Source organism: Meles meles, chromosome 1 (assembly GCF_922984935.1).
Source record: "Meles meles chromosome 1, mMelMel3.1 paternal haplotype, whole genome shotgun sequence".
Lineage (NCBI taxonomy): Eukaryota > Metazoa > Chordata > Mammalia > Carnivora > Mustelidae > Meles > Meles meles.
In genome coordinates this window covers 1,573,902-1,640,388 of record NC_060066.1, presented here as the reverse complement: position 1 = coordinate 1,640,388, position 66,487 = coordinate 1,573,902, and the positions used below count along the sequence as shown (strand labels likewise).

The 66,487-nt window shown below is 66.4% G+C and overlaps 5 protein-coding genes across 12 annotated transcripts; 2 read left to right on the top strand and 3 right to left on the bottom strand.

Moving 5' to 3' along the window:
• Positions 1 to 7,211: 7,211 nt before the first annotated feature.
• LOC123952547 (basic proline-rich protein-like) lies at positions 7,212 to 8,893 on the bottom strand. The gene is made up of 4 exons (XM_046021825.1): positions 8,885 to 8,893; positions 8,642 to 8,808; positions 8,298 to 8,408; positions 7,212 to 8,063 (listed from the first exon to the last, which is right to left on the bottom strand). The coding sequence occupies exons 1-4, from the start codon at positions 8,891 to 8,893 to the stop codon at positions 7,496 to 7,498; spliced, it is 855 nt and encodes a 284-aa protein (XP_045877781.1). The 3' UTR covers positions 7,212 to 7,495.
• Positions 8,894 to 9,111: 218 nt separating this feature from the next.
• Positions 9,112 to 25,461, bottom strand: ARC (activity regulated cytoskeleton associated protein). 2 transcript variants are annotated; one of them, XM_046004482.1, is made up of 2 exons: positions 25,448 to 25,461; positions 9,112 to 10,460 (listed from the first exon to the last, which is right to left on the bottom strand). In XM_046004482.1, exon 2 carries the CDS (start codon positions 10,430 to 10,432, stop codon positions 9,242 to 9,244), a length of 1,191 nt encoding a protein of 396 aa, XP_045860438.1. In that variant the 5' UTR covers positions 10,433 to 10,460; positions 25,448 to 25,461; the 3' UTR covers positions 9,112 to 9,241. The 2 variants fall into 2 exon arrangements, with proteins under 2 accessions (XP_045860438.1, XP_045860429.1); XM_046004473.1 differs by lacking the exon at positions 25,448 to 25,461 and having other exon boundaries at positions 9,112 to 10,958.
• Positions 24,141 to 51,904, top strand: PSCA (prostate stem cell antigen; the record flags this gene model as incomplete). The annotated part of the gene is made up of 3 exons (XM_046021670.1): positions 24,141 to 24,165; positions 50,347 to 50,454; positions 51,144 to 51,904. Coding segments are annotated over 3 exons (348 nt in total), but the record flags the coding sequence as incomplete, so codon positions are not given.
• JRK (Jrk helix-turn-helix protein) lies at positions 37,229 to 43,123 on the bottom strand. Of its 7 annotated transcripts, XM_046004428.1 has the most exons (4): positions 43,084 to 43,123; positions 41,632 to 42,307; positions 40,630 to 40,932; positions 37,229 to 40,534 (listed from the first exon to the last, which is right to left on the bottom strand). In XM_046004428.1, the coding sequence occupies exon 4, from the start codon at positions 40,506 to 40,508 to the stop codon at positions 38,883 to 38,885; it is 1,626 nt and encodes a 541-aa protein (XP_045860384.1). In that variant the 5' UTR covers positions 40,509 to 40,534; positions 40,630 to 40,932; positions 41,632 to 42,307; positions 43,084 to 43,123; the 3' UTR covers positions 37,229 to 38,882. The 7 variants fall into 7 exon arrangements, with proteins under 7 accessions (XP_045860384.1, XP_045860370.1, XP_045860392.1 ...); XM_046004414.1 differs by having other exon boundaries at positions 37,229 to 40,932; XM_046004436.1 differs by having other exon boundaries at positions 37,229 to 40,932; positions 42,096 to 42,307.
• A 5,311-nt stretch (positions 51,905 to 57,215) lies between the features above and the next one.
• Positions 57,216 to 61,493, top strand: THEM6 (thioesterase superfamily member 6). Its single transcript, XM_045997511.1, has 2 exons — positions 57,216 to 57,851; positions 60,009 to 61,493. The coding sequence occupies exons 1-2, from the start codon at positions 57,339 to 57,341 to the stop codon at positions 60,120 to 60,122; spliced, it is 627 nt and encodes a 208-aa protein (XP_045853467.1). The 5' UTR covers positions 57,216 to 57,338; the 3' UTR covers positions 60,123 to 61,493.
• Positions 61,494 to 66,487: the final 4,994 nt, after the last annotated feature.

The window sequence follows — 66,487 nt, the reverse complement described above, 5'->3', positions numbered from 1 at the left end:
CTCTATCTTCAGAGAGCGCCAAGCAGGTGCCGGGACAGGAAGGGTCCACAGAGGTGACACCAAGGGCGGCAGAAGGGTGACGGCCATGGAGGGGAGGGCAAGAGAGAGCAGGGCTTTGGAGGATGAATAGAAGTCTGCAGGCGGGTGCAGGTGGGGGTCTCCCGGGCAGCTTGGTGGTTCCCTGTGAGACATCCAGAGAAGCAAGCCAGGTGGCATCCCAGAGAGCCTTGGAGGTCCCCGTCCAACCCTTCCTCTGGAGCCATTTGCTTACTCCCCCAGACAGGTCCTCACTCCCTCCTCAGGTTGCTGCCGTCCCCAGGGAACGGCCTCTAAGCCAGCCTCCCCTTCTTTGGGCACCTTGAGCCAAGGCTTGCCCTGTTCTGTATGGGGCTGTGGCTCAGAGATGGGACAGTGGCTGGAACCTAGCTGTGGCCACGGGTCAGAGCCACACCCGGGGCCCAGCCATGGACAGGGGAAGGACTCAGAGAGGGACACCTGGCACCCCCAGCCCTTTCCAGGGCTGAGCCAAGCAGGCTGCGCTTGCAGATCACTCGGGGGTGGGAAGGACCTCGGCCCAAGGTCCAGGACTCTTATAAAGAGGCAGGTCAGAGGGAGGAGGTCTTCGGGAGCGGTTGCAGACAGACAGAGGTAGGCAGTGGGAGACAGGTGGGGAGAGCCAGGGAGAGGGCAGGGGCCGATGGGAGAGAATGGGGGAGGAGGTTTGCTTCTAAGGGACTCAGGAAGGACACAGTGGCTGGCAGGACGGGAGGGGCCAGAGGAGGCTGGAGAGAGAGAAGGAAGCAGGGTTTGAGACGAGGGGCGGGGGTGGAAAGAGGGGGACAAGGAGGCCAGGGAAGTCTGCGAAAGGGGGATGTAGGCAACAGGGTGGGTCCCCCTACCGCACTGGGGCGGGGGACAGGGGCAGGGCCTCCGTGCAGAGGCGGTGGGAGACGCCTGGGGAGCTGGGCCTTCCTGGCCGGCGGTTCTGGTTCTAAAAGTCTTTGTGTTCTAGGACGAGGGTCTCTGGAAAAGATATCAGCACAGAGGGGACACAGAAGCAGATGCCGTGGGGCTGTCGTGCAGGACCACGTGCCCCCAGGGCAAGAGTGTGCGGTGCCTGTGAGCAGAGCCAAAACTCCAGGAGAGACGAACAAGAAGAAAGGAAATGTCATCCCAGGCCCTGAATCCACAGACGGTGCTGGCCTCTGGGGAGAGGCAGGTGCCTGGTACGTGCTGCAGCTCTGGGTGGCAGGTGGCGTGGGGGCTCGGGGTGGCGTGGGGGCGCTGGCGGAGGCTGGACAGGGTTAGTGACTGTTAGTGGCACAGGTTAGTAGTTATGGAAGAAACAGGGGAACTAAGCCAGCTTGCCCTGGAGGGGAGACTGGGTAGGGAGGACGGGCAGGGTCTGGATGCTGGGGTGGGGGCGTCCTGGCCCTTCCTAGGCTCCCGGCTGGGACTTGTGGGTCACAGTGCAGGGGGGCTCAGGCCTGGGGGGCCAAGGGTGTAGCCTCAGTGCAGAGAAAAGAATGGTACTTGCCTGCGGTGGTGGGGGGCTCTGGGAGGCTTCAGGGGAGCAAACCCCACCCTGCCAGGGGCTTTTGCTTCTGGAAAGGCCACCCACCCCCGGGGGCCAGGTGTGGCAGCGCCCTTGGGCCACGCTGCCCTCAGCTGGGTCCCTGGGACGGCCTGGGGTCAGCACCGGGCTATCGGCCATCCGGGCACGCTGGGTTTGGTGTGGCTAAGAGGGGGAGGGGTTTGGCGGGCAGGGGCCCCCCATGGGACAGTGAGGGGCACGAGAGGCAGGAAGACAGAGGACGGAGCCCGGGAAGGAAGGTTTGCTCCCTGCCCTTCTGCTTTCACTCTGCTGAGAGGTTGGCCCGAGGTGGACCAAGGCCCGAAGCAGCTGTTTGGTTTACCTGGTGACTCCCTGCCCTCGGGACCTCAGTCTCCCATCTGCCCAGGCGGCTGGACTGGCTCCGAGGCTGCGTTATGGAGGAAAGCCCTGGTTGACGGTCATCTGGGGCCTCCAGAGCCATGAGCTGGGGGCCGGGGGTGCCTGGCCTCCTTCCTGGAGGAAACCAGCTGGTAGAAAGTGGAGTGCTGGCTGGGACCCCCGCAGTGTGGGTGGGAGGCGCTCGGGGGTGCAGGGCTGGTCGGGGGGGTCCGGGCTGTGTCCGGAGTCAGGGGGCAGCAGGGGCAGGGCCGGCCCCGGGCGGCAGAAGGCAGTCACGGGGACCGTCAGAGGCCCCCAGCCAAGCCACTGCCCACTCAGCGCCTATCGCGTCCTTTGTTGCTGGGGAGAAGAGCGTGTTCCAAGCAGGCCCCCCCAGAGGCTGAGTCGGTGAGGACGTGGGCTCGGAAACACCCCTTCAGCGAGGCCATGATTTCCACCATCTTCCAGGCCGTGGGCGTGGGGAGCAGGGGTCTGGCTGGTTCACTACAGTCTTGGGCATGTCCTTGCCCCTCCCTGTGCCTCATTTTCTAGGTTGGGAGGGTGGGGCTGTGGAGGGGATCCCATTGTAGGGGAGCCTCCTAGGGAGTCTCTCGGGGGGAGCCTGTCCTTGGGGAGCCCTCCTAGGGAGCCCCATTCTAGGGGAACTGGTCCTAGGGCAGCCTTCCTGGGGGAACCTGTCCTCGGGAGTCTCTCATGGGGAAGCCGGTCCTGATGGAGATTGTCCCGGGCCTGTCACGGACAAGCCTGCCAGGAAGGCTTAAGGAAGTCGCAAGGAAGAGACAGACAGAGACAGAGAGTGATGGAGACAAGACAACGGAGACCTGGAGATTTCCCCAAAGAGGCTACACTCAAAGGAAGAGGAGGAGGAAGGTGAAGCCTAAGGGAGCAGAATGGGGGTGAGACGGTGGGGGGCACCGGGGGGCAGGAGAGGGCAGCTGGAGGTGTTCCCCAGCCACTCAGGGGACCCGGAGCTCCGAGCACAGAGATGGAAGCCCCCTTGGAGGGAGCTCTGCCGTGCTGGGGGTTGCAGCCGGGACCAAGTGCTCGGAAGCCACTCCGGTCTTTACCTGAGTGCTGGAGCTCCAAACTACCACCCCCAACCGACTGTTCCCTTCAGAGTCTAAGGGACACTCAGCCGCGCCACCCGTGCGCAGCCGACTGAAGGGGACTTGAAAGTGATGTCCGGTCCCACTGATGTCTCCGAACCTTTAAAGCTACATCCGTAAAGTCAATATATTCTACAGGGAATCTACCTTCCCAGATTTTGTGTAATTTCCAAATACTTAGAAATTATTATAAACTCAATAAATTAAGCTAAAAAAATACAGTGATTCTTAAACTGTCTCCGACGTTCCATTACTATACACAAAATTTCGTACGGTTTCTACCTAAAGTCACGCGTCTGCCCCGGCGGCCCCATTAGACGCGTGAGGCGCCGCGAGCTCATCCCTCTCTCCTAGCAGCCTGATTCTCTGCAGTGTGGAAACATGCAAATTCTGGACAAAAATGGTAACCTTTTGGGTTTGAGGCTGTTAAATTTCCACAATAACGCTAAACCCCTGGAGTTAAAAGTCGCTTACGGACTAGCAAGAGTCCCTGTCACCTGTGAAGCTGCATCACCCGGGAACGCTCTCGAGTCCACCCTTCCTTCTGACACCAGCTGCAGAGTCTGGGGTCCCTGAGACCCCGTGGGGTCCGCCGATTCGCTCCACGGGCTCATCGCCAGGAAAGGACGCGGACCGCCCTCAGCCGGGGCAGGGGCGTGTGGGCAGAGCCCGGGAGGGTCCGCACCACCCTCTCCCCGTGGAGTCGCGGGTAGCACGCGCTCTCCCGCCCGAAGTGCCGGCTCGCACGAGTGCTGCGGGTCGGGGAAGCCCCCGCCTCGGCGTCCAGGGTCTTCGTCCGGCTCCCCTCACGCCGACCTGGTCGTCTTCCCGCGCGGCCGACCTCCGTCTCCAGCCCCTCGGGAGCCGGAGCTGACACCGTGTGGCCCAGAGCCCGGGGAAACAGGACACTGGGCTCGGGATGTCCCCGGGCTCCGTGATGACACCCACACCCTACCACACACGCAGCCGAGGACAGACACCAGATCTCTCTGGGGCCAGGTGAAGTTCGCATCACCCCAAACAATTTTCCATGTGGCCTTCTGCCCTCTGGCTGTCCCTGGAATCCCCCCTCCCTCCTACACGCCGCTGGGCGTGGACTTCTGGCTGCGTTCTCCGGGGTGGGGCGGCAGGGACGAGCCTCTTCCGGGGCCTCTCTGGGCCTAAAGGCTGTGGTCTGCCCTGGCCATCTCCTTGCCCTTCCTCTGGCTTCTCCAGCAGACAAGGACAGCGGCCCGGAGGTGGCAGGCGCTTCCAAGGTCTGAATGAGCAGCGAAGCTCAGGCCCCAACCACGTGCTCCTGGGACAGAAAAGCAGCCGTTTGGTCCGGCCTCTTTGTTACGGCCGCCTGGCCTCGCGCGGACTCATACGCCTTCCCGAGCCTGTCCCTCGGGCAGGGACTTGCAACTTGCTTGACGCGCGGGGCTGAGGGCTCACCCCCAACAGCACGTTAAGGGGACATGCGAGACCACGTCTCAGCGGCTCTGAGCCTCTCCCCCAGCCTGGGCCCTCTGCCCTCTGACCCTCACAGCTCCTTGATGGGCAGACTTAATTTTAGAGAAAAGGCAGCCCTGGGGCTTGAGCCCACTTGCCCCCGGCTCGGAGCCCCGCAGCAAGCTGGGTCTGCAGGGTGGGCCTCCGCGGGGCTTCCGGACGCCCCAAAAGTCTCCAGTCCCAGCTCTGACCCCAGAAGCGAGGCAAGCACGGCCCCTCCCTGTGCCTCAGTTTCCCCAGTCGAGAGAGGAGGCTGGGTCGTCTGTGATAATGGGTTGGCAGGACGGGGAGGGGCGAGCAAGGCCCATGCGGGGCACACCCTGTTCCAGACCAGGGCTGGGTCTGGGCACCCTCACCCTCGCCGCCCCTGCCCTGCCCTCGGCCTCCGTCTTTTCTCCGAGGACACAAAGACTCAGAGCAGTGTCCCCAGCCACTCGAACGGCTCAATAGCCTGTCTCACCGCCATCCAATTACAGGGAGCAACTTGTTATTACAGAGAAGAAAAAGGCACCTATAGCTTCCGGCTTTTGATGTGAGCCGTCGTGTTCCTCGGGAGAGATCACCGCCTCTCAGGCGTCCCTGTGGGGCCCCAGCCTCCTGCTCCTGTCAATGTCCTTTCCCCATTCTTGTCGGAGCTTCCATTATTTCAGAGAAATAAAAGGGAAGAATAGAGAAGAGGCCGCCTTTTCACCGGGGAGCGCCTTGCTCAGGGCCGCCAGCCCTCTCCGCGCGGAGGTGACGAGACTTCCTCGTGGCCCGTGGTTCTTTCTGCCTCCCACTCGCTTCCTGCCTCCCCGGGTGTCCTCCTCATGCCCGGCAGGGACCCGTCCTCCCCACGTCCTCCCCCGGACCCTGCAGAGCGAGGCTCTGGCGAGGCTGTCGCGGGACGGGCGCCGGGCTGGGCTGTGCTCGGCTCCCACACCTGCCCTCCCTGCCCCCTCCAGCCCAGCGCCCCACAGAGCAGGGCGGCCCCTTTGGGGGGGAGGACTTGATGTGGTTTGGGGGTACAGGTGAGGTTCAGTGGGGTGGAGTCCGGAGCCGACCGCCAAGAAAGAATCCCTGAGGCGTCTTTGGCGAGTGGGGCCAGGCTCCGGGGACAGAAAGAGCTGCTTCCCTGCGACCCGCGGAGCGCCTGGTTCTGTACTCAGCAGCTGGGGAGGCGAGGACAGAGGGGTGTCGCTAACGAAGACTCTTGGGATACTGGGGGCCTGGTTCTTGTCCGGCCACGCTGGCTTTCCCTCTAATGCGGCACCAACGGGAAGACTGTTGGGAGTTCCTGGAGGAAGGTCCCGCGCCTGCTGTCCCATGTCCTTGTCAGTGACGCTCAGGGGTAGAGGAAATTCAGCTTTATTCACGCGTCCCTCCGCCTCAGCCTCCCTCAGTTTCACGGACAGGAGGGCGATGTTAGGGCTCCGGGGACTGAGCTACGGGTCCTGGGCTTGGGCTATGCATAAGAAAGCTTCTTCCTTGTAAATCGTGAGGATCTTGCAGGATTACTACAAGTTAACTGTTGGGTTTTCCTTTAGCGCCGCGGGGAGTGCCTGGGGAATGTCACAGGCGTCCCACGGCGGGGTGGGGGGAGTGGGGGTGTCAGCTTCTGCTTTGTCCTCAGCTGGCCTTCTGGTCCCTCACCAGACCTGTGCTGGGTAGGTCACTCGCCTCTGCGGCACTCCTGACGGTCAGTTGCACACAGCAGCCTCGCTAGGGACCCGTCCCCGGGCATTCAATCAAACCCGAAGGTAGGTATTGCTTGGAAGGCCTTTTGCGGGTATGACCAGAGCCCGTCATCACTTGACTTGACACCAGGATGATCACCGAAGTCATCGGGGTGGGCCTGGCTCCATCGGTAGACGGGCCCTAATTGTGGAGCTGAGCCACAGCAGGGGGAGAGGAAATCCTGCAGCGCCCGGGCCCACGTCTGAGCAAGCCAACTCCCTGTGACCGATGGCTCGCTGTCTGCCCCCACTGGGCCTGGTTCTCCCCGAACCCCAGCTGGTTCAGGGGTTTGAGCTCGCTCACGCTAGCTCTCCCTCTCTCCGGGGCCTCGAAAGCCCACAGAGGCCAGTGGGGCCGAACACCCGCAGGATGCAGGGTGGCTGTCGTCTCTCAGTTCTTGAACCCACCCGTGGATTTATATTAGTGGCGGTTTTCTCATTCTGCTGATGAGGAAACAGACTTGGGGAGAACACAGCGATGACCCAGGACTTGTCAGGGTCACCTCCATGCGGGGATCTTGCCTTGCTCGGTGCTGGAGAAGAACCCCTAGGCAGAAGCCCTGGGCCTCCGTGGGGACTGAGCCCTGGCGACAGGACAGCTCTCAGGACAGCCCACGCCCCAGCAGGCGGGGTGCACAGGTTGCTGGGGGCCGGTCCTTGGCTTAGCCAGGAGGAGGTCTCCATGTCTCTCCACCACTGCCTGCCTCAGGCCTGGAGGCCACAGGTCTTTGGCTTCCACAAGGGGAGCCCCTCAGCCCTACTACGCTGGGGATCCAGGTCCCTGACCAACTGGCCTGCGGGGTGGCGGGCTGTGCTCCCTCCGTCCCCAAAGACCCTTCGGCCTACACTCACGGGGCTTGCAGGAACGCGTCTCCCCCAGCCGCCCCCCTCGGCAGCTCCACGACAGTCACCCAAACCCGGCAGAGAAACAACAGCACGCACAGAGAAGTTTCATTGTTTTATTAACAAAACTTTACAAAAGAGTCTGTCTTCAGGTAAGGTGATGAGGTACACGTGGCCCGGCCCGACATTCAAGGCTTGACCCGCTGGGGACGGGGCTGGGGGGTGGGGACTGGCCACACACACTCTTGAGGACCCCAGGGCCTCCCTGCAGCCTCTGCCAGCCCGTGAGTACGGGTTATGGCTTACGCACAAAAATAAAATCTGGGGGGGGGGGGCTGGCAGGGGTGCGGGACGGAGGCTGACAGTCCCCTGCAGCCATCCTTCTCCTAAATGTGCAAACCCCCACCGGCTGGACAGAAAGGAGAACCCCCAGCCAGGGCCCGCTTGGCCTGCAGACGCGAGTGGCCGGCCAGCACCAGGGCGTCGGTGCTGGCAAAGCTGGGGGTCTGGGCCCCGGCAGTGGTGGGACCTGGCAGAGAGCCTGCGTGAACCCCCGGTGCAGGGCTTCTGAGATCGCCTGCGGTGGGGCCCGGGGCTGCGGGCAGGGGCTGGGGCTGTGGCCTCAGCCTCAGAGCTCCTAGAAAGCTCTGGCAGGGAGGGTGGCCGCCGTGCCGTGGGCAGAGCTTCCGGGGCTGGAGTGAGACAGGCCCCGCGGCAGCAGACCCCAACTCCAGCCACAGCGGCCATGGGGGCGGGCAGGCTGGTGGCCAGCGGGGCAGGGCCTGGCCCTCACGCTGGCCCGTCTTCATCACCAGCTCTCTGCCGGGCCCGCCCTCTCTGCGGCGCCTCTGCTGACCTCGGGGGGGTCTCCTCCTTGTGTGCAGGCAGCTTGCGGGGGGAGGAGGAGGGGCTGCACCAGGCTCGGCGGCGAAGGCTCTGTAGGAGCCTTGAGACCTGGAAGAAAGACACAGGCGGTCAAGGACAGAGGCCGCAGGCTGGGAGGGGCTGCACAGGAGGGCTGGGGGGGGGTGTTTGGGGGCTGCTTCTCCCCCAGGGCCAACCCCCACTGTGGGCTGCCTCTCAGTGCCCAGAGCACTGGGTTGGGGGGGCGCTGGGCCTGGGATCCGGGGGCAGGGGAGTGGCACGGCAGGGACAGGGTCTCTGTGGGAGAGAGGGAGCCCACCGTACCTGTCGTCACTCTCCTGGCTCCTCAGCCGAGTCTGAGGACTCGGGCCCTGTGGGACCCTCTGCGGTGAGTCCTGGAGCCCAGGTGATCCTTTTCCAGGCTGGGCTGAATCACTGGTGCCAAGGAGAGAGAAAGCACCGGTCCTGTAAGCACAGACCCCGCGCTCGCACGGCACCGCCGCCCACCCCGGCCTCCTCCCAGATCCCCGGGTCTCTGCTCCGTTCCCGCCACTCCAGGCTGCAGCACCCCCCCATCCCTACAGCTGACCTGCTGGGGACCCCCGGGGCCAGACCCTTCCCTACCCTACAGTGCCCCCTCGTGGAGGTGCCTCGGGGCTGGGGCTCACCTGAGGAGCCAGGAGGCACCAGGACGCCAGGTCTGCAGCCGCTGCTGCCGCGACGGAAGCTCCCGAGGCTCTGGCTTTCCGCCAGCAGGAGCGAGGCTCACCGCTGCGGGAGGCTGGCCGGCTGCCCTGGGCGGCGGCAAGAGTGCCAGCCGCCGGCTGCGCGGCAACTGCCCGGGGGAGGCGGCGCTGGTGCTGTCTCGGCTTCTGCTCTGGGGCTGTCCCTTGGGCTTGGCGCTCCCTGGCCTGGGCCATCTGCGCACTTGGTTTCTGAGTGCCCGGGGGGGTGGGGGTGAGCAGAAGAACGAGGCTGGGAGATCCTGTGGTGGCCAGAGAGTGTGCGGGAGTGGGGTGGGGGCTTCGGAGGCCAGGAAAGATAGACAGAAGGCGGGTGACGGGGCGGGCGCCCTTTGCTGCTTGGGGGATGCTGCCCACAGCTGGACGACATGTGTCTGTGGGAGTCAGGCTGGCAGGCTGAGGTCGGGTGCCCAGCCGGGTGACGAAGAGGGGCTCCCCCGTGCAGGGGTCAGCCCGGCTCAACAGTCCTGGCTGGCGAAGGCCACAGGTGGGGTGCGGTGGGCAGGCCGGGGCCTGGGCCGGCCTCTACTCGGGCTGGGTCCGGTCACTGGCTACGGACTCGCTGGTGAGGGCCGGCGTGAGGGCGTCGGGCTCGTCCTCGGTGGGGACAGGGGTGCCGGCGGGCTCGGCCGCCTGCTCCAGGCCGTCCTGCACTTCCCGGCCTCGCTGGATCAGCTGCTCCAGGGTCTTGGGCAGGGGGTGGCGCAGGAAGCGCTTGAGCTTAGGCTGCAGGGTGCCCACCACGTACTGGATGATCTCCTCCTCCTCCGCGTCCACGTACAGCGTCTGGTACAGGTCCCGCTTGCGCCACAGGAACTGGTCCAGCGGCTCCCCCTGCTTCTGCGGCAGGTCCAGCTCCCGCTGGATGGCCTCCCGGGACAGCGTGCCCTCGCTGTACTGCAGGAACTCTTTCTTGAACTCCACCCAGTTCTTCACCGAGCCCTGCTTGAACTCCCACCACTTCTTGGCCGGCCCGTTCATGTGGTTCTGGATCTGCGACAGCCAGTACTCCTCCGAGCCGCCCACCTGGCGCAGGTACTCCTCCAGGTGGCTGAGGAACTCCCTCGGGTCCTCGAAGATCTGCGTGTCCACGCCGGGGCTCGGCTGCCCGTCCTCACTGGTCCCCCAGGGTGGGTACTGCTGGGCCTCCCCGGGCTCCTGTCCCGGCAGCTCCCCGGCAGCCGGCGGAGGGGTGATCGCATAGGGGCTGACCGTGTAGTCGTAGCCGTCGGCCTCCTGGCAGTAGCCCTCTGGACCCCCGACGCCCACCGAGACGCTGTGGCGAGCCGGCTCGTTGCCCACCGGGTACTTGCCGCCCATGGACTCCAGGCGGTCGGCCCACTTCTCCAGCCGGTAGAACACCTCCCGCCACACGTGCATCTCCCGCTTGACCCAGCGCTCCAGGTTGGCGATGGTCTCCTGGCAGCGACACAGGCAGGCCTTGATGGACTTCCTCCAGCGCTGCGAGTCGCCGGTGGGCACGTAGCCGTCCAGGTTGCTCTCCAGCTTCCCCACCGACCGGTGCAGCCCCTTCAGCTCCCGCTCCACCTGCTTGGACACCTCGGTCAGCAGGTGTCGGTGGGTCCTGCGCACGTGCTCCAGCATCTCGGCCCGGCACTTACCGATCTGCAGGATCACGTTGGGCTTGGCCGCCGGCCCGCCCCGCGGCCCGGGGTAGGCGTGGAGGCCGCCGCTCGTCCTGTGGTCCAGCTCCATCGGTGCGCAGGTGGCCGCGGCGGGCTGCGGTGTCTCGCTGGCCGGGGTGCGGTGCAGCCGGGAGGGTCCCTTCGGTCCCGGCGCTGCGGCGGCTGCGGCTGCGGCTGCGGCGGCGGCGGAGCGCGGGAGAGCGCGGGGAGGCGGCGAGGAGCGGGGAGCCGCGGCGCCGAGCTCTGCGCCCTGCCGCCGCCGCCGGCCCTTTATGCGGCCGCACGGCCGTGGGCGGCCCCTCGCCGAGCCCCCGCTCCCATTGGTCCCCGCCGGGCTCCCCGCCCCGCGCGCCCCGCCCCCCGCGCCCGCCCGCGCGCCCGGCGCCCCGGGAGGACCCGCCCCCCGCACGCGCCAGCGGCCCGGGTGACTAATCCGCCTGCGGGCCCGGACGCCCCCTCCCCGGCTCATCCAGCCTGCGGGGCGAGGGACGGTGCCGGGCCCCGGCGACACCCCCTGCCCGCGACCGGCGGAGGTGGGGGGCGCAGGTGTGATTCCGCGGGGGCCTGGAGCGGGTGGTGAGCTGCGCCCACCCACCCAAAGGTTAGGAGGAAGCCCCTCCCCGGGGTCTGGGGCGGGCCCCCTCCCCTCCCCTCCAGTCTCCGTCCTCTCCAGGGGGCGGGGTGGTGCTCGACTCCGCTCTCCCGGGGCCTCAGTGCCCGTGCCCAGTCCGGCGCGGTCTGGCGACCCCCGGACACCCATGCAGACCCTCCCTCCCGGGAGCTGAAGGCTGCGAGGAGCTTTCCTGCGGTGGACAAGGGCAAGCCCGCCCGAGTCCGGTGCGGGTTCCCAGGTGTGGCCTCTAGCTCCTGCCCACCCCTGCCCTGGGGGCTCTCACGTCCGGGAGCCGGGCTGGTCCTCCCTCCTGGGTGTGAGGGGGACGAGCCCTCAGGCCTTGGCTCGGCCGCACTGGACCCCTGGCGGTGGTGTGGCCGTGACACCAGGGTGGCAATGGCTGGACAGGACTGCCTGGGGACCCCACTCCCACAGCTTTGGTGAGGCCCAGGACTTCTCCACGTAGTGCCCCCAGAGAAATCTGGAACCTGCTCCCTGCGGGCTGGGGTGTCGGGGTGGGGGAACGGATGTGGAGGAGATGAAGGGGTCCTGGTACCTGAACCTTCCAGGCCACAGAGGGACCCGGGTCAGAGGCCCTAAGACTTCTGAGAGGATAGAGGAGGGCTGGGGGGAGGAGGGGGAGGAAGGGAGGAGGGGGAGGGAAGAGGGGGAAAGGAAGAGGAGGAGAAGGAGGGGAAGGAAGGTGAAGGGGGAGGAGGGGAAGGAAGGTGAAGGGGGAGGAGGGGAAGGAAGGTGAAGGGGAGGAGGGGAGGAGGAGGAGGGTGGAGGGGGAAGGAAGGAGGAGAGGAGGAGGCGGTGGCGGACGGAAGGGGTGCTGGCAGCCTTATGCAGTCAGGAGAGGCAGAGAAAAGCACCATATAAGGAATGGGGCTCCGGAAGCCGAGATTCCCTCGGGAGGGAGGCCCCTTCTGCCTCCCTGGCAACAGTGGTGGGGGAGGGACACCCTTTCTGGGTTACCCCAGGATGGAGGGTTATGGGTCCCAGGTCCTCCGACTTTATGCGGGCGCAGGGTGCACACGTGCCCAGAGCCGGGGGCTCGCCAGTGAGTCCAAACCCCAGCCCTGCTGCCACTTTCCCACTCCCCCTCTCAGCCCCCCACCTATGCCCTAGACACACTCATCCCCCCACCCACCATCCCTGAGACACACTCATCCCCCCACCCATCCTCCAGACACTCATTCCCCCACCCACCATCCCCAAGACACACTCATACCCCCCCCCCGCCCAGCCGTCCTCCAGACACACTCATACCCCCCACTGGTCCCCGATCCGTGTCCAGCCCCCCTCTGTCTGACTCACACACTCTGGGATCCCCACTTGCTGCCCCTCCACCAGGCCCCTTCTCCCTGCTCTCCTGGAAACCCTCCTCCCTACCCCAGAGCCAATCTGTCTCTTTCCCCCTCTAAGCTTCCACCCCTAGCTGGGGGGAAATGTCTTTCTGGCAAAAACTTGCCCAAAACCACTCTCCTGGCATTTCTAATTAAAGGCAAGTGGGTGGGCTGGAAGGGAGGGAGGAGGGGCGGAGTGGAGGAGGGAGGGGGAGCCAGGCAGAGAAGCTGCGAGAACAGGAATCCCAGATCTGCCCAGCCCTGGCTGCATTCCTGGGAACCTGGCTGCGCCCCTGTGTGCCGGGTCTGTGGGGCGCGGCGTGTGGCCAGGCCCACAGTGTGGCTGGCCGGTCACCTCGGGGCCTGCAGGGAGCCCTGAGTGTGTGTCCACGTCTGGGGTGAGCTCGGGCTTGTGTCTCAGGGCCAGTGTCGGGGAAGACACCGTATAAGCCAGCTGGGCAGTTACGGCCCTCCATGCCCGTGTGTGGTAGGCATGCGCGGGTGTGCGCGGGTGTGTGCAAGTGTGTGCGTGTGTGTGCAGGCATGTAAAGGCGTGTGAAGGGGGGGGTGCCAGAGAGCCTGCCCCCGAATGACCAGCAGCTTACAAAGACCGCATGACCCCTGAGGATGACACTCGGGCCCAGGTCCCCTGAGCAGCTGGGCAGCCCCTGGCCGGGGTGACCTCCAGCCCCCGCTCCAGCGGACCCAGGCCAGCAACGGCTACGGCTTCCTGGAGTGCGGTGCCCGGCTGGTACCTAGAGGGCCAGAGGGGTTGACCAGACCCAGGAAAGCAGCGCAGCGCTAGAGATGCTGGGGGTGGGCGAGACTCCCCTTTGTGGGGGGACCGGGTTGGGGAGAGGACCTCAGACTCCGGCCCCTCGGCACCCCCTCTCCGGGGGCTGGAGCAGCCCGCCACGGGCCTGAGGAAGCGGGGTCCAGCGGAAGGGGGATGCTGGTGGGTCACGCGGAGAGCCAGCAGGACCTGGGGGGAGGCTGCGCTGTGCTGGCCATCACAGGTGACACAGGAGTCAGCCTCTGCTCGGAACACTTCATCGCTGCCCAATTATCGCCCCGGAAACCCTCAGCAACCCCCGCACTGGGCCTCGGGCTCTGTTCTGCTGCCTCGGAGAAGAGGTCAGGCTGGCTCCCCACCTCCCGGGATGGGGGGGGTCTATCCCGCCCTGCTCCGCCGCCCCCTTTCTCCGCAGGCAGGGGTGAAGGGGTGAAGGGCTGGAGGCCCCCTGCCTCACCCAGAGCAGGGCAGTTGAGGGCTGCAGTGGGGGAGAGGGAGAGGGAGGGGAAGCTGAACAGGGGTGGGGAGCCTCGGAGCAGAGATGATCAGGTGCTCCTTGGATGGCCTTAGGAGGGGGCTGTTGTGGCAGGGAAGGCAGGCCAGAGCGACCACAGGGGAGGGCTGCCCGATGCTGGGCTCCAGGCAGCAACGCCCCCCCCCCCCATTCAGGCCCCTTTGGGGTTCCAATCTTCTGGTGCGAGGGTTCTGGGCTCCCAGACCCCAGGTGCTGGTCTGTGGGGCTAAGAGGCCTATTTGGAGAGGAAGTCTCCCTCCCAGATGCACAGCCTCAGGGAGTCACACCCCCCACCGCACCCTAAACAGGGCCGCAGCCTCCAGAGGACCAGCCTCCCGCGGGCACTGGTGGCTTGTGGCCCGGTCCTCTGGTCCCTTCCTGCCTGGCGCCCACCTGCCTCTGGGGCCCCTGACGGCAGGCCCCCTGTCCCACTGCCTGGCTCCCTGGGTCAGAGGGCTGGGGTACTGCTCACCCAGGCCTGGGGACTCATAGCCCTGGGACCTTCAGGGTCCCCCTGCCTACCCGGGGCCTCCCTCCCAGCTAGTCGCCAGGCGATCTCCAGCGGTGCTCAGTGAGCAGCCCTTAGAGCCCAGGGTGTGAGCTCCAGCTCCGTGGGGGCGAGGGGGTAGGCAGGGGCGGGCAGGGCTCCCTCCCGCCGACGGTCCTCTGCCTCCTCCTCTACCAGGGCCACTGCTGTACGGGCTCCAGGACCCTGTCCTTCTGCAGTAGGAGCTGGACCGCTGGGGTCTGCCTGCGACTCACCCGGCCCTGCCTGCCCAGCTTGGCCCCGGCCTGTGGTCCCTGCCCCCTCCTGGGTCCTGTGGCCTCACTCCAGTGCGGTGGGAGGAAGGATGAGGACCGCCCTGGATTCCCTGGGGTGGGGGGGCCTCTGCAGGCCCAGGTCCCTCCCCTGCTTCTCCTCAGGAGGGGTCTGCTTTGCTCCTTGCTTGCTGTGTCCGCCCTGGGGGCTGGGGATGGCTGCTTGGGGGCGGGGGGGGGGGGTACAGCGCAGGCCCCGGCGGTGTGGGGACAGCAGAGGCACGGAGAGCGGCTGGCGGCCGGCCCTGGGATGGGAGCCCAGGCTGGGAGGGGGACACCTGGACACCCCCCGCTCCCACCCTGCCCTGCCCGCCTGGTCTGCCTCTCTGTCCTCTGGGTGCTTCCCTTAGCGGAGCTGGGCCCTGGGGAGGCCGGGCCACAGAGGAGGCCTGGGGAGGCAGAGACAGGGCCAAGGTCTGGGCCACAGGGCGGCAGAGGTGAGACCCGGCCCCAGGCAGAGAGGAAGGCGGAACGGGTGGGCAGAGGCCCAGAGAAAGGGGGGCGCCGGGAGAGCGGGAGCACAAGGGCATCATGTCCTTCTCAAGGAGACACTTTCGCCCTGATTTCAAAGAGGCTCTAAGAGGCAGGGGTCCTGCCCCGGGCCGTTCAGCTGGGAAGTGAGAGGTGGGGTCCCCCGGCCACACCTGCCCCTTGCACCTGCAGTAGCCAGGTGGCCTCTGAGAGAGTCCGGGAGGCCAGGGTGGTGGGGGGCGGGCAGCGGTGGCAGGAGCCCGTCAGCGCCAGGCGCAGGTGTGGCCACACGCATGCCCGAGAGACCTGAGATGGGGTGCTGAGCACGGGCCGGGGGGGCCCAGGGGAGGCAGAGGTGTCTGGCTGGGGGGAGCTCCGACTGAGCGCCCAGAGCGGAGGGAACATCTTCTTTCCAATCCTCCCCCCCCCCAAACTTCCTCTTGTCTCCGGCTTGGCAGGGTGTGTGTGCGGCGTCCTGTCCCTGGAACAGGCAGCCTGTTCGTTCTGGGCCCCCACACACCAGACCCTCTCCCCCTCCCTCCTTCCTGCCTCCTGCCTCAGCGCCTCCCCCCACCCGGAGCTCCAAGGAAAGTTTGTATTTTTCCAATGAGGCTGGCACCGAGGGCCCCAAGCCAGCTGCTCCCTGTGCCCTGCAGGCGTCCCCCCTCCCCCAGGGCCAGGAGGTCACGCCCCAGGCCCTGGAGACTGCCCTCACTGCTGCCCTCAGCCAGGACGGAAGGGGGAAACTGAGCCCCGGAGAGAGCCAGGAACGTGTCCAAGCTCCATGGCAAGGGGGCCAGAGCCAGGGCACTGTGTGGGGGGCAAGGCCTGCAGGCTCCCGGAGACCCTGTGAGCTCAGTCTGCACCCCGGGCAACGGTGGGTAAGTTCTCTCATTCCTGCGCCTTCTGGGCATTTGCCTTCTGCCGGGTAAAGCTTGGCTCTACTTAACCCCGGGGGTGGGGGGCGAGTCAGCCATTTCACCCAGAGCAGCTCCCGAGCCCGGGAGCTTTAGCAGGCGCTAAGGAAGGTGGGCCGCAGGGGAGCGCGGGTCGCCCCCTGAAGCAGGGACATCACCCTGACCCGCACGCCGGCCCTGGAGGATGGGGCCCAGGAGGACCCGGGCTGCTTGTGGCTCTGGGCATGCCATCCGCTGGGTCACCGCCCTCGGAACGGCGGGCTCCTGCAGGTCAGGCCTGGGCGCCAAGGCTCGGGCTCTTGCCCTCCAGGGAATCAGGGCAGATCCCCTCCCGGCCGAGCCAGGACCAGGGGAGGAGGGAGACTACTGCAGGGCCGGGGGGCGGTGAGAACCCCGGACAGGGAGGGGGGGCCCAGGACACGCTGCAGACACGCGGCTCGCCGTCTGAGCGCCCACATGGTGTCTGGGTCTCAAATGTCCCCTTGGCGTGGCAGGTGCCTCGGGCTGGGTCTGAGCGTCCACAGAGCACTGGACGGGCACTGGGGCCCTGCTTCCGTGCCCTCTTCTCCTCGAGGTGCCGCGACCCCCTGCAGATGCCACAGGCCCTCTGGCCCCAGCGCCCTCCTCAGCATGCCCTTGCGCGCTGCACCGAGTGGAGACTGAGGGTCTCAGCGTGGGCGGCTCGGAGCCTGACGGCAGCGGTGGGTGGTGACGAGGAGTGGGCCGGACCTCTGGCCGCCCTGTTCACCCCACCATGAATGCCCTATCTGACCCGTGGCACGTCACCCCTGATTCCAATGACAAAGGCCTATTTGGTCTTAAAATCAAAGCCCCCAAACTCAGCGTGGTTTTACACGTTGTCTAAATCTGAGTCCATTGTCACCGCCTCCAAGAAGCCTTCCCAGCCTCTTGGCGATTTGTTAACTGGATCTTTTGTGGCCTTGTCCCTCGTCCGTGCTGCCTCAGAGCCCCTGAGCACGATGTCTTCCTCTCTGTGTCGGCTTATGAGTGTGAACGTGTATGTGTGTGTGCGCACGCGCATTTGTGGTGTGTGTGTGTGTGTGTGTGTGCGCACGCGTCAGGGCCCCCCTGATCTGTCCCAGCCAGGCATGCTCTCGCCCACTGGGCCTGTGCTGGGCCCGTGGAGGGGACGAGAGCCACCGCTCGCTTCCCGGCACCCCAGGTGTTCCGGAGCCAGCGGCCACAGGAGCCCTGAGGGTGGGGAGAGCTGGAGGCCGAGCACAGGTGGGCTGGCTGCAGGGGGCCGCGCAGGGCAGGGAGGACAGGATTTCTGGGTGCTGCCCTCACCAGGGGCAGAGCCAGGAGGGGAGGGTTACTAGAGAGGGGACAGGTCCTAAGGTGGGGACTGAGGCCACCGACCTGGGTCTTTGGCCTGGCAGGAGGACAGTGGCTTGGGCGGGGGCAGAGGCCGCTGGAGAGCCGAGCCGTGGGTGGGAGAAGGCACCGTCTCTGAGGGCCCGAGGGGGGTCGGGAATGAGGGGAGAGCCGGGGTCCCCGTGTGCCGGCAGTCGGGAGTAGGAGCGCTGTGAGGACGCGGCAGGCGCGGCGGGGAGCCCGCCTGTGGGGGTGGGAGCCCGTGGCCGCCCCCTCCTCTCTGCCCCACTGGGCCCCCAGCCAGGGCGCCCCCGCTGCCTCCCCGGACACTCCGAGCAGCTGGTGCGGCAGGACCCCCCGAGCGTGGCCGCCCCTCCGCCCGGATGGGGGGTGTGCTGCCAGCTGGCCCTGGCCGGACTCCCCCGGAGCTGGGGCTTCAGGACGTCCAGGGAGGGGGTGGCGGCCAACTTTCCTGCTGCTCTGGGTCTCTCCATTTAGCTCGCTCCCCAGCACAGAGCGCCGGCTCCCAGGCACACTTCCGGAGCCATACAAGGAGCGGGGCTGAGAATAGCTCCGTGTGACGCAGCCAGGAGCTCCCCCACGCACACAGGCTCTGCGTTCTGCCTGCTGGGTGGGGCGCCCTGGAGGGACCCCTGCCCGGCCCTGCCCCCCTGCCGGAAATGGCTCAGTGTCCCTTCTGCCCCTCCCGTCCCTCCCCTGGGGCCAGGAGGAGGTCTGGGGGGGCCATCTTGTCCGGGTGAGACCTCCCTCCTGGGGTCTTGACCTGACACGGATGTCCCAGGTATGGGACATCCTGGCCCCACAGCTGCCCCATGCGGACGCCCGGCGTCCTCCCCCACTCCTGCTTCATGGGTGTGGGGCCCTCCCTGTCTGCCGCAGCTCTCGGACACCAGGTGGGAGCCGTGATGGTTTTTGGCCCTCAAGGCCACCTGGTCTCCAGACGTGAGCTCGTCCCCCCCTCCCCCCGCCTCTGCTGCGAGGCCCACAGGGGTGCCTTGATGGCATCTGTCCCTGGTCCCCTGTCTCTGGGCCCCAGGCCATGGTCTGCCGCAGCTGTCCTGCGGTTCATGCTAACTTTGAATGAAAGGCCCCGTTTCCATTTTGCCGCGGACCCCGCCACTCACACAGCCAGTCCGGCCCACCAGGGTTCCTTCCCATCCTGCGGGTGGGGTCTGCTGCTCTGTGGCCTGTCTGAAGAGGGCGGACACAGGGACCACGTGGCGGGGGGCACTGCTGTGTACTGAGCATCTCCCTGAACCTCGGACTCGCTGGGCGGGGGGTTGGGGTGCCGGGAACCCGACCAGCGGTCCTGGCACCTCGTGTACTCTTGTCTGCCGTGGACAGCGTGGGACTGACAGCGTCTGGGCCTTGGCCTCTGAGCCGGCAGGCGTCCCTCTGCAGAGGCTCATCCGGAGGGTGCGTTCACAACCCACGTCGCTCATTCTGCGTTCTTGGTCTTAAGGTCTGCGTCTGGGCAGGTGGCTGGCTGGGAAGTTTGGGAGGGACGGCAGCGAGCCCTGGTGCGGGGGGCGCAGTGCAGAGGGGCTGGGGTACTCTGAGGTGGGGAGAGGACCTCTGGGCCACCCAGCTGGCCTACTCTGTGCCTCCCCCTGGTTCGGGGACACCTGTCTGCTCCCCCGCAAGCCACTGCGGATGGCAGAGCTGGGCTAGAAAGGGACCCAGGATGGGTCCCACCATCCCTGGACAGGACCCGGCCGCTGTCCCTTCCTCCGTCTCCCTGGCCATCTCCAGGCTGGCTTCCAGTATCCCGAGGGTCGGGAATGGTCCACGAACTGCGGGACCGACGCACAGCGCAGAGCACGACGGTTGTCTGCGTCTCCCACATCACAGACTCATCCAAGGGCACATTCCCTCGTCCCTGGCCAGAGCGGGACTGCGCAGGGGAAGCCCTGGGGACAGGCCTCTAAGACAAGGGCCGGGGCATCAGGGGCAGGCTGGCTGCGGGCTCGGGCTGCGTGCGGCCACAGAGCGAGGAGGGGGTGGAGCCCCCCTTCCGGGGGGTCAGCGCCACCCACCACCGCTGGAGCAAGACTGTGCCCCCCTCCCGTGACTGCCCTGTGGGCGGCTGTCCTCCCGGGAGGCAGTGCTTGTCCCTTACCTGCAGGCAAGGGGACGCCGGGCCCCATCGGCTCGGGAATGGATGCAGGGCTGGACGCCAGGGCTCTTCCCGCCGCAGCCCAGGCCCCACAGACCCATGCCCGCCCCTGCCCGCCCCTGCCCGCCCCTGCCTTCTCCTCTGGCCTCACCAGCCACTGACATCCTAGGCCCTTCCAGGGCCCGGGCGCCACCTGCCGGCGGCGCGCCCTCCTAGCCCCTCTCCGGCCTCCCCCCTCCCCTCCCCACTGCCCCCTTCCTTCCTCTCCACTCCTCCTCTCCCCTCATCCCTCCTACCCCCCTCCCTCTGCTGCACTTCAGTCCCTCTGCCTCCAGGCCTGATGCCTACTGGCCTGACCCCTCAGCCATGCCTGCGGATGGCGGTTACCGCTGCCACCTCCAAACCTGGAGTTCTGGGGAGAGCCCAGGGGTAGTTTCAGCTCGCCACTTCCGCTCACAAGTGGAGGAAAGGGCCCTTTCTGCCCAGCAGCCCCCAGGCCCTGCCCCCATCAGGCTTCTGCAGGCCCCCAGACCCACTCCTGTAAGGGCCCAGAATACAGCCCCTTCGCTTCCGAAACTTCAGCTAAGGCCACAGCTTCCACAACCTGCCTCTTTGGCCTCCTCCCGCCAGGGCCGGTGGGAGCCGGCACTGGACCCCCACCTCTCCCTGCACTTGCGTGGTGCTCACCCACCTATCCCAGAACCCTCAGGCTCCCCCCAGGGCTCCATGTGTCCCCCACAGGTGGGGCTCAGGGTCTTGGCTCCTTCAGACTTGGGTCTGGGCGGGGCCTGGGAAGGCAGGAGCCTCAGGCAGGACGTCAGACACCCCCAGCCTCAGCTGCAAAGAGCCCGAGGCAGCCACCCTGACCCGGAACAAGGCAGACGGGGGGGGGCCCCTCCATAGGCACTGCTCACCCCAGAGCCACCCAGGCCAGAGACGGATGATGAGGCGGCACCATCACCGGGGCAGAGGCGTCGACTGAGCGACTGACGGGTTCTGCCCCATTTCCATGGCAGGAGCAGCCTGCGGAGCCCCCAGCCCCCCGCACGCCCCTGCTGGAAAGGAGCCCCTCACTTGGGTCTGAGCGCCGTGCGGTGAGACCACGGTCCCTGAACTGAGTGGACACTGCTTTTTCCCACATGGAAATAAAACACCTTGACAGAAGCCCACGACGACCTCAGTGTCAAGTTGCCAGCGAACACGGACAGCCGCCCCAGGCCCGCAGGCTCAGGCTGCCTGTGGTGGGAGCAGGTGTGGCCATCACCCAAGGCCACCCTCGGTAAGGAGGCAGTCCCCTAAAACCCACTGCCACCGGGGAGGGGCCCAGGGCCAGGCCATAGCCTTCCTGAGGACAAACAGAAGACGGTGAGAGTAACTCCCCGCCCACATCTGGGGCAGGAGGGTGGGGCAGGCAAGGCTTGAATCTGTAGATAGCCGCCTGAGCCAGTCGTGGAAAAAGTTTTCCATCCACTCCGCTCCGGAGCCTGATCTCACCATTATCATCCCTGTCACCATCCTTGGCATTCGCCTGGCCAACATCCTCATCACCCCCGCCACAACCAGATGCCAGCTGTCGTCACCAGGTCTAGCCCTGGCACCAACACCTTCAGGGTCTCCTTCACCATATCACAGTTCTGTCACAGGGATGATCACCATCATCAGCCCATCGCCATCCCCCTCCTCATCCCCCTCCTCATCACCATCTTCCTCATCATCATCCTCAACACCATCACCGTCATCATCACCATCGCTGTCCCCTCCATCACCAGCATCACCGTGACCATGACCATGAGCATCAGCACTGTCCTCTTCAACATTCACCGTCACCGTCATCCTCATCCTCATCACTATCGTCCTCTCCATCATCATCATCACCGTCACCAAGATTATCACGGTTGTTACTACAATAGCATCATCATGATCACTAATAACCCTCCACATTATGGCCACATCCTTCTTGTCACGACGACGTCATTGTCGTCGCAACGACGGTTATCTCTCCCAAGATCATGATCGCCAGTAACGCCATCCTCGTTGCCATTACGCCTTCACTGACACCATCACCGCCGTGACCATCGTCACCATCATCACCACCGTGACCACGTTCACCGCCAGTGCTCCCGATGACCCAACAGCTCATCTGCACTCTGGCTATCCTTATCTTCTGTGTAACTAGGGACACCACAAGCACAGTAATCCTTCCCCCATCCTTCTTCCACCCTTCCGTCTCCCACCTCACCGTCCGCCCTTCCGTCTCCCACCTCACCGTCCGCCCTTCCGTCTAGCAGGACCTTCTCCACCCAGTTTCTGCCCAGCTATCCAAGCTTCGCGGTGCAAGATGGTCAAGACCAAACCACGGTCCCCACAGAGTCCGATATGTGCAGACCTCTGGGGCGCAGCCCACGGGGAGCTCTAACCGTGTGCATCGGGGCTCTAGGGACCAGAGGAGGAACCGCTGCTCTTCTGGGCTCCCAGGGACAGAGCCTGGAACAGCTACTAAGGCGTGGGTGGATGGTAAATGTGGCTGAGCCCGAGCAACTGTGTGGGCCTGGGTGCCTCTGTCCCTTCCCCTCCATCCGGACAAGGGTCGGGAGGCTCCGCAGGGAGCCCCAGACCTCGGAGGTCAGGTTCACAGGGAACAGAAGCCTTCGGCCCTGCCCTCAGTCACAGGCGGACTCCGTTGCACTCCTCTTTCGTGGGTCCCGTCCGTGTGCGCGTGTTGCATTCAGCACCTCCGTAGTGGTGACTCGCTTTGGCCGTACAGGCTGTTGGCGTGGCGCACCAGTGACTCACCGCACCTGCTCTGGGGGCATCTGGCTTGTTCGCAGGTGGCTCTTACCCTGGGTGGGGACGCCGAGGGTTCAGATGGCTCAGCCCTGGGGAGGGCAGGCACGCAAGAACGGGGATCGCGGGAAGGCCACGTTGTCAGGGACCACCCCGGCCGCCTCACAGGGAGAAGGACTGAGGCCCAGCAGGTGCCTCCAGGTGGGCAGAGCCCCATCAGCCCAAGCATCCTTGTGCCTGGCCTGAAACCACTCCCACAGTGCTTCCATGCTCCCCCATACCCGCTCCAGCACCCAGAATGGTAGGCTCAGCCTGCTGGCATCTGCATTCCCTATGCAGGCTGCCGGCACAGGGGCCGCCGGGGGTGGTTATTTGCTGAATCACCGCAGAGATGTCACTGAGCACTGGCACCCAGCGGCAATCCAGGTTGGGAGACAACGCTCCCGCCTCCAGCTCCCCATGCTCCCTCTCTCGCTCTCTCCGAGCCCCTCCCCAGAAAGGCCTGGCCCACCCAGCAGGAAAAGGAGGCTGAACCAGGGTCTTCGAGCACGTTGGCCAAGTTTTCTCCGTTCAGGGCCTGGCTGGATGCCCCCTGTCCCCTACTCCCCTGTGAGTGAGGGGGCGTTCTGCCAAGCTCCGGGTAGAACAGACCTGGCCGTGTGCACGGCCGTGATCAGGACAGGAAGAGCTGTCCCCCAACTGCACTCCAGAGGCGGGGCCCCTTTTGTCATCCCTGGGCCTGGACACCAAGGGCCAACCTCTTGGAATGGCTGCGGGTGGCCGTGGCCTCCAGTCAGCTTCCTAGAACCAGGGCCTAACGTGGGGACGTCTGTTCCACCGTTCACTGAAGGGGGTCCTCTCTGCAGAGGCAGAACTGTGGTGATGGGGAGAGGTCAGAGCTCAGAGCGGGCTTGCACACAGCCCGCTCCATCCATGGAGTTCCGAAGGGAGCATGTGACTTCCTGGAGCCCAGTGGCCCACAGGCCATCCCACGCCGGGTCAGTGGCCTCCCCTCTGAGAGGGGGCCCCTCCCCGACAAGGGCAGTTCTCCAAGGAAGGGGCCTTGTGAACTGTTCCCAGCCAGCACTTGCAGCAGCTGGGCGGGGGTGCCACCCAGAAGAAGGTCTGGGTGGGCCCAGGGGATGGGGAGCACTGCTTCGGCGGCTGCACCGCGAGCTGCTCCGAGCTCAGTGGCTTCAAGCAGCCGTCGTTGTCGTCTCTGTTGGCGTCCGCGGGGCATGAACTCGGGGGGGCCCGGGCTCCCACAGGGCTCTGCTGAGGGCCAGGCCGGCTGCCAGCATCACCGGAGGGATGGGCCCGGGAGTATCTGCTCCTGAGTTCACGTGCGCGGCTGCCGGCGGCAGACTCCGCCGCTCACCAGTTGTCGGTCGGGCTGCGCAGCTGCTCTGACGGGAGGAAAGGGAGGGAGGCAGAGAGAGACCACTTCCAAAGGGATCTGGGCTTCTCCCTGATGTTGCCCCACCCCCTCCTGGACGCTGGCCCCACCCCGTCCTGGAGGCTGACCTTTCGCCGTCACAGGGCTCTTTTGCCTTCCCGGTGTCCCCTCTGAGAAGTTTTCTCAGGCTCTTTTCCGCATCTCCTCAGCCAGCGCCCAGCTCCAGGCCTCTTCAGGTGGGAGCCGTGTCCCAGTGAGCAGGGGGCCAGGCCAGACGGGTGCTGAGAGAAAGGAGTTCCTTGCCCCCCCCTGCCCCGCCTGGCTCTCTAGGCTCACCCCCACGTGGGACCCACAGCTTTTTGACTTCTGCAGCAAGAGGCCACTGACTCCAGCTGGTGACAGGGAAGGGCCAGAGCCCAAGGTGGGGGGAAAGCCAGGGCAGGTGTCCACTAGGCCCCAAAGACCCACAGCCACCGAGGGCGGAAGCCAGCACAGTGGGATCTCTGCTCGGGCCCTGGCAGGCCCCTGCCCACTGTGTGACCTGGACGTGCTCTGTTCTGCAGGAAAGCACCGCCCCGCTCGCTCCCCCAGCCGCCACCTGGATAGCTGCGGTCCGAGAGCTGCGTGGGGAGCCGGGGAGCCGGTTCTGACACGGACGCCTCCCCCAGCTCTTCGGTGAGTCAGCTCCATGACCGCTCGTCTGCCCCCACACCCGGAACCGCTGCTGTCACCCAGAGGACCTGGAACCACACTCAGCGGGAGCTGTGACAGGTGGAGCAGGGGAGTGTTTCGGCCAGGGAGAGCACTGAGTCACACGTGGGGAGGAAGCAGGAGTCAGCACAGGCTTGTGGCTTCTAGAGGTTAAAACATACACAGGGCTCCAGGCTCCCTGGTCTTGTCCTCTTTAGGAGCTGAGAAAATGCATGGGCCGGGGTGAGAGCTCAGCCTGTGAACTCCTTCAGGGATTAGCCTGTGACCACAGTCAGGGCTCAGAGTGTGACTGGGATCCGGGCTCAGCATGTGACCAGGATCAGGGCTCAGAGTGTGAGCAGGGTCAGGCCTCGTGGTGTGATCAGTATCAAAGCTCAGAGTGTGACCAGGATCAAGGCTTAGAGTATGACTGGGATCAGGGCTCAGAGTGTGACCAAGATCAGGGCTCAGAGTGTGACCAGGGTCAGAGCTCAGAGTATGAACGGGATCAGGGCTCAGAGTATGACCGGGATCAGGGCTCAGAGTGTGACCGGGATGAGGGCTCAGAGTGTGACCAGGGTCAGGGCTCAGAGTGTGAGCAGGGTCAGGCCTCGTGGTGTGATCAGTATCAAAGCTCAGAGTATGATCAGGACCAGGGCTCAGAGTGTGAGCAGGATCCAGGCTCAGTATGAGATCATGTTCAGGACTCAGCCTGCGGTTGGTATCAGGACTGCGTTGTACCTGGGTTTGGAGCATAATCTGGGGTCCAATCTGGGTGTGATCCTACCATCCCTGCTGTTGGGAGGAAGCGTTATTGGGCACCAGGGGTCGCCCTGATTGGTCCCTACCTGTCCATATGCTGGGGCACCCCAGGTGTGTATTTTTTCTGGCATTTATGGAGCACACACCTGTCCCGGGTATGCAGGGTTGCCCAGAGGAATCAGCCTGGCCTCAGCCCTGAGAAGCTCTGGGACCTCCTGGGGCCCAGTGCTTGGATGGTAAGAGGAGCTGGGAGGAGCTGGGACGCTGGGAGGCTGCAGTGTTCTGGGCAATGAAAAGGCCCTGGGCTGACCCTGGAGGTGGGAAGGGAGAGGAGGTCATGGAAGGGATGGGGGGAGAGGTGGGAACTGGCTTGGGGAAGGAGGGGCCCCAGGGCCTGTGAGGCCTGGTCTTCACCCCATCTCTCAGCCACCCAGACATGCACCTGCCGGCCCAGGCCAGGCTCAGCAGATCCCTGACTCCGGGCTGAGTGGAACCTTCGGCTCCTCCGGCGGCGGCGGCGGGCTGGAGTTACATGTACCCTCTCGTGTCCAGCAGAGGGCAATGTGCTGTCCGGAGAGAGCGAAGCAAGCCCCTGGCGGGTGACGGGTCTGGGGTGCGGAAGGTGCCAGTGTCCACACTCAAACTCACAGGCTGGAGATGGTCCCAGGGGGGGGGGGTGACAATCACACCTAAACAGCCTCGTCTCTAGCTGGGGGCGGTGGGAGGAGCCCATCAAGCCCAGACGCGGGCAGCCCCACGGGCCCTCCCCTGCTGCGTCTCAGGCTTGGCCCCTGGCCCCATTCCAGGGCGTGAGCTGACCCTGCCAGGGGGCTGTGGCGACCGCCCTGCTGGCCCCAGGGGCTCCAGCCTGTCCTTGGCTGTGCCCGACAGTCCCTCCCTGCCCACGGCCCAGGGAGGCAGACACACTGGCTGGGTGTCATGCGGTGGGAGGTCAGAGGCTGGGGGCGCCTAGGGACCCCTGGGGTGTGGGGCCGTGGTGGGCACAGTTCACTGTCCACCTTCCTGGCCTGGCCTTCTCCACCTCCAAAGGCCCATGCACCCAGAAGGTCTGGTTGGGACCAGAGAGGGGACAGGACCCAGCCACAGTTCAGGAGGGCACAGGAGCCCCGTGACATGAACCCCAGCCAGAGGCAGGCCCAGGCCACTGTCCCCACAGCCAGCCTCGGCACCCCCGTACGGGCACCAAGTGGGTAGAACGGACTTTCCGTGCTCCCCGGTCTCGGGCAGGCAATCTGGAGACATCTGGCTTTCTCTCAGGCTGAGAGGGCTCCTGACCCGGAGTCCCGGGCCAGAGCTGGCCGCTAGACCTGTGTGCCCTCGGGCAAGGCTCCGTCCCCCCGTTCCTGAGGGGTGTGGAGGGAGCCGCTGCCAGGGAGGTGGCGCAGGGCTGGGTCCATGCGCGGGGGGACGTGTCCGCAGGCAGCTGGGGGAGGAGGACAGGATGCCACGTGCATCATAGCCTCTCCAGGCTCTGCCTGTCCAGAGCTGAGGGCCCAGCCTCTGTCCCTCCCTCCATCGTTTCCTCCGCCCCTCCGTCCCCCTTCGGGGAGGGGACCACCCTCACCATCCCCGTGCCAGTCCCCATGCTGTCCAGAGGGACAGAAGTGACCCACAAGCAGTGACCACCAGCTGTGGCTGTTGCACCCCCGGGGGCCTCCCGGGACCTCATCTTCAGGGGTGGAGGCCTTCGAGCCTCCAAGGAAGGTGCGTCCAGCAGCCACACGGCAGAGCCCCTGCCGGCCCGGACAGCAGGGCGCCAGGTGTGAGCCGTGGGCCCCTCCGTCCCGGGTGCCAGGACCGGGTCTCTACGGAGCAAAGGCAGCAGGCCCCGCCTGGAGGCTCTGGGCGGCGGCACAGCCCCTCCCCAGGCCCCTGGGAAAGCATCTCCCTGAGCAAATGGTGCACCGGCAGAATGGGCGAGGGCCCGCGCACCCTCGTCGTCCTGTCCCTCCCAACATCCCCTGCTCCCCTTTCATTCTCCCCCTTCTCCTGGAGCGTCTTTGGACAAACCCCACATCCCACGTCCTTTTGCTGGTAAAGCCTTTGGTGTGGATCTGTGAACAGAAGCAGACGTCATGCGTGACTCTGGTAACCCTCCCACTGTCCCACTAGGATGGAAGCCTGACCGCGCTCAGGGCTCCCCACGGCTACAGGATGCTTGTTTACCGTTGGTCTTCCCGGTCAAGAGTGAACGCAGCCCTGCATGGCGCGGCCAAAGCCTTGCTATGGGGCCTTGAGGGTCCACCAGGAGACAGAGCCCTCTGTGTTGACTTGGTGATATGGGCGCCCGGGACTCACCATAATGTAGTGGCCAGGGAAGCCTCCGCAGAGCGACCATAATGGACTTGGGCTGAGAGGCAAGCACGTGCAAAGGCCCTGGGGCCGGAACAAGCTTGCCACGTGTGGAAGACAGAGCGCCACGGAGGGGGAGGAGGAGAGGAGGCATGAAATGTTGGGAAGGAGGCTGAAGGTCAGCAGCAAGGTCCAGCCAGAAGGCCCGAGGGCTGGGGCGGGGGAGAACTTATTCCAGGGTGAGGGTATGTGCTCTAGCCTTTGTGGGAGAAGGGTGAGGCAGACGGAGAGCAGGCGGCCACGGGGAGGCAGGCCAGAGTCCCCTGAGCCACTCCTGGGTACCAGGCCCTGTTTCAGACCCTGCAGCCAAGACCACAGGACCATCCCATCTCTGCGTACTTTCTGCCCGTTATCCTCCTGCTCCTGGTCCTGCTCCCCTGGGGACGCCCAGAGGCCCCTCCCCAGGGCACAGTCCCCTCCTCTCTGGTGGGCTGCTCCGGGTGGAGTGCCAAGGTGGGGGCCAGGCTGCAGCGAGGAGCCAAGGGGTGCCTGCGCGGCCCAGGGGTCCTGCCTGCTCACTGTCTTAGGCTCAAGGTCCCATGACTGGGTGGCCTGGACCTCCAATAAGGCAGAGAAGATTGTGACTGGCGACTGCCTGGCCTGCTGAGAAGCCCATGCCCAGGCTGAGGGCAGGAGGGGCCGTGTCCTGCTGCGTTCCCCGCCCAGAGAGCACGAGATGGCTGGCAGGCTCAGGGTGGGCAGAGGGGACCTACACACCCGCACACACTGTTCCCAGGAGGGGGCAGGTCCCCGGGAGCGGGCAGGTCCCCGGGAGCGGGCAGGGTCCCCGGGAGTGGGCGAGAACAAAGACAAAAATCTGCGGGGGCGCCTGGACGGCTCAGTCAGTTAAGCGTCTGACTGGATTGCAGCTTGGGTCGTGATCTCAGGGGCCGAGAGACTGAGCCCGTCAGGCTCTGCGCTTCAGCTGGGAGCCCGCTTCTCTCTCCCGCTGGCTCTGCCCTTCCTCCTCCTCCCTCCAATGAACAGATCTTAAAAGACAAAAACGAAGTACCTGGGAGCACCTGTGTCCCTAGTGTCAGGAGTCCAACAGCCCAGCACACAGGGCAGGAGGGTGAGGTTCGAGAAGCTGCTGCAGAGCGTGAACAAGGGGGTGGTGTCCCCCTGCTCGTGTCCCTCACACGTGACCCTTGTCTGTGGACCCCCGTCCTCTGTTGCCTAGCCTTGAGCCGCCCACTGCCTCTGCGCTGCTGCACCCCGACCCGGACTGCCCAGCCCTCCTTGCCGCTGGCCGTGGCCCCTTTCGGAGAGCCGTGGACCCATCCCCTGCACGTCACACGCGTTGGGTCCTAAGGCTGTTAAATGTTCTGGAATCGGCTGGTGATGTGTTTGTCACCCCTTCAGGTCATCGCCCCTCAAGTGTCCCCAGTGCCCAGGAACATGGCACATGGTAGGCACAAAGCCTGTGGGGACGATGGGATGGAACCAGAGAGGGGATGGGGGGACCAGAGAACCAGGCCAAGGGGGCAACCTCCCAGGGTGGCACCAGGAGCCCCATCCAGCAACACTTCTGTGCTGCCCACTAGGAAGCGGGCTCTGGACCACGAAGTCCAGCACCCATCTGACGAGGCTGGAACATGGGCATCTCTGGTTGGAATGGGGCACACTCTACTTGCCCACACTGGTCCCATCATGTCCCTTCTGTCCACATGGCCATGGTCATCGGAGGCCGTGAGCTCTTGATGGATGTTTTTATTTCCCATCTGGGCCCGGGGGACGAGGACACCTAATTCAGGGAGTGGAGCCAGGTCAAGCCCCTCACTGTGGCTCAGCATGCAATCACCAGAAGTTGGACTCTGGAAATTTCTGGGCCGTGTGACGAAGTGAACTCTGTGGAGGGAGTGGATGGCGACTGGCTGTGCGGAGCGGGCACGAGTGGCTTCCTTACTCCAGGTCCCGCACGCACCCCAAGGCTCCTGAGCCTGCTCTCCATCCCTGAGATTTTCTGGGACCTGGTCTCTTGGTGGCTCAGGTACCTTCCGAGGGCAGGGCGCCAGCCATGGACATGACCTAGGAGGCCGAAGGACTGTCCCTGCTCCCAGTGGGTGCCTGGTTGAGTGGATGCAGGGAACCCAGCTCCTCTGGCCTCGGGCCCCCCCCCGGTAAAGGGGTGAGAATACTCACTCTCATCCACGGGTGTAGCACGACGAGGGCCCAGCGCAGCCTGGCGCCCCCCGGGAGCAAAGTAGCAGTCCCAGCGGAGGGCGCGCCAGAAGGCTGAGCACACGTTGCGAAGAAGCCCGGTGTCTTAGCTGGTCCCATCTGTAGCCTGCCAGCAACTCGCCCTTCCTCTGGGCGCCTCTGCGCCCATCTCTAAGGGGGGACACCTACAAGAGAACTGTGAACCTGGGAGGTGACTGATAAGGACACGGCGTGAACTCTTGTTCTGAGTGCAGGGAAGGCGTGGCCCCAGCTGTCCCCAGGGGTAAGGGAGACCAAGTGCAGTAAGCTCCGGGAGGGGACAAAATCACAGCAGGCTGCTCAGTGAGAGTGAGAGGGTGGACGGACGGATGGGTGGATGGATGGACGGGATGACAGATGGATGGACAGATGGACAGACGGGTGGACGGATGGATGGATGGACGGATGGGTGGATGGACGGAGGTGTGGGTAAATGGGCGGGTGGAAACAGTGGCACAGAAATCCCAAATCAGGGCCCTACTTTGCTCCCCACCCCCTCGTATGTGACTCAGGGGATCACCCAGGGCTGCCCCGATGGCGCTCGGAGTGGGGACGGAAAACGTGAATGCTAATGGGAGAGGCCCATGGCGCCTTCCGTGCCTGCAGACAAGCTGGAGGACAGCTCGTGTGAGGGGACACTTGAGGTTCAGTAAACAGAAGGGCCGTGTCATTGACCCGATGGTCTCAGCTGCACTGGAGGGTGTGTGCATCTAATCCTTCGTCCTTGGGAAGTGGGGACGTGGGTCTCTGTGCCGGGCAGCGTCCTGCATGCATGACGGGGCGGGGGCTATGGGCGTGCTGGGGGGGCTCCCGTGTCAGGAATGGGGGGATGAGGCCGGCAGCAGGGGGTGAGAGAGGCTGGCCCCACTCGGGGAGGCTCCCCCACGCCCCCGCCGGGCCCCTCTCTGCTGTTTTACTATCTTATCCGTTTAATTCAACAACGAGGCACAGTGAGAGCCCATGGCCTCATTTTTCGAGCCACAGTAAGAGGAGATTCGTGGGTGCCCTCAGAGCCCCTGGTCCCTGAGCCAGGAGGAAGTCCTGCAGTCTGGGCTCACGGGGAAAAGCACTTTATTAAAATGACGGCCGCATGGAAAGGGGCAAAATGCCTTATTCGGGCGGGAAGAGGACATGCGCAATGATGGCCCCCGGGCCCCACCACTCCCACGCCTGCCTGCGGCCAGGGCCTCCCCCACCCGCTGCAAGCCCCTCCTCGCTCCCCTCCCCCCACTTCCCGCCAGGACCCCCGCCCTCGCCCTCTGCAGCAGCAGGGCCGCTGGGACCCACAGGGGAAGGAGGACGTGGCAGGCCGAGCAGCGGGAGGAAGGGACGGCGCCAGCTGGTGGGGCCCGTGAGAGCGAGGCTGGTCTGGGGCAGCGCCGTCCCACCGCAGGGCGCAGGGCGCAGGGCGCATGCTGGGACCCAGAAGGGGAAGCTGAGGGGGAAGGCAGGGAAGGGGGGCGTGCTGGGAGCCGGCAGGAGGAGCTGACTCCTCTGGGGAGAAGCCCAACAGGGAGAAGCCCGCCGTGGGCCGCACCGCAGCTGTCCGGGAGACTGGAAGGCCGTGTGAGCGCCGGGGTGGCCCCTCTGTGCAGGCCCATCCCGGCCCCAACAGCCAGGCCACAGACAGAAGCTCAGTGGAGCTCCCCGCCTCGGGGTCCAGGTTGGCCCCGGCCCCAGGGCCCAGGGCCTTCCTTGCACGGCGTCCGGCTGCCCAGCCGAGAACGTGGGCCGGCCGAGGACGCACCCGCCAGTGGGCAGATGTGCAGACTGTCAGGGGCCCGGGCAGCCCACCGGAGCCCTGTCCCTCCAGGTCCCACTGGCTGGAGTCGTAAGCCCGTCACGCCCAGGGCAGGGTGGTGGGGAGGTCCTCAGCCCAGCCTGGAGCCCCGGGAGCTATCCGCTAGCTTCTGCAGGCCCCTGGTTCCCAAGGTCGAGGGCCCCTGGCCCACACTCACCTCCACTCGACTCCCACCCTGCGGGGCAGGTGCCCACACCCCACCTGGGTGACAGCCTCCTTCCTGCTCCTTGCCTCCCATGGGGAAAGAGTCACCCCCTTGTGGGCCTCCAGGACCCCCGGCCCAGCAAGGTCATGCTCTACATTTTAAGGGGGACCTTGGGACAAGGTCCCTGACACACGGGCCAGGCTGAGGCTAGCTCCTGTGGCGTCAGATGGCCCGTCCGCTTGACCAGGGCTGGGGGCATGGCAGGAGGAGTGGGCCTCAGGAGGGTGTCCCCACAAGATGTCCTGTGCAAACCCTGACCCAGAGGGGATGTTATCAAGGGCTGTACCCAGACACCAGGTGCCCACCAAGGCCAGCCCGGGCCAACCAGGTCATGGGGTCCCCTTTGGGTCCCCCAGCCCAGTAGGGCCCAGACAGCATAAAGCCAGAGGCCCCTGAGACTGAGAGAAGCGCCTCCAGCTGCCGGGGCTGGCCAAGGAGGCACTTACCCAGGAAAGCAGGACGGACACAGCCGGGCCTGCGACAGGGCCGGGCCCAGACCCCTGGCCCTACTGGGGGGCTTCTCCAGGGGCGGGCAGCCTGTGACCTCTGTGCTCTGTGTCCGATGCTGGCAGGTCACAGCCACACGGGGCCCCTGCCTCTGCTGGCGTGGGAACACCATAGCCAGCCCCACGGTCATTATCCCAAGGCCCTAGCTCTCCTGCCCAGGCTCCCTCTTGTCCTTCCGAGGCTCCTCCAGGCCCTGAGACCCAGTCAACTCAGGTCCCCCAGGCACAGGCCATCTCCCAGATTCTGCCTCTCCCAGAGTCCCTGCTGTAGACTGAAGGGTCTGCGTCCCGGGCTCACCAGCTAGCCAGGTGAAGGTGTCCCTCGTTCCCTGGACATGGAGCTGCTGCACCCCAGGGAGGCTCCCTGATGGGGACGGGCTCGGAAGGCACCCAGGTAGATGCCAAAGCAGTGAGGGGAAGGGCTGGGTGGGAGGCAGCCCAGAGACACCCCTCTCAGGTCACCATGACCCCATCCGTTGGGTCTCAAGTGTCCTGTCTGTCCTGCTGGACCGCCACCCTACCTGGAGGCTGCTCCTGCTGGGGCACAACCTCCCCAAGTCGTGGTCCGCCTACAAGGTCCCGTTCCCAATTCCGGCCAGAGAACTCTTACTCACCCTCCCAGGCCCACTTCCAAGCTCACCACCTCCATGAAGCCTGCTTGGTTCCCCCTGGCCTTTCCTGCAACCCCAACCTTCTGCTGTCTTGAGGGCTCCCTCTTTCGGGCTACATTCATGCTGGTCACCTCTGTCCCACCAGCCAGGCAGCCCCTGGGACACGAAAGCCTCAGTAAAGGCCGGATAAATGAGTAAGGGCCCTGAATGGCACTGGGAGAGCCAGATTTCCGCACACAAGACCGTCCTGGGCTCCTTCTGGCTCCCAAGTCCAGGGCTCAGGCTGAATGACACGGCCCCTGCTTCCCGGACAAGCATTCAGCTGGAGCCCTAACTTACTTTGGCTCCTCTCCCTCCTGCCTCCCCGGGGGTCCCTGGGACTGAAGCGTCGAGTCACACATGGCCCCGAGGACCGGACGGCCAGAGCCGCATCTCCCGTGCCGTGGGTCCCAGCCACGGAAGCCAGCCCTGAGCTTTACCAGATCTCTCAGCCTTGCTGAACATCCCTCTGCGCCAGCCCAGTGCAGGGTCTGGTAAGCAAAAGCCTGTCCCGGCCTCCCGGAGCTCGCCAGTGTAGACAGATGGCCCCGGATGCAGACGCGAAGGGTCCCGAGAGCGCACCCAGCATCAGGCTGGAGAGCGAGCACTGCGGTGGGGAGGAGGCAGCCCGCGTCGTCGGGTTCTAGCGTGCAGGGCCGGCCCACCCTGCCTGCCCCTGCTTAGATGGGGCCCCTCCCCTCTGAAGCTCCCTTCCCAGGCCTCCCCTGGGGCCTGGCAGTCTGGAGGCCGGCGCCTCTCATCTTGCTCCAGCAGCAAGGACGAGGCCGGTGCTGTGGGTGGTGCAGGCTGGTGTCCGCAGACACCGAGGTGAAGATGGGGCGTGGGGGGCCCTGCGGGAAGAGAGCACGGGGAGCATGCGCCGCCCTGTGTGGGTGCCCACAAAATACACTTCTGCACCGCGACAGACCAAGCTCTCTAAGGCAAGTTTACTGAGAAAGGTCAATGTGAAATGAGCCCGCGTGCCCAGAAGTGCCATGCGGCCTGACAAGGCCTCCTGGTGAGGCAGGGTCCTTCCCGGCTCCCGGGTGTTTTTCAGCGGCTCGTAGCAGCGCTGGCCTCCGGCCAGAAGCCCCGGGATGCCGCTCGGTCACTGCTGCTGCTGCGGGCTCTGCTCTGCTGAAGGAGCCCAGGTCCGGGGCCACAGTGCGACCTCAGCTGTGGCGCAAATCGGCTCTGATTTCCGCGGTGGGGACCACGCTGCGCAGCTCAGTGAGGGCCAGGGAGGCCAGGCGGGTCCGCGTGCCGAGGGTCCCGCGTCTTTCTGTCCCTCTGTTCGCTCGAGGCTTTTCCACGAAGCATCTTCGACCGTAGCACGTGATTTCTCTAACAGATTTGTTCGCTACTTTTGGGCTATCTCCTGCTCGGCTGCTCTCAGGGCGACCGGAATGCCCTTGGGATGTGCACGTGCGCGCCTCCTGCCGGAGACCCTTCCGGTGTGGCTGCACGCAGGGCGCGTCTGTCAAGGTGACGAGCCCAAGACCACCACTTCAGGGACCGGGACGCCTCCAAGAGACGCGGCCGGGCGCACCCGGGGCCGGCGGTTCAGCTTCTGGCTCTTGGTTTCGACTCAGGCTGTGGTCGCAGGATCATGGGACGGAGCCCCTCGTTGGCTCCGTGCTGGGCAGTCTGCTTGAGACGCTCTCCCCACCCCTCCTGCTCTACCCTCTCTAAAATAATCAGTCTCAAAAGAAGCACCTGCTGCTGCCAGAGGAAAGGGCAGCAGGGGGTGGGCACCCACTACCTTGTCCAAGGTCAAGCGCACTGAGCGCAGACTGACTGCCTTTACCAGCGCTTTGCTCCGAGCGGATTCAGTTTACTGTCTGGGTCACTTGCTTTGAGCCCTAAGAACGTCCTCTAGCCTTTCTCGGAAGGAAAGCAGGCCCACCGGCAGCAAACTCTCCGTGTGCATCTGGAGACCTCGTGCGCTCACCGCCGGAGTCTTGGCCGTGGCTTTCCTCTGAGCATTCAGACCACACCGCCCCCTGCCCCTTCTCGGACACCAGTCCCACCGGGCGCGCTTGGGGTGGGGACAGCTTTCCCCGTGTTCCCGACTCTGGATCGCGGTGGTGGTCCCACGGGAGCTCACTGGCCTGCTGGTTTGTAGACGAATGTGGGGATTTTTCGGCCACCGTTTGAGTACTTTTTCTGTTCCTTTCTGCCTCCTGGAGCTCTGGTGGTGCGGACGTGGGTGTCCCTGCATCGTGCAGTCACCTGGACCTCCAGGTCAGTTGAGGTCACGGGTTCTTTCTCCTGCCAGCTCACGTGGCTGCCGGGTCCCTCCAGAACCCGTCACGTTAGCTCGCGTACCGGTCAGCCCTGGAACCGTCACGTTAGCTCGCGTACTGGTCAGCCCTGGAGTCCCCACTGGTTCTTCCAGGTAACTGTCATCTTCCCAGTGACGCTGTGTGACGCACCACCGCCCCGCTCTGCCTTTGCTCCTCCCGTTCGGTGTCGAGCCGTGCTTCCCTCCACTGTGTGTAGAATGGCCAAGTTCAAGTCGCTTCTATTGAATCCAGCCCCCCGCGGTTCTGCGGCCGACTGCTCTCTCACGGGGTCTGAGCCACACCTGTTTCTTTGCACGTTCAGGTGGGAAGCGGGTCACCTCAGGGAGCGCGCTGCCACGGTTCTGGGTGCCGGCCACCCCGCCGGGTCGTGTTACTATTATCCTGTTGCTGGGCTGGGGGGGGCGGGAGGGGCGCGTGTCCCAGTTCCCACAGCCCCTGCTCCGACCTCCTTGGTGCCTCCCAGGGGTGCAGCCTGGGACTGGCCCATGGCCGCCCCGCGAGGACAGCGGCTCCGCGAAGCTGCTGGACTGTGTCCCCAGCCCACACCGGCCCCCTGCTGGCTGACGCTGACCACTCTGGCTCTCCCAGTCCCCCCCGGGCATGAAGGCTTCAGAGCCCAATCCGAGCAAACCCAGCTCCTTCGGAAGAACAGCTCCTGAGATCAGCACTGGGAGATTTTTCCTGCCCCACAGCCAGCCCGCAGCTCCGCGGCAAGCCAAGTCAGTCCTTCCGTGGCAGGGAGGGGCCTGGGCCACGGCCTGCCTCTCCCCTGGAAAACACCGCTGAGCCCCGGCGCTGGGAGTGGGAACAACGCTGCCCGTCTCCGACAGCTCTGGGGGCAGCAGTCCCAGGTCTCCCGGGCTGGAGTCCGTGTGGAGCCCCCACCCCCGCGTCCAGACCACCACGGGCTGCCGGCCTCCATCCTCCACACACCGGGCCCCCCGATCAGCGCCCGCCGTGGCCTCGCGGAGGGCGTGGCTGTGGAGAGAGCAAGGCGGAGGGAGGCAGCGGACCTGGCCCAGCTTTCCCTGACGGCACCCTGGTGTGCACGCTCCCCTCCCCAGCCACACTGTCCAGACGCCCTGGCGGCCAGCAGGGCCTGTGAACCGGGACCCGCCCAAAGGCCGGGAGCGCAAGTACCGTGTGTGGCGGCGGAGGGGCCGCTCAGAGGAACTGTGCTTCCTGCCGCTGAGGCGGACGCAGCAGACGCCAGCGTGGGACCTGGAATGGCCCAGAAACACGAAATGGGTCCAAACAGCAGAGGGGCTTGGCTCCCTGTGTCACGCTGCCTCACCACCCTGGGTCGCCCTCCTGGACTTGCGGGCCGGGCCTGAGGCAGGCAGGAACCCGTTCTCGTTCCCGCCCTCATGAGCCGCGAACAGCCCCGAGCCGCCTTCCACCCCCATCCGTGTTCACCCTCCCCAGCCGCTTCCTGCTCTTGTCGGCAAACCCGTCCTCTCCGGAGGCAGGACGGGGGCCTCGTCTGATCACCCCCAGCCTCGGGCCGCGCACAGTGGCCGGCACACGGCGGGCAGGGAACACATGCCACGCTCTGCGCGGGGGCGCCCACACCGCGAGAAAGCCCGCCGGAGCCGGCAGCCGTGACGCCACCTTCCCACGGCGCTCAGGCCCTCGGAGGCGGCGGCAGCGGCGCGTCCCGGTCCCCGAAATTCTGCTTCCCGTGCACCCAGGCTCCGGCCAAAGCACGCGGTCTGCATGGCCGCCGACCCCTGCCTCTACCCCATCCCTCCAAGGCCACATCCGACGCTGGGGCCCTGAGCTGCCTCCCGAGGCTCCATCTTCTGACCCAGGAGAGCAGCCAAGAGCAGGGCAAGCACGTCTGCGTGGGACCGCAGGGCTTCCCACATGCCGCACCCGCGGACCCCACCGCCAGGGCCCTGGGCCAAGTGCTCCTGGGGGATGCGGAGCCCGGGCCTCCTCAAGGTGCCTCTGTGGTGACTGGAGAGGAAGGAAGGGGACACTGGTCCCACGGGCTCTGATTTCACATCCCTAGTTGGGCTCCACCCAGAACTGCCTGAGAAAAAGGATTCTGAGGCGAAAGCATTCTGACTGCCCAAGCCTGGGGGCCCACACTCCGCCAGCAGAAGCCACGTGAGCAGCCTGCTGCCCTGGGGGGGCACGGGAGGCCAGACCCCACTCTGCCCCAGGGCCTGCCGAGTGGCATGGGGGTTCAAGTAGGCGCTGTGGTCTGTGGCTGCTTCTGGAAGGAGCACAGACACCCCTCAGGCCGTCGGTGACAAGCGTTTATTGGGTGGCCACCAAACAGCCAGGACGGGGACGAATCCACAGCCTGATGGAACAAAGCCTCCGCAGGGGATCCAGGAGCCCCCCACGTCCTGCCCCTCCAGTGGCACCCCGCCGGCAAAGTCCTGTTCAAGAAGCACGCCGGGCTGCGGGGGAGAGCTCCTCGGCGTCTGGCCACCTCTCCGGGCTGCCACCACGGCCACCAAGGTGAGGGCAGGTGCTGCAGGGACTCCCGACACCTCACCGCAAGCAATTGCCGTCCAACGACACCGTCCGCCACGGGAGCCAACGGCAGGGCTGCACAGACGTCACTCCAGGCACAGGAAGGAAACGGTGTGGAGGTGGCCCAGCCCTGAGGCCACCTGGCCCGGAGACACGGGAGCTCTGACGACAGCCTCGCGCGGTCCCGGTCCCGGTCTTCGCCCGCGTGTAAAGCAGGAAGCGCGGTCGTCCACGGGCGGCCACGTCGCTTGCGCTTGTGAAGACGCGCACGCAGCAGGCGAGCAGCCTGCGAGCCACACGCGGCGTCCCTCGCTGCCGGCGGGCGCCCCAGTAGGCGCGGGAACGAGAACCAGCAGGTAGCCGGGCAGCGAGGCCGGACCCGAGGGTGCAGCGGGGAAGAAAACGGTCGCAGCCCTGACGCACACACACAAGGAGGGTGCGCTGCCGTCCCGGGGCGCGGGCAGTCCTGGCTCCGGGCCAGTCTGGGCCGCGGGGAGCCGGCGGGGGCCATGGCAGGCGTGATCTTCCCACAACCAAGCCTCACAGCCGGCTCCTCCCTGCCGGGGTACGGAGGCACGAACAGCGAACGCAGGGGTTCCGATGCGGCCGGAAATCCAATCAGCTCCTTCTACGCTGGGTGGCACGCGGAGGCCTAAAACTCATTTTTGAACGCCTCAGCGAAACTTGGGGACAGGCAGGCAGTGAGCGTGAACTCCCGCGGACGGGGAGCAGACCTCGGAGTGGGCTCGGCACGAGAACGCTAGACGTGCCCGTGTTGTGCCACGGGTCCCCTGGGGGCAACAGGTGGTCCAGGGGTGGGGGAGGACAGTCCTGCTTGTGTTAGGGAAAGGGCCTCTGCCATGCAACCCAGCGTGCGGCCCCCACGTCCTGGAGTCCCGACCCCAGGGCTGAGGCCTCCTGGCAACACTGAGGAACTTCCAAGAAGAGGCTGGCATGGTTAAGTGAGGTCACGGCTGACAGGACAACTGTCACCTATAAGCCACAAGCAGCCGTGACCGAGCCCTGAGAGGACGACGGCGCATGCCCAGGGCAACGCCAGCCCCAGCCAAGGGGCTGCAGGTCCTGCCATGAGCTGGCCCGAGGGCTGGCTTTCCTCGTCCTGGAGAGACAGACAGCTCCACCCACACACACAGCAGGGCTCAGCCGGCGAACACGAGCCCAGACTCTGGCCGGCTGGGCCCCCGCTTCCAGCCATGGGACGCTGGGTCGGCTTCAGGTGTGGGCGACCCTGCCGGAGCGGCCACGCACACTCGCCGGCCGGCACAGAAAACACGGCAAGCCCACCATGGAGCAGATGCGCCGGGACGGGCTGCCCCGAGCAGCCGAGAGCGCACTCCGGCCGCCGCAACCTCCTGGACAAGCTCCGGCCCGCAGGCGAGGGCCGCGCGGACGTCAGTGCTCGGCAGCTGCAGAGGAGCAGGGCAGAGCGGAGGCCTCCTGGGGGCCCTCGAGTTTGACCACGGCCCTGAGGGCCCCGCGTCGCCACTTCACCTGCCTCTGCCTGGCAAACACGGAGCGCAGCGCGCGCAGCTGCCCCACCTCCTGCGCCGTGAAGCAGGGCTGACCCTCCGCGAAGCGGACCACGGCGTCGAAGGACAAGGCTGCCTGCTCCCAGGCCACCTCGTCGCCGTCCTTCTTGGCGAGCTCCAGGCTCTCTGCGCCCGGGGCCGGGCCTTCTCCGACCGCGTGTCCCGGTCTGCCCCGCTCGGCTGCCGCCGCCTGGGGAAGCCGGCTGACAGGGCGGGCCGGGGCCTCCCTCCCCAGCTCCAGAATGTGCGCGAAAGTCTGATCGTGAGGCTTCACTCGGAGGCGCTCCGGCTCCTCCTCTGAAGACAAGCCCTCGGCGAACATGACCGCCGGCCACAGCTTCCTCCAGGCCCGGCTGAAGACATCGCCGGGCACGGCGCTCCAGGCGCAGGCCACGTTGAAGACGGCGTCGTTCATGCCATAGCGGGGGTGGCAGGCCTGCAGCGGGACCGGGGGGTTAACGAAGTGCCTCATGAAGTCCCTCCGGATGCCCTGGTCCATGGGCTGAAGCAGTGCCGTGACGCTGGCGGGCAGGAAGACGGTGAAGATGTTGCCGGAGGCCAATTCGGCCTCCCGCGGGCGGGCGCGCGCGTTGTCCAGCAGCAGAATGGCTTTGCCGTCCTCGGGCAGACCCGCCGCCCGGAAGTGCTCCTTCACTGACGGGACGAAGATGTGATGGAACCAGTCGGAAAAAATCTCCTTGTCCACCCACGCGTTCCCTTGGGCCTTGTAGGCGACAGGCAGCTGCTGGATGCCCCCGAAAGCCCGGGGACCACCGCCCTTGCCGACCACCAGGGGCTTGATCTTGTGGGAGCCGGTGGCATTGGCACACATGAGGACGGTCAGCCTGTCCTTGCTCTGCCTGACGCCGGGCACCGCCCCACCCTCCACGCTGGGACTGGGCAGGCACCGCCAGAAAAGGCCGGTCTCGTCGGCGTTGTACACCTGCTCGGGGGACAGGCCGTGCTCGGCCGTCAGGCTCCGGAAGAAGCCACAGAACTGCTCGGCGGCTCGGTGGTCGGCCCCCTGTTTCTCGCCGGACGCGTCCAGCTTCTTGATGCCGTGCCTGGCCTTAAAGCGCCAGAGCCAGCCGCCCGAGAACACGCAGGGCTCCGTTAGCCGCATCTGCTCGTAGAAGGCCTTGGCCTTCTCGATGAGCATCGGGCCCGACACGGGCACGCCCTCGGCCCGCTTGCCCAGGAACCACTGGTACAGGGCGCGGTCCAGGTGCTCGAGCTTGGGCGTGTGCAGGGTGCGCCGCTGCTCCGCGGCCGCGCTGGACGCCGAGTTGGCGAAGAAGCGCAGCAGCTGCGCCTTGTGGGCCTTGATGTCGTACAGCGTGGACATGCCCACGTTGTACTCCTGCATCAGCACCTTCCTGCTCTCCCCCTTCTCCAGGCGCGCGCAGACGTCGATCTTCTCCTTCAGCGTCAGCACCACCCTCTTGCGCTTCTCCCCTGGGCTCCGCCCCGCAGCCTGCTTGGAGGCCATGGTGGGGGGTGGCTTGTCCCCGGGACCTGGGGAGGAGGGAGGACACGCGTGGCGGGGGCGGGGGGGACGGGGAGTCCCGGCAGACTCCTTGCCTCACCGTCCCCGTCCTCCGTTCCCTCACCTGCCGGTCCTGTTCCACGGATCCCGGGCCACCACGAGCCCCAGTCCCTCCTGTGATCTGCCCTCCAGTGCCCGCGACACGGCTGCCTCCCGGCCCCTCTGCAGGAGGCGACTAGTGTCACACCTCCCCGGACGTGTCCACACGATTGGAACCTCCGGTCTTCTCTGAGGAGGACGGTGGCTGCTCCCGCCTTCAAATGTGGACCTTAGAGAGTACAGGGCTCCCGGGAGCGCGGCTCTGATCAACGGAGGCGGCGCCGTCTGTGCCGGGTGCGTGGCGCTGTCTCCCGCCGTGCTCTAGGAACTGGAAAGCAGAACAGGGGAAGAAAGAACGTTACGGGCCGCGGGCCTGGGCCCCTGCCAGCACCCGCTCGCTACTTCAGCTGCAGCAGAAACCACCACGTCGCGGGGGCGACCCACACGAGCGCTGGCCCGAGGGACGCAGCATCCGGGAGGATACCCAGCGGGGCACACAGGCTCTTTCCGGTGACCTCTCAGTCACCACAGCTCCCTCAGGCTGCAGAACTCCATTCTCTCCTGACCCTTGCCCGAACACCCCGCCCCTCCCTGTGCTGCTGGGCAGAGAACAGGTATCCTTGATGGGTCCTTCGGGAATCACACCCTGCCGCGCTTCTCCTGCTAAGACACCGACCTCCTCCATTCTGGGAGGAGCCAAGCGCTGCTGCCCTGACAGTGCCCGGCCCTGCAGGCCTACTCCGTGCAGGGTCTGCTGGGCTGGTCCTGTCTTCTCCCTCCCAGCCTGTGTCCCCTCACTGCCCTCGTGACTCGACCCCCCGTTCCTCACCCCCTCCGCCCAGGAGACAGCGGATCGCCCGGGCGACAGCTACAGCCAGCTCGCTGCCGGGCACCCCACCCCGCGAAGAGAGGCACGCAGCACTCACAGGTGGGCTTCGAGCAACTCCCCACCCGCCCGCCACCCAAGCCCTCATTCTGGCGGTGCCCTCCCGCCTCGCACAGGTGCTGGGGCCACAGGGCTGCTCACAGGCGCCGCGTGGAAACGGAGCTCCGCGAGAACACGACTCAAGACGAACGACGTTAATTCAAATGTAGCGAGAGCTCCACGGACCGGCTCCAGGCCTGCCACCTGCCAGCTCTGGGCACGTCCTCCCCGGCGGGTTGGCCTCCGGGTCTGCCAGGCGCGGGCGCCACTCCTTCAGGGCCTGCCTTCTCCCACCTCCGTGAGTGGACTGCTCGGCCGCGGGGAGCAGAGGGAAGTACAGGCCACGGCGAGGACCAACTCCAAGCGGAGCAGCGAGGCTTCCCGCAGGCTCTGCCCCTGAAACCGGAGGCTCCGACGTTTCCCGTCCCTGACGTGCAGGTGGAGGCGAGGCGTGTGCGGAACGACACTGGCCGGCGGGAAGCACCGTGGACCCGCGAGACGCTACTTTGAAAACCGAGACTCCGATATCCCCACGTTCTGAAACACTTCCTTAACCCAAAGGGCACCTGGTGCAGGATTCGGGGCTTCTCGCCGCGACTTCAACGTAAGCACCAGGCGGAGGCATCGGGAACGCGGACAGACACATCTTACCCTCCGGCGCTTCACACCCGCTCCGGCCCCTGCGAGGGGAAGCCCCGACCTGAGAAGAGCCGGAAGGACTCGGGCCGAGGAGGCGGAGCCACAGTAGTGGGGGGCGCGGGGCCACGGGAGAGAAAATCTAAAGAAAACAAGTAATTTGGAGACTGAAGCAGACGCGGGGAGACTCCAGGGCAAGGGGTGCGTGTGCACGGGGGGGGGGGGGGGGCGCGGCCCGCTGCGGGGACGTCGGGGCCGCAATGGGTTCTGGGGGGCGCGGCCCGCTGCGGGGGGCGTCGGGGCCGCGATGGGTCCTGGGGGCGCGGCCCGCTGGGGGGGGCGTCGGGGCGGGGATGGGTCCTGGGGGCGCGGCCCGCTGGGGGGGGCGTCGGGGCCGCGATGGGTCCTGGGGGCGCGGCCCGCTTGGGGGGGCGTCGGGGCCGCGATGGGTCCTGGGGGGCGCGGCCCGCTGGGGGGGGGGCGTCGGGGCGGGGGTGGGTCCTGGGGGCGCGGCCCGCTGGGGGGGCGTCGGGGCGCGGCGTCAGCGGGCGCGGTTCCGCCCACAGCGCAGGTGCGGGGCCTCCGCGGGACGCCGGGGCGCGCAGACCAGGCTTTCGGGCCGGCGCGTTTGGAAAACGTCTCGTCCCCGGGGCTCCCGTCGGGGGCAGCAGCTCGGCCCAGGGCGCAGCACACCCCGCAAAGGGAAAGCGGAAACCGGGCGAATCCCCGTCCGGCAGATCCCGAGGCGGAGACCCGCGGGGACTCCGCGACTCACCCTCTGCCGGCGGGGCCCCGAGCATCTGCGAGCGGCGGCACGGCCAGGCCCGGCGGTGGCGGGGCTGGGACGGGAGGAGCCTCCGCCCGGGAAGCACACACTGCGCGGCGCCCGCCCCCCGGCCCCGCCCGGCCCCCACTCACCTGCGGACCCGGGCCGCCGCCTCCGCCGCCGCCGCCGCCGGAAGTGCCGCCCGTGCGCGCCTGGCCGCCTTCCCCGGGCCACTTCCGGGACGCTCTAGGCAGCCCGGAGGACTGACTCGGCCTCTCGGTGGTGCGGGCAGCCAGGCGCTGAGGCGCGGGTGGGCGGGGCCCCTGCGCGCGCACCTGCCGACGGGGCGCACCTGCCGACGCGGCGCACCTGCCGACGGGGCGCACCGGCCCGGGAGTCGCGGGTCTTGTGCGAGTGGAGCCCCGAGCTGAAGGGCGCGGGGCTCCTGAGGTCCCGGGCCATGGTTGGCAGGAGCGCGGTGATGCGGCGCCTGGCGTTAGTGAGATGCGGTGGCCCGAGCGGTTTCCTTCCCGCTGAGAGAAACGCACACACCGGAGAGGGAAAAAGGAAAACCGTCGGGTCCCCGTCCGGCTGGGGTCGGGGCCTTACTCTCTGGGGCTTGTGCACACCTGATGTGCCGGGTTCGGATGCGGACGCGGGGCCCCTGCTCGGACCTGGGCCGTCCTGAGCTGAGCTCGTCGGGGACCTGGGGATGCGATGAATGTGGTCTGCGTGCGGGGTGGGCAGGAGTCTTTGGAGCCGGGAGTCCAGCCCCGGCGCTGAAGGTGCCCGCACGTCCACACCCCTATCCCCCCAAGCTAGGAGGCGGGGGTGCGGAGGGGCAGTGTGACCATGGCGTCAGGTGGGAGGGACGGAGGAGGGCCCGTCGGGGAAGGCGACGTGAGGGCCAGAGGGAGAAGAGGAGATGGACAAGGGACGCGGGTCGCAGTGCTGCTTGGTAGCGAACCGAGGGCCGCGCACCTGCCTGGAGCCTCTGTGCCCTGCGCCTTACGGCTCCGCCACCAAGTGGCAGCGGGGGACAGGGACGAAGACAGTTCCACAGCCCCCTGTGCTCCACTCCCTTTCTTCCCAGACTCCCCCAGATGCTGCGGCCCCGGGCTGTCCTTCCAGCGCTCCGCAGAGGGTTCCTGCGGCCTGGGCTCCCTCCTTGGCTCTCCCCTCTCTAGCACACCCACTCGCCGGGTGACCACCCCTCTCTGGACAGAAGGAGCGCCAGGGGCCGCTCTCCAGAACCTTCCCAGCATGTCCTTGGGCAGCACCTCACGCCCAGCCTTTCGAGGCCTGAGCTCAGAGCACAGCCCAGCCTTGCCCCATCCGTGACCCGCATCCCGGTGAGTGGCATTGTCCTCTTTGCCTTCACTCGGCCAAAAATTCAGTCATGCTTTACCCATGCTTAGCCCTGATTAGCCAGGAGCTCCGCCCAGCTCTGCCCTCCCCATCCGCGCCCCGTCTGACCTCCTGGCACCCACAGCTGCTCTCTCCCTGGCCTTAGCCCGCATCCTGCCCCCCGGCCTCCTTGCTTCTGTCTCTGCCCCACATCAGCCATCTGCTGCTGTGTGATGGAACACCCCAAACTCAGCGGCTTGAAATGAACCATTTTGCTGCACCTGGTTCCGTGGGTCAGGAATCTGGAGGTGCTGGGAACAGATGTGCTTGCCCGAGGAGAAAACTGGGGGCCCTGAGCACCGTCTCCTGGGGCGCCCTGGTGGCCCCGCAGGAAGGCTGGCTCTGTCCCTGTGGGAGACTCTCTGCTGCCACCGCATGGACACGGGATTACATGCACCTCCCAGAGCCTACATGCAGCGGTAGCAGCGGCCTGGGGTTTGACACCCCCCCCCCCCCCCGCAGATGCACGGGATTCCCCCAGAGGCTCCCATCATCACTCTGGGACTCTTGGGCCACATCTCCAGGTCTGAGCCCACGCTGGCAGAGAAGAGAGGGTCAGAAAGAGGATGAGAAGGATGAACTTGTGTCTTCTGGGAACGGCCACTGATGACTCTCCCTCCTTAGCCCCCATTGCACAGGACCCAGTCCCCAGGCCACAGCCGCTCCCCACCACAGCTCCCCATCCCTGTTCACAACCAGACTGGCCTTGAGGGTGTCAAGTCTGAGCCCCCCCACCCATCCCTGGCATCCCAGTAGGCTCCGCAGAACGGTCCCCAGCAGGCCACACCACATCTGGCTCGCGCTGTCCCCTCCAGGCCCCGCACAGGAGCCCCTTCTGGGTGTGCTGTCCCTCAGCCCGCAGGCCTCCGCCTGAAGGCAGGATCGGAAGCAACAGAACCACTCACGCAGATCCTGGAGGCCTCGGGTGGGGAGATGTCACCAGCCAGACCCCAGAGCAGGGGGGGCTTTGGCTCTAGCCTGGGGGTGCTTGTGAATTCCACAGCCTCTGGCAGACGGCAGCACTGCCCGCGTGGACCGGGTGTCCTGGGCTCCCTGACCTCACTCCAGGATGGAGGAGAGGCGGCTGGAGATGAGGGACAGCTCATGCAAGGCCAGAGACAGGAGGAGGGACGGGTTTGGGCAGAGACACTGATGGGACATAGGACACCTTTGTGAGAACCAGGACGAGGGCCCTTCTCTGGGGTGTAAGGCCCTTCCCAGAATTCAAGGTGGACGGGCACCCAGGCTGGCAGTTGGCCGAGGGAGCTCAGCCCCGGTGAACCGGGGGTGAGAAGCAGGCTCCCAGGCCCCGGTGTGGGACTCAGTGCCCGCAGGACCCACGCACGCGCACACACTCACAGAGCTTGCAAGACGCCTGAATTTCAAGAGCCCAGAATGGGAGGCCGGGCCCTGAGCGTGCTCTCCCCTGGCGTCCGTGGTCTTGCAGCGTGTGGTTGAACCTCTCGATTTTACGAATGCATTTTTCTCAAGAAAAAGGTCTACAGAAGTGGAAGGTGGAATCAGCTGTGGTTTTGTAATTAACCCACCATCTTTATTTTTAAATTAATTCCGCCCCAAATAGGAGATTCAGCCAGCACTGCGGTCGGTTCACGTGGCGGCCCCGGGAGGTCGCGGTCTGCGGGCAAAGACCCGCACAAGGTGGGGTCAGCGATCCCGCCTCCTTCCAGGGCCTGGTCCCTGCTGCCGTCCCCCCGGCCCCGGCCTTCCGGCTTTCTGTCCCAGCAGGAAGGGGAACGTGAGCGGGCAGGAGCTCCAGGGGACCCAGCGGCTGGGCAGGTAGGTGAGAAGGCGGGAGAGAACAGGAAAATCTGGAGCCCCGAGAGGTGACCGCAGAACCGAGGAGAGGAAGAGAGCTAAGGGTGAGCGGCAGCAAAGGCACACCCCGCCCCCGCCCCCGCCCACCGCCGGCAGGGACTCTGAGCAGCAGACCTTCCCAGAAAGTGGGATGACCAGGGGATCCAGGCTCAGCCGAGGCCGAGGGGCTGTATTCAGCCTGTCCCCAAAGCATGGGTGATGGGACAGCATGCAATCGGTGACCAGAGGCAGGTCCTCCGCGCGAACGGGGTCAGCGCTCAGACTGTGACCCTAGTGAGGGCTTAGTTTTAGACTAGGTCAGAGGTCAGCCCATGCCGGGGCAGGGGCCGTTCCTGACCGTGGCTACGGCAGATGGCCACAGGCTTCAACATCGGAGCTGTGGCTCTTAGGCTGTCCACTCAGTCAACTCGGGCCCCGTCACACCGCCCCGCGGGCTGGGCAGCCGACGCAGCACACCGGTTTCTCTCAGCCCTGGAGCCTGGAAGTCTGAGACCCGGGCCGGCAGGGCTGGGTTCTGGCGAGGACCCACTTCCTGGCCTGCACACGCCCCCTCCTCGCTGTGTTCTTACCTGGTGGCGGGGGAGCTCTGCCGTCCGGTCTTACGGGCACAAACGCCATCGTGGGGGCCCCACCCTCATGACCCCATCGGGCCCGATCACCCGCCGCGGGCCCCACCTTCAAGCACACCGCACCGGGGTTGGCGCGTCAACGGAGGAATCTGGGGGGACACGATTCAGACCATAGCATTTTGGCTCCTGGGTCCCCAAAATTCATGTCCTTCTCACATGCAAGGTACACGCATCCCTTCCCTGTTCGGTCTAACTCCCTGCCGTCTACCCTCTACCTCGGCAGCTTCATCTGTGTGGCTCTGGGCCGGCCTTCTCTCCCGGCTTCTGCCCATATCAGGCTGGAGTGTCCCTGGGGGGGGGGGGTTCCCCGTCCAGGATGGTGAGCAGCTTTCTTGGCCCGCACCCCCTGGAAGGCAGTAGCTGGGCCAACCCACAGTGTCCTCAGGCACCGCCAAGCATCCCCTGGGGCCCGGAAGCCCCTGCTCGAGAGCCACAGCCCTAGAGCAGTCACGTCGTAGGAGTCAGGTTAACAAACACGCGTGCGCCTGTCAATATTTGAGGAATGAATGTTCCAGGCTGTGCTAGGTGCTGGGTGCCCCGAGCACAAAGGCAGATAAGAAAGGCTCCGGGCGAGGGCACCCCCAGTCCCAGAGCCTGGGGGCGGGCCGACGGGCAGACAGGGAGGTCACAAACATTTTACCCCATGAACCACCTGAGCTGACGGGGCTGTGGGCTGGAGTGGGAGTGTTCGGGGAGAAAATTCTGAGCGGCCAGAGTAGAGCAGGAAGGCAGCTGGTGGAGCGACCACACTCACGGCCACCTTTCCCACCGCTGTGTGACCTTGGGCACCGTCATGCCCCTCCCTGGGCCCCAGGCTCCTCATCTGCTAAAGCAGGGACGCCGTCCGCGGGAAAGGGCCCGGACTGGCGGGTGCCAGGGGGCCGTGCAGGAAAGACCCCGATGCCAGGGGGCTCTGGGACTCAGCCCTGGCCCACGTCACTGTGTTGTCTTGATCCAGGACTCAGGGTGAGAGGATGGAAGCTGCCGCCCCCCAGGGGCATCGTTCTGCTCCCCCCCCCCAACCCCGCCCAGGAGAGCTGGGAGATGGAGCTCACTGCCCCAGCGAGGGCCTTGCCAGGAGCACGTACTCGGCCCTGCCCTGTCCCGGGGTGAACCCAGGGGGATGAGGTCAGATGCCAAAGCGAGGACAGACATGTCATCCCAGGGCCAGGCAAGCAGCAGGAAGCGGAAGGTGCCCTCTCCACCCCTGGGAAGGGCCTGTCCCCTCCCTGGACACAGGGGTCAGCAGGCAGTGGCCTCTACCTGCCCACACACGCCTCGACACTCCAAGGGGTCATGGGGAGGCTGTTTACAAAGGGAGGGTCACGTTTAGAGTGACAACAGGGACCACGAATGGGCCCCTAGGCCAAGAGCAGAAGGAAGCCACTGGGCCCTGGGCTTGGAGGGGTGAGGGGATGGTATGGGTCGCACAGGCCGGCCAGGTTGGTGGGAAGGGAGGAGCCTGGCCCCCAGGGACACAGCCCCGCACGGCCGCTGCCGCCTCGCTGTCGGGGCATGGAGGGGGACACGGCCCGGCCTCCGCACCTCCACCCTCAGGTCTCCAGCCACTGGAAGCCCTTTGGGGCCCTTATGGGATCCCAGGACACAGACGGGGTGGAGAGTGGGTCTGGGGCGCAGCCCGTGTCCAGCCTGGTGCCGACCCCCTTCCACTGCCTCCTCCAGAGGCAGCTAACACTCCATTTCCCAGACTCCCTTGCAGCTAGAGTTCCGTGTCCTGGGGGGATTCAGGAAGGTGGAGAGGATTGAGCCTGCACCCCAGTGTGCACACATTTCCATGCACCACGCCTGCACCCTTGGGCTGTGCCAGCCCCCCCTCCAGCCTCAGGGCCCTTCCCAGAACAGTCTCCCCCTTCCCGGTGCCCCTCTTGGGCGTGGCCATTCAAGGCCTGTTGTCCCTGGGGGACCAGGAGCCCTGGGAGCAGAGCAGGGCCCGAGGGAGCCTGGGCCTCAACTTTGGCCTTCCGCATTTACCCCACTCTGGCCTCGCTGTGAGCCCCGCACCTCGCCCAGGCGGTGCTGAGAGATGGCAGAGAGTTGGGGAGGGCAGCCCTGCCCGGGACAGGCCCTGCCTTCCGGAAGCAGAGGGAGAGGACAAGGGGCGTGGTAGGGCAGCCAGAGATTGGGATCCACCTGCGCTGGGGTATTTGCTGGCTGGGGAGCCCGTCCGTGTTGACCGTGGGTGGTGCAGCCTCCCCCTTGCCCGGTGAAGCCTATAAAGCCACCCGGAGTCCAGCCCTGGGCCGCCCGCTGGTGACCATGAAGGCTGTCCTCCTCGCCCTGCTGGCTGTCGGCTTGGCCCTGCAGCCAGGTGAGACCTCCGCCCCCATGGGGCAGGGCCACGGGAACAGCGCTGGGGGAAGAGGGACGGTCAGGGGAGACCAGAGTGGCACTCGGCGAGGGGACCCACCCAGAAGGACAGAGAGAGGAGGCAGAGGTGGGGAACGGGGGAGGGCGGTCAGGCGGAAGGTAAGGGAGGCAGTGGCAGGCAGAAGAGGCTTTGGTCCTTGCCCGTGTCCCCCTCTGGGGCAGCTCTGAGTACAGCCAGGGGGCAGCAGGGACTCACCGCGAGGCGGGAGGGCACGGCGGGGCCTGGCTTTCGGAGGACCAGCAGCCGGAAGGAAGCGCGGGGAACGTGCAGTGTTGGGCGAGGCACAGGCGCAGAAAAACCTCAAGGCAACAAGTGCCCCGGGGGCAAGGAAGGGCCAAATGAAGGGGGGGCTGGGGAGTGTCCTGACAGCACCTGGGGCCTCTCCCCAGGCCCAGCCCTGGGGTCCACTGTGGGCACCAAGGACCGCAGACACCCAGGCCGGGAGTGGGCTCAGCTGCTCTGGTCTGCACTCCAAGCCCCGGGCAGTCCTTCCCGTCCTGGGTCGTCATGAAGTCTCTTAGGGCCTCAGCTTCCTCTTCTGGAAACTGGGGCTCATGACGATGGCCCCCAAGGCTGTTGGGGGGGTCAGCTGGAAAGTGGGGTGACCGAGCACGGGACCGGCAGCACGGGGCCTCCTTGCCTCGGGTGACTCTATCCTATCCCACCATTGTTTGGACTGGAAGGGGCCTTACCGGGCCAGCAGGGGCCACTACCCCCAGGGACAGAGCAGGGCCTGGCCAGGGGCCCACACAGGGTCTCCCGGCCCTGGCGAGACCTGGGCAGGGCTGGAGGCTGGGTCGGACTGGCACAGGTTAGAGACAGTGACGCCCGGTGGCAGGAGCAGTTCTGGAGTCCTGCCCACCCTGCCCTCCCGGGCCCAGTGGGGGAGTCCGTTCCCACCCTGGAGCACGTCACTCCCTTCCTTCTCAGACCAGGGGCATTTGGCAGAGGGGCGGGCTGGGGCACTCGCGGCGGCTTCCAGGTGCCTGGGCAGCCAGTAGGCAGAGACGCATTCCTGGACTCTGATGAGCGGGGTGCCCTCCCTGGGGGTCGGGGGGTGGGCTCTTGTGCTCTCGCACACTGCCAGCAGCTTGGACGCTATGACAGATGAGAAAGGAGGCTGCCTCCCCGCTCTGAGCTCCCCCTGCCCCCAGGCACCGCTCTGCGCTGCTACTCCTGCAAGGCCCAGGCAAGCAACCACGATTGTCAGCGTGTGCAGAACTGCACGGACTCCCAGACGTACTGCTGGACCGAGCGCATCCGTGAGTGACCCTGCCGTTCCCGCGCCTCCCCGGGACCCTGCCCAGATTCCCCTGGGGCTGGGCGGGGCTCGGCCCTCCCTCTTGCCAGTCCCTTGGACTCCCTGCACCTTCGCACCCCCTGGTAAGGACTCAAAGACCTTCTGTCCATCTGCCCACTTGTCCATCCACCCACAGATACAGGTGCTCAGCTTCCCGTCCACTCATCCCTCCACCCATCCCTTGTCTGTCTGTCCATCCATCCCCTTCATTACTCATCCATCCATCCCTCCCGTATCACTCATCCATCCATCCATCCACCCACCCATCCCCTCTCCATCACTCATCTATCCATCTGTCCACCCATCCCCTCTCTGTCACTCATCCATCCATCCATCCATCCATCCATCCATCCATCCTTCATCACTCATCCATGCATCCGTCCATCAGCATCCCCCTCTACCACCCACCCACCCACCCGTCCATTCAGCTGTCCACCATCCACTCACCCATTAGGCATTTTCAGTTGCAGCAGAAGGTCCGGTTGCCTTGGGCACGTGGATATGGACGAGCCCAGGCGCCTGCCCTGACGCTGCCGGCGGTCTTGAGGTCGTCACCCGGGGTGACTCTAAAGTGTTAGAGTGGGGACAGGAAGAGGGCCATGGGATCGAGGACAAGGCCAGGCAGGTGAGCTGAGCAGTCCCTACCCCCAGGTGCTGTTGACATTGTGACCATCATTAGCAAGGGCTGCACCTCGCATTGCGTGGAGGACGCCCAGAACTACTACGTGGGCAAGAAGAACATCACTTGCTGCTCCGCTGACCTGTGCAACGCCAACGGGGCCCACGCCCTGCGGCCCGCGGCTGTCACCCTGGCGCTGCTCACCACTCTCAGTGGCCTGCTGCTATGGGGTCCCAGCCGGCTGTAGGATCCGGGAGGCCCCACACTGTATCCCACACTGGGTATCAGTGCCCAGGGGCCCTGGAGCGCTCTTCGCACACACCTGGCCTGGTCGAGACCCCGGTTGGGCCATGCCCCTCTGCCCCGTCCGGCCTTCTGTGGCTCCCTCCGGAAGCCCTGCCCAGCTCCCCCTGCTCAGCAGGCTGGGTGCTGTCAATGTGGCACCGTTCCAAATCCCTGGAACCCAGCCTGCACGTGGTCTGCCCAACGCCCATGTCGCAGCCCCCTCCTCAACCCTTGCCTGGGCATTTCTTCCTCCGGCAAGACTTCTCTGCCCCCCACCCCCATCAGCGGAGCCATTCCCACCCATGAGGTCCCCCCCAACCAGCAAGGAGCAGGCACCCGGGAAGGCCCCACAAAGGCTGAACAGAATTGGGGCAGGGAGTGTAAGTTCCCATGGGCCCCAAGAGATGAGGTGTGGAGGGGGGTCCAGCTTCCCATGGCCATGGGAGTCCTGGGGCAGTAACCCCAGCCCACAGGAGGCCCTTAATAAAATCCCCCCGACCTAGTGGCAGAGAGCTGTGTTCCTATGTGCCCCGGGGTGGAAGTCGGGGTTGGGGTCCAGCGCTGTGCTGGACGGCCACCCGGCCCCGTGTCCATGGGCGTGGCCACGGCACTGACCAGCCACATGGGGTGGAGGTCCGGCCTGGCCAGGAGCAAATAACCGACCCCTGGAAGGGAGGGCATCGCTGCGGAAGGCGGTGGCTTCCCTAGGGACTCCCAGCGCTTGCGGTGAGCCTCGCTGAGCCTCAGATACTTATCTGTGACCCCTCTGCTGTGAGGACTGAGGATTCACAGGACACAGAACTTCCAGGGGGAAGGGGCTGCTACTGTGTCCCCACGGTGTCGCTTCCCCGGCCTTCCCTTTTGTTCGAGGAGAGCCCTGCTGTCTCCTTGAATGTTTTATTTTGTCGGTTGTAAGGGAGGGCAGCCTGTGTGGGTGGGGCGGGCCGTTGGGGGTGTGAGCCGGGTGGGGGCCCCGAGCAGGGGCCGCGAGCAGGGGCGTGTCCTCCGAGCGGCGCCAGGACTGGGACCTGCACGGGATGGTGCTTCCAAGACGCGTACCCAGCGGCGGGTGAGGCAGCATTGGAACCCGGGGCCTGGAGAGCTGGTCCGGGGTGGGGCAGGATCACACTGACCAGCAAGGTTGAGCCAGAAGCCCAGAGTCTCTCTGTGTGTGTCCTCAGGCGGGACACTGGGCCCCAGGGTCGCCACCTCCGGAGGGTGGAGGTCCCCGTGTTGACTGGTGATTCTCCCTGCTCCCTTCCCAGCCCTGGTGCCCGGCTCCTGGGGAGCAGCGGTGGGCTCCGGCCTCTCCCACGACGCTCCCCTGGGGCCCAACACACAGACCTGACTTGGCTCCAGTCCCGGGTCCTGGGTTCAGGGCTGGGTCTTTGCTTCCTGGGAGGGCACCCCAGAACTGGGGGAACCCTGGGCAGGGCATTAGGCCCATCAGGGTCTGGGCTGGGCTGGAGGTTGGAGACTGAGGACTGGCGAGCACTCAGGACTGGGCTTTTTTGTGCCCTGAAGTTGGGGGGCCCAGGCTCACGGACCCTGCCCGGGACACAGCGGACACCTCTGTAGTTACAGAGCACCTGCTAGGTTCCAGGCGCTGTTCCAGGCCCACCAAAAACAGCAGTCGTCTGGGCTTGGCTGGATTCTCCTGGACCTCTCTTGATGCTCTGGGGCCACCCCAGGTCACAGAGCTCACAGGACAAAGGGCTTAGGTGAACAGGATCAGTACGCAATACGGAAATACGCGGCATGTCAGCAGGAGAAGCGTGGCAAGGAATAAAACAGAGAGAAAATCACAAATACCCCCACAGAGGCCCTGGAAGTCGAGAGGGACAGGCCACAGTCCACTGAACAAGGCGGGGACCCCTTGGGCAGGGGTCCTCCTCCCTGGGGCTGAGGCTCAGGGCGGTGAGGCAGTGCCTGGACCACCATATCCTGTCCCGGGCTCCTGGGTTTGAAACATCTGGGCCAGGGGCAGGGGAGAGGGCAGGTAGGCCCCTGCGACGCGGGAGCCTGGCAGGGTTCTCCATGTCCCGGAACCAGGGGCTCTCCTCCGGCCTCCTGAGCTGTCCCCAAGTTCATGCAACCTCACTGAGCAACAGAAGGTGGGGCAGGAGCCCCTCCCGACACACAGCGCGCTGGGGCCAACGGGGGTCCTCCTCTCGGGGTGGGGACAGCTGGGGGCCACCTGCAGGGGCAGCCCGCTGGCCCAAGGCCCCTCAGCGGCGGGCCCTGATCTCCCCGTCCCCTCACCATCTCGTCCTCATGAACTACAGAGAAGCAAGGAGAGAGCCCAGGGCTCAGATTCGCAGACGTTAGGCTGGCGTGTGTCACGGTCTGCACTGGCTCCGGGAGCTTCCTGTGTGAGGACACGCAGGTGTACGCCGCGAGCGGGCACACCTGGCTCACCAGACACACGCTCCGAGCAAACTGCTTTCTGAACGTAGATCTTTCCACAACGAGGAACACAGACCCTCTTGGTTCTGTCCGGAGGCGGAGGCGTTCCCCGGGACAGACGGACTTGGGTTTGTCTTTAAGATGCCTTTCCTGGGGGCACCTGGGTGGCTCAGGGGGTTAAAGCCTCTGCCTTCGGCTCGGGTCATGATCCCAGGGTCCTGGGATCGAATCCCGCATCGGGCTCTCTGCTCAGCGGGGAGCCTGCTTCCTCCTCTCTCTCTGCCTGCCTCTCTGCCTGCTTGTGATCTCTCTCTGTCAAATAAATAGACAAAATATTTAAAAATTAAAAAGATGCCTTTCCCGAGCACTTGCCATGCTGGAGACGCTGTCTGAGCCTTTCACCTCTGTAATGACAGGTGACACAGGGGCTCAGGGGCTCGTCCATGGGTCTCTGTGCAATCTGTCATCAACTCCCCGCCACCCAGCGAGGCCATACAGGGAAAGACCCAGGGCACAGAGAGGTGAAGGAACTGCCCCGAGGTCGCACAGCCGGCTCATCACCCTCCTCCCCTGCGTGCTTGTTCACCTCAAGCCAGACCTCCAGCGGCATCCCTAAGTGGGCACCTCTGGCCCTGGCGCCGCGCCCAGCCTCGGGCTGGTGGCGGTCTGGTGCCGTCCTCCCCCCTGGGGACTCTGGCTCAGCCCGACCATCAATCCCGGGGCCTGTCTGCCTGGCCCCTCCGGGGCTGGGATCGCTGTGCCCCAGCCCCCGCCAACCCTGCCCAGGTTGGTGAGTTCTCCATCTGCGGCCACTCGGGTGTTTGTAGAGTGCCCTGCCCACGTGACCCAGGACTGGACGGGCAGGTCCCTGCGTTAGTCAGCAGCCTGGGCACCGCTCTGTGAAGGGCTGCTCCTGCCTGGCTGGACTTGGGGTGCAGCAGGGAGGGAGGCTGGAGTGGGGGCAGGGCAGTTGCCTGAGGGGCACCAGGTCAGACCCTCTGGAGGCAGCAAAGTCGGGGGGCGGGCAGAGGTGTCCGTCTCCCTCTGCTTCTCCAAGCCCCGTCTTTGTCACGTGGCTCCCAGCCCCTTCTCCCTCTTGCCTGTCTCTCTGTCCCCCATCTCTCCCTGCCCCCAGACTCCTCCCTGCAGCGGGGGTCCTCCCACCTCCTCGGGGCTTCTCTCCTCCTTCTCCTGAGCCCATGCGCAGGAACTCAGCCGCAGCAAGAAGGAGGCAAGCGAGACAGGAAGGAGTCCTGTCTGGAGGGCAGGGGTGGGGCGGGGCAGGCCCTATGGGAGCCTTAGGGCCTGGCATCACTCACCAGTCCTGGAGAGGCTCAGTGCCCCTGCCCACAGCTGCAGGGCACAGAGCGGGGACCCTACCTGCCCACTCCACAAAGGTTATGGGTGCAAGGGTGGCCCCTGGGGAGTGGCCCTTCTGGGCCAGGCCTTGCTCTGCGCTGCACACGAACGTCACCCAAACGTCACCGTGTGCCCACGGACACACGGCCTGCCTCACTGTGGAGCACTCGTGCCCGCGGTCCGGATGTAGGCACACAGCAGGCAGGCGACCCCTCTGGGAGCAAGAGTGCATCTGGGGAAACTGAGGCACGCCCTTGCAGCAGGGCCGCCACCAGCTACAGCGAACGCTCCCTTTTTACAGACCTGAGGTTCCAGAGGGCTATGGGCTGGCCCCCCCACAGACAAATGGGTCTGGGCCCTCTCAACCCCCCTTTGCCTTGCCCGCAGGCTACTCACTCACTGTGACAATCACCACCTCGAGTCTCTGACCCCGGGCAAGACCAGCGGGCCTGGGACAGAGCAGAGGAAGGGGCCCGGGGTGGGGTGGGGGTCCTCCAGCTGCTGGCTCCGAGGCTCCTGTTCTGCTGGGCGGTCCCGTGAGCCCGCGCTCCTCCTCTCCCCCGGAGCCCTGTACCAGGCGGCGACCACTAGAACTTAGGCCACGGGCCGCCTGTGTCGGTGACGCCAGGCACTACCCAGACAGGACAACTCTTGTGGAGTCACGGGGGCCCAGGAGTGGCCCTTCTGAAACTCGCCCACCCTGCCTGGGGCCCAGATACTTCAGGCCAGGGCGAGGGAGGGGGTTCCAGGTCCGAGAGTCCCTGGCCTGACTGGGACCCCTCACCGTCTGCCGATGACACCCCCCACCCCCTGCCCAGTGTCTGCTGTGGAGCGCGGACGCAGGAGGATGGCGGGCAGCTAAGAAGGAGTTTGTTCCTGCAGGGGTGGGGGGCTCGGCAGGGGTGGGGGGCTCGGCGTGGATGCTGGGCAGGGGGAGCCGGGGCTGTGAGGAGGGTGGGAGCGGGGCTCTTGGGCGCCCCCGACCCCCCATTTTATCATTTACCAACCTTCACTGAGCCTCCAGAGCAGCCTCTAGAGGCGGCCCCTCCCCTGTGGGGATGCGACAAGGTGTGTTCACAGACCAGCTGCCCGGGGGGCTCAAGGGACCTTGTCATCCTGAGAAGCTGCCCCACCGCAGGGACAGGCGAGCAGGACAGGGACAACGGCGAGCAGCGGGGAGAAGGCTTCTTACCTCCAGGGGCTCCCAGGGCAGCCGGGTCAGCCCTGATAGAGCGCGAACTGCCTGTCCCTGGGAGCATCCCAGCAGATCCCCGGCCCCAGGAAAACCCGGACCCCGTCCTGCCCGACTACGGGCCCCAGGAGCGCAGCCAGAAAGGGCGAAGCGGAGTCCAGAGAAGGGCCAGGCCGCCGGACAGCGGGCTCCAGGCTGCGGGGCCACGCCCGGCCGGCGACCTGCCCCTTCCCCACGGGCGGAGGGCCGGAGCTGGGGCCGGAGGCTGAGACGGCCCGGACCTGCGGTAACGACGGCCCAGGCTGGGACTGGGAAAGCCCCGAAGGGCCCGACGGTGACGCCCTGCCGATGGGGTGCCCCGGGCGTTCCGGAGCCTCGAGGGTCGCTTTCCGGCGGAGTCCTGAAGCAGCGCCGCCGGGGCCGGGAAGGGCTGGAGCCCCTGCCCCTGCTCCGCTCCGTGTCCTCCTCTCCGGGGCCCGGCGGAGGCTTCAAGGGCCGGAGAGAGAGGCGGGAGAGGCGCGCCCGAGCCCCCAGCCGGGCGCCTGCAGCGCGGGGCGCGCCCGCCAGATGGCGCTGTGGCGCGGCGCCCGGCGCGAGCGAAAGCGTGGGGGGGCCGCGGGCGGACGTGGGGGGGCGGGGCGGACCACTGAGGGCGCGGGGGGGGAGCGACGGCGCGGGGGGGGGGCGCCGGCGGGGGGAGGCGGGGCGGACCACTAAGGGTACGGGGGGAGCGCCGGCGCGGAGGGGGCGGGACGGACCACTGAGGGCGCGGGGGGGGCGCCGGCGCGGGGGGGCGGGGCCCGGGCCTGCGGCACCTGCGGCCTCCGGCGCGTCCCCCCCGGTCGGCCGCGAGAGGTGGTTCGCTCCAGCGGCGCGGCGCTCCCGGCAGGCGGGCAGGCGGGGCGCGGGCGCCTTTCCCGCCGACATCAGGGCCGTGGCCTCCGCCGCCGCGCCCCGCGCCCCGCGCCCCGCGCCCGCCGCCGCGATGCTGGGGCTGCTCGTGGCGGCGCTGCTGGTGGCGCTCGCCTACTTCGCGCTGCTGGACGGGTGGTACCTGGTGCGCGTGCCGTGCGCCGTGCTGCGCGCGCGCCTGCTGCAGCCGCGCGTCCGGGACCTGCTGGCCGAGCAGCGCTACGCGGGCCGCGTGCTGCCCTCGGACCTGGACCTGCTGCTGCACATGAACAACGCGCGCTACTTGCGGGAGGCCGACGTGGCGCGCGCCGCGCACCTGGCCCGCTGCGGGGTCCTGGAGGCGCTGCGCGCGCTCGGGGCCCGTGCGGTGCTGGCCGCCTCGTGCGCGCGCTACCGCCGCTCGCTGCGCCTGTTCGAGCCGTTCGAGGTGCGCACCCGCCTGCTGGGCTGGGACGACCGCGCCTTTTACCTGGAGGCGCGCTTCATCAGCCTGCGCGACGGCTTCGTGTGCGCGCTGCTGCGCTCCCGCCAGCACGTGCTGGGCACCTCGCCGGAGCGCGTCGTGCAGCGCCTGTGCAAGCGCCGGGTGAGCTCCCTCTTCCCCCGCCCCGGGTGCACGCCACCCGCAGGGCCCTCAGGGCTCCTGGTCCCCGAGCCAGCTCCGGCTGCCAGTGCCTCCTTAGGGGTGCCCCTGTCCCTCCGAGCACCACCCCAGCCCTAGCCTTTGGGTGCAGGACCTCCCTTCACTTCCCGGGAGCTCCGGGGTCCCTGAATCAACTCCTCGTGCCGGTTCTTAGCAGGGTCCCCCCCCGACCCCGCCACGGCTCCGCCTTGCCCCTCCTTGCCCCTCCAGACTCCATGCCAGAACTTCCGCCTTTCCCAGTACAAGGAACCCTGGACGAGGTCTCCCAGGCGTCTGAGTCCTGGTGCTGCTGGGTGCTTGGAGTGTGCAGCCTCCGCCTCTGGTCTTTGGTTCTGAACGTGAGGGATGGTGTCGGTGAGAGGAGGTTACTGGGAATTCCCGAGGACCTGAGGACACCCCATTCCTCCCCTTGCCCTTTTCACACAGCTTGGACAGAGCACCCGGCTTTGGACTGGGGGGGATTGAGCCCCAGAGAGCCCCAGGTTGTTCTGTCTTTACTAGCTGGAGCGAGTACCCGAGTGCGTGCGTGGGGCTGAAGGGCTCTCCCCAGGGCCCACTCCTTCCAGCACGGCCGCTACTGCAGCGTGGCGACGAGGGCCCTGGGGACAAGCTAGGGCACCACCACGGTGATGGTTTCCAGGGCACGCTCCTGCCTGAGGCGGGTTCCCAAAAGCCTCTCTGCAGCCTCCATACCAAAGCCAGGGCCTGCCCCAACCCCTAGGTGCCCTAAACCAGGGCGCCGCCCTCTCTGGCTTTGGGCAGGGGCCTCCTGAGCCAGGAGGGACACAAGTGCACCTTAATTGTGAGATGTCGGCCTTTCCCTGGTGTCAGAGGTGGGGAAACTGAGGCTGAGAGGCAACAGGAACCACCCAAGGCTATTCTGTGGGCCATAGGCACAGCTCCCCGGTTTTCTGTCTCTGTCTCTGAACGCCCCCAAAGGTCCTGGATGTCCCTCACACCGTAGGGACAGAGATGCTCCACGTGTCCTTTTATGTATAGGGACTGAGCTGGAACTGAAAGGTAGAGGGTGCCAGACGGCCGGTGTGGGCTGCAAGGGGCCTCACAGAGAGCTGGCGGCAAAGTTTCGCAGACATACCGCGAGGACGCCCAGCCAGGGACAGGAGGGCCAGTGTGGGGCCTGCAGGGGCCCGGGAGCCTGGCCTAGCCCCTGGGTCAGGGAGAGCCCCGGACAGTCTCAGATTTAGTGCAGGGCAGTCTGAGTCTGGTGCCCAGAGATCCTGCCGGCTGCAACTAGGGTGGCCGTGGGGCGATAGCTGGCCTACAGCCCAGCCACTGCAGCTGGTCCCCACAGCTGCCTGGGAGGACGGTTCTCCTGAAAGCCTGGCCCGGCTGCTGAACAGAGCACCTCTGTCCGCAGGGGAGGCCGGGGCCGCATAGCTCCGAGCCCTTCTGGCCCCGTTTCTCCCCTCGCCCCTGGGAACGCCCACAGCCCATCTGCAACCTGTGACCTCTCAGGCCTGAGCCCGCACCTTGCCTGCCTCCCCAGCACAGAATGGTGGCTGGGCGTGCCATGGTATTGCCGGGTGGGCAGGGGTGGGGACGCGGTAGCCAGGCCCAGAGCTGCAGGTTCGGCTTCTCCCGATGCACTCAGGAAGGACAGGGGCTTCAGGCGTGCCCCTGTCCGGCACTTTCCCAGCAGAGGGGCTCTGACAGCGGCCCCTCCGCCCCTCCCCCTTCTACTACCCCCCTCCCCCTCTCTTCCGTCCCTCCCCTGCTTCCGCCCATCCGCCCCCCAGCTCTAGACCCCTCACGCCCTCTGAGTTTCCTCTCCCCTCCTCTTCCCAGCCAGCTGGCCTCAGAGGCTCTCCCCTGGGTTCTGGGGACACACAGAAGGCTCAGATGTGGCCCCGTTGGGGAGACGGGCCTGGCGACAGAGGATAGGGTCATGAGCGCGGGCCTGGGGGAAATGCAGACATTGAGGGCCTCGGGGAGGGGCACCTGGAAGAGGGAACAGCATGGGCAGAGGCACAGAGGTGTGAGGGCTGCACCCCGGCGGGTGGGGCGGCCCCTCCTGGCAGTCCGGCTCGCAGGCAGCGGTGGTGGTGGTGCGGGTAGGAACCTCACCGTCTCCCCCTGCAGGTGGAGCCCCCTGAGCTACCTGAAGACCTGCGCCACTGGGTCGCCTACAACGAGGCCAGCAGCCAGCTGCTCAGGGCCGAGAGTGGACTCAGCGACATCACCAAGGACCAGTGACCGCCGCCGCGTCCTGCCCACCAGCCTCATCCTGGGGGACGGTGGCCCTCCCGGCAGTGCCTGCCAGGGGTGGAGAGCGCAGGATGGACGGGCTGGCTGGGCTGTCCCCCCGGCTGGAGTCCGTCTCAGTCCCGCCCCCTCCCCTTGCCCTCCCTCCCCCAGCCAGTAATCGCCGCCCTCTCCCCTACACCATGCGGGGCACTGGACCCGGGGACAGACCCTGACCCAGCTCTGCCCTTGGGGTGGAGGTGATGAGGAAAGTGGGCCCTCAACGTGGGCGCTGTGGGGGGATGGGGATGGAGGTTGGGCCCCACCCGGCAGGTGAAGCCAGTTTCCACGGGCTCCAGTCGGGAGAGGGCTTGGACCAGAGGGACCAGCTAAAGCCACCTTGAGCACCGGAGCCTGGAATTTGAGTGGGCTGCGGGGTGAGGCCTGATTCTGGCCTGGCGACGATCTGCGAAGGCTCAGAACCGCATTTGAGGCAGAGCCCGGTGGCTGCGGGTAGGGGAGGGGCAGGCCCAGGGTGGAGTCTGGGCAATTGGGGCCCGGGCCGGCTGACCGGAGGGCAGAGGGGCTCCCCCAGCGTGCGGGTCGGGCCTGCGGCCAGACGCTGTGCCGGAGCCTGTCAGGTCAGATGGCGCAGGGGTGCTGGTGGTGAGCTTCCCGTCCTAGCTGGGGCCTGCTGGAGGAGGGAGGGGCTTCTGCCTGGGTGCCCTCTGCACCTTGCCCTTGCTCGTCCGCACCCCTGGGTCCTCACGGGGCTGCTCCGGGACTGTGGGTCGGACCCCACCCTCTCCGGGCCTACAGCACCTCACGCGTATGCCCTCCTCCTGGGTTCGTCCTCAACAGGCGCCCTGCTGGTGACTTGCCTTCCTTCGCCGAGGGGCTGCCCCGCTCCGTGGGCTGGGGCTGGGGAAGGGCCTTCGGGGTTTGCCTGCGTGGCTCCCTGGTGGCTCCCGGGGCTGCTGGGACACCCGCGCGGCCGCCTCCTCCTGCCTAGTCACTCGCCCTCCAGTCCGGAAGGCCCGGAGAGAAGCAGACGGTGGCCCAGAGCACGGACAGCACGGCAGGGGTGCACAGAGCTGGCTGGGCACTCAGGTCAGGGCCCCGGGGGTGGGATTGGCGCTTGCTCACGGGGGTGCTCAGGACGAGGGGCCGTCTGCCTGTGGTCCCCTGTGGCGTCGGCCGGAGCCATGGAGCCCCGGGACCGCCTCTCTTGCCCTATCCAGGCAGCCTGCTGCCAGCTGGAGTGGAGAGCGCGGCAGTGCCCCAGCCCTCGCACGCTGACCTCTGCCTTACAGCCGCAACGGGAAAGCTGCAATGTTTCTGTTTTATTTAAAGAAAGCCCAGGATTAAAGGGTTTTGATGTCCGTGTGCTGGGGAAAGTCCTCGTTTGTCCAGTCCCGCCCCACCCCCCGGGGAAGCAGGGGACCGCTCGCGGCGGTGTCTTCCTATGGGGGGTTTGTCTAGGCTTCTTGGGCCCCTGTGAACTTAGGGAGCAGGTAGGCCGAACAAGGGTTACCCCATCTCACAGAACACGGGACCGAGGCTACAAAGGATGGCCCTGACCCCCTTGTAGGCTGCGCTGCTTTCCCCGTCCCCAACCCCTGAACCTGGCTGTCCCAGTCTGTGGGTGGCCGGTGCCCCTTTCTGATTTGGTCCCAGATCCTCCCGAGGAGTCTGGGAGGTCAGGCCTCCGAGCCTGGGGTTACTGGGTGAGGCTGTGGGTGGCAAGTGGGACAGAGTTCCGCGGACTGTGGGGGGCAGCACAGGGCTCATCGCGGCAGCCCCTCAAGGAGGGTAAGAAGTCGCGCTGCCAGGAGGTAAGGTGGCCGGGGAGGGGGGAGACGGCAGGGGCCACGTCACGCTCTGACCACCTGCTCAGGAGCGCCCGGCTCTGCAGGTCTGGAAAAGAATGGGCGGTTGGGAAAGTTGGATTAGCAGCCGGCGTTCGGTGATGGGGGAAGCGATGCGGTCTGGCTGGGGTTGCCTGGCAGGCCAGTGGTCTGTGGCCGGGGAGGTCGCCTGATGCCTCCCTCTTCCCACCTCCCAGGCAGGCTGGGGCGCCCCGGGCTGGCCCGCGCTGGGCCTCGCCTCTGTCCTGAGCAGCCAGCCTCCGGCCCACAGGGCCCTCGGGCGTCCCCGTGGATATCTGCGTTTCCTTGTCTAACAGGTGTTTGGGCAGGTCCTGTGGGGCACGTGCGGGGAGTGGGGAGCTTGGGGATCGCCGCAGCTGTCCGACAGGGACACATTCCCCAGTGCTAGTGGGGACAAGGAAGGGTGTGCACTGTGGGTCTGGGTCCCCGCGGGTCCACGTGGTGCGGGCGGCCAGCCGGCACCCTGGAGCGGGGCAGGGGCTGGTCAGGGTGGGTCTGTGCGTCTGTAGGAGGCATTCAGGATGGTCAGGGGCATCTGGGCTGAATGTCACTGTGTCCCAGGGGCCACTGCAGTTTCTCTGTCCTCTCAAGGGAAACACGCCCCAGACAGGGGAAGGGGAGGCTCGCTCTCGCCCTTTCTGTGTGGAGGATGTCCACAGGAGGACAGGAGTTCGGGAGGGACTTGCTGACCAGGGCACAGGGCTGGCCCCGGTGGGGTTTGAGCGTCCCGCACGTGGATGACCTCCCGTCCTTCTGCATTTTCTGTGACCGCACGTGCCCCCTCCTCCAAGGCCCCAAGTGTCCCCTGCCAGTGTGAGCAGCTCCGGGCAGCGCCGCGGCCACCGCAGGGCCGGCCCTCCCAGGGCCCCGTGTGCGGCTTCCCCAGCTTCTGAGGCACACGGGGCTGTGCAGGGCTGGGAGCTGTTCTCAGGCCTGCAGACCTCAGGGCTCTCCTCTGCTCAACTTGGCTGAGTTGGGGGGGGCGGGGGGCAGCAGCCTGGCGCTCAGGCGGTGATGGGCAGGGGCGCCCTCTGTTGGCCGTGCCGGTGCAGTGCGGAGGCCCCGCAGGTCCCTGGGGCCACCCGCCTGCTTCCCCCAGGACTGGGGTAGCTGCCGAGCCTCCCACTGGCCCACCCTCCTCATTCTGAAGAAGGATCCTTCTCGACCCCTGGAAGCTGAAGCAAGAGCTGTGGTGTCCCCATGGGGAGGCCGTGGCCCTGGCTCCTCGCCTCCAAACCCAGGGCCCCCCCAGAGGCTCTCAGGGACGCTGGCCATAATGCAGAGCCTGGAAAGGGCCCTGCCCGGGGCGCTGGTGGGCATTTGGGTCTGGAGAGGGGCAGCGGCACGCTGGGGTGACGCAGGCTCTGAGGCGGCTGTGTGCGGGGCGTGGCTCCTGCCCCCCCCCAGGGCTGCCGAGCCAGGTCATGACCAGGGCCAGCTGGGGGTCATCGTGAGGGGAAGGCAGGAGTCTGAGGCCAGCCCGGGGGGCCATGGCTGCCTGTCTCCCGGCTGGGAGGGCTGCTGCCGGCCCCACAGGGCACAGAGCCCAGTGCTGGCCCTTGGGGTCTGGGACAAGCTGGCAGGTTCCATGCACATGGTTTCTTCTCATTGCAGCTGTCCCCACAGCAAGGACACGGTGGGCCCCTTGCCAGGGGAGGTGACCGAAGCCATGGAGGCGTGTGGGTGTCTGCTGGCCCAGAGGCACCCCACCGCACACGCTCCTGGCGACGGCCGGGCTGGGCGGGCGGGCTCCCTGCCCTCCACAGTTCTCTTCCCGCTTCCCTGTGCTGGCCCCGTGGAGCCGGGCGTGCCCACCCCGACTCCAGCTTCCTTCCCAGTCCGGGAACGGGGGGTGGGCTTGATGCCTCCGGGGGGCTGCGGGGAGACTCCCCTTGGGCTAAGGCACCGGTCCTGCTCTGAGGTGCCGTGGGACTGGTTTGCAGGAAGGCCGGCCCAGGATGCCTTTCTCCCCCGGAGCCTCCGGTGAAACGAGTCCAAACGGCCCTGGTGAGAAGGCAGGCCCGGGTCCCGGAATGTGCCTGACTCAGCCCAGCTCTCCTGAAAGCTGACTCCGTGGGCCGTCGGCACCCAGGAAGGAAAGAAGTGGCCTCTGCCTCGTCTTTATTTGTCCTCCGCAAGGGTGGGAAACAGAGTGCCCCCGGCAAGGCTCTCAGCCCTTGGGGCCCGTGATTCACCTGAGGCTTGGGGAGCTCAAGGAAGCACGTGGGTAGAGGCGATCTCCGGTGGCGCTGGGCCCTTCGGGGAAGGAGGCGGCCGAGGAGCGGGGCCCCCGGCGTCTGGCCCCCAGCCTGGTGTCCCGCATGGAGTTGCACAAGTCATAGAAGCAGCAGTAGACGGGGTGGGCGATTCCTATGCTGTCGGGGTCGGTGGCTATGCAGGAGTTGGCGCAGGAACGGGTCACCTTGGGGCTCTGGTGGAAGGGGTACTCTGCCGGGGGTGGACAGGCATCAGGGCCCGCTGCCTGGTGCCCTCCCCAGCTGCCCCAAATTTCAGGCACGGGCTCCAGCCCTTTCCGACGCTGCCAGGGACACCCCGTGACCCCACCCCCAGGCTGGGCCTGGGAACTAGTCCGTGCTCCTCCCTCCAGGCGTTGGGGAGTGTTGGGGCATGCCGTGCAGCCTTGGGGGGGCCTGGAGCCCCGAGGCTGGTGCAGCCCTTGTGCGCCCCAGAGCCAATCCGTGGGACCTCCACCGCAGCCCCCCAGCCCTGAGGACCATTTGGGGAGGGTGACCACTGTGGGCCGAACTCACCCGACTCCACCTGCACCAGCACCGTCTGGCAGGCCGTGGCCTCCGGCTTGCAGTGAGTGATGTTCTTACACAACGAAATGGTCGTGGGCTGCTCGCACGTGAAGCATTTGAAGGCCTCACCTGGGCGGGGGATGGGGCAGACCTCATCACCTGGCCTTGAGGGCCATCTGGGAGGCTGGAGCAGAGGCCAAGTGCGGTCTAGCCCCTGGGCATACCCCCCGGGGCCCACCCCTGCTTGACTGAGACCCTTCGAGGCCCAGGGCTCTAGCCAGCGGACCAGACGCCGCGTTCCTCCACTGAGCCTTGGTTTTCCTGCCTAGAAAATGGGGACTTGAAGCCTGTCCCGAGCGAGGGCTCTAGGGCCCAGGAGGCTGATTTTGGGCCAGGGAGGTGAGCCTCGGGGATGCCTATGGAGGTGTTCTGCCCCAGTGCCTGAAGGGCCTGCTCCCGGCTGAGGAGGGGCCAAGGGAGGCCGATGCCAGGTCCCCTCCCGGCCATCCCGCTCACCGCCACGCACGCTGGAGGCTGCGATAAGCAGCAGTGGGAGGACATCCCCGTACCAGGCCATCTGCCACGCTCGGAAGCCGGGACAGCACCAGGGCCGCCTTCGTGGACACTTATACCCTGCCCGCCCTGCGGGGCCTGCCAGGGTGGTGGCGAAACAGGCGTGTGAGTCAGCCGGGCGGCACAGGGCAGGAGTGGGAGGGAGCGGGCGGGCCGGTGGGCAGGCGGGCAGCATCACTCCCGGCCCTCAGGGAGGGGGACCACCCCATGGCTCGAGCCTGTCTGGTGCCGGCCTGCAAGGACGCCACCCAGGCACCAAACGGGGGCCTGGCCGGGACACAGGCCGGTCTCCTTCACACCCAGATGTCCTTCTCCCGACACAGGAGCCCCCCAGAGCACAGGCCCGGGGGCGGGAATCAGGCCAGGTGCAGAGGAGGGTGGGCGCCCGGTGGGATGGGGATGGTGTCACGTGGGGTGGTACGGGCCCCCCGGGCTCCTCTCGGGTTGATGGGTGTGGGCTCCAGGCAGGCCCCACAGTCGCTGCCAGCCCCTTCCCTACAAATGACCAAGGCTGAGCGTCCCGATTTTAGGCCCCGGACAGCAGGGCTCTGCCCAACCCCTGCCTCCCGGCCCGAGGGCCTTCTCCGACTGTTCACGGCCCACCTCTCGCCGCGGGCTTTCCCGTGCCCGCACCTTTGTCTGCTCTCTGGCCCTTGGCGCGCGTCCTCCCCGGCCTCCCGTCCCGGCCTCAACTCGTCCCCGTGCTGGAAGGTCCAGCCAGGTGCCCCTCATCCAGGGGTCTTCCTGGTGTTCCAGACCCTCTAGTTTCTGTCCTCGGATGGCCTAATGGGTGGTGGATGGGAGGATGGATGATGGATGCGCGGGTGGGTGAGTGGGTGAGCGGCGAGATGGGTGAGGAGACGGACGGATGGCTGGCTGGCTGGCTGGCTGGGTAAATGGGTGGGTGGCTGGGTGGGCAGGCGACGTTGGAGGAAGCGGATGGTAGAAGATGGGGGAGTGGCCGGGGCAGGAAGGAGGGAGGAAAGATGGGGCAGGCGGTAGATGGTGGACGGAAGAGCAGGTAGCCGGGCAGGTGGCCGAGGCCAGGTTATGAGTGAGCTGCAGGCTGGGTGTGCGGAGGGCGCCCTGCTGTCGGGTATGGAGCCACCCCCCAGCCTCCCGGCGGGATGACGTGCTGGGAGGAGCGGGGACC

What these genes read in the sequence shown, in the direction of transcription:
- LOC123952547 (XM_046021825.1), bottom strand. An exon ending in GGTGCCTCCTGGCTCCTCAG is followed by an intron (nt 8,409 to 8,641) that starts GTGAGCCCCAGC and finishes CCTTGGCACCAG; the next exon opens with TGATTCAGCCCAGCCTGGAA. An exon ending in AGCCAGGAGAGTGACGACAG is followed by an intron (nt 8,064 to 8,297) that starts GTACGGTGGGCT and finishes TCTTTCTTCCAG; the next exon opens with GTCTCAAGGCTCCTACAGAG.
- ARC (XM_046004473.1), bottom strand. Translation starts at nt 10,831, where the DNA reads ATGAGCCGGGGAGGGGGCGTCCGGGCCCGCAGGCGGATTAGTCACCCG.
- JRK (XM_046004414.1), bottom strand. Translation starts at nt 40,508, where the DNA reads ATGGCCTCCAAGCAGGCTGCGGGGCGGAGCCCAGGGGAGAAGCGCAAG.
- THEM6 (XM_045997511.1), top strand. Translation starts at nt 57,339, where the DNA reads ATGCTGGGGCTGCTCGTGGCGGCGCTGCTGGTGGCGCTCGCCTACTTC. An exon ending in AGCGCCTGTGCAAGCGCCGG is followed by an intron (nt 57,852 to 60,008) that starts GTGAGCTCCCTC and finishes CTCCCCCTGCAG; the next exon opens with GTGGAGCCCCCTGAGCTACC.